Source organism: Daucus carota, chromosome 1 (genome assembly GCF_001625215.2).
Source record: "Daucus carota subsp. sativus chromosome 1, DH1 v3.0, whole genome shotgun sequence".
Classification (NCBI taxonomy): Eukaryota; Viridiplantae; Streptophyta; class Magnoliopsida; order Apiales; family Apiaceae; genus Daucus; species Daucus carota.
Window position 1 is genome coordinate 19,986,976 of NC_030381.2, and position 71,677 is coordinate 20,058,652.

A 71,677-nucleotide genomic window follows, 5' to 3' on the forward strand; every position below is an offset into this window, starting at 1 on the left:
AAAAATAGAAAGAACTCGTCTCATCATCACACTTTTTCCTTTGGAAAACTTGAGCTCTTCAGGATCGTCACCCCAACACAATAATATTAGCTCTTCCTAACATGTCATATTCGTAGCTCAGACTAATCCACACCCCTGTGTGTTTTAATCTTGTCAAAAGATCTTTATTAATGAACACAAATTATAGTAATATTTATTTATAGGAAAATATTATTATGAGTCATAAATTTTTCGGGATGATCTGAAAATCAAGTTACTCAATAGATAATCTAGTATTTTAATTGCAGTAGATTGTTTTTATGAGTTCGGGTCTTGGAGGGATATTCTTTCTACGCATCTGTGAAGCAATCGAAAAACAGAAACTGGCACAATTTATTTATATACTCCGGTTTCTTGCAATAACAGAGTCATGAAAACCAAACAAAAGAACATGAAAGCCAAGGAAAGCAACACAAAGATGAAAGCAAGCAACTAGGAAAGTGGAAAGGAAAACAGAACAAGATGCAAGATTAAGAAGGACATGGAGATCGATATTGGTGCCATACAAACTGGTTGCGTCTAGAAGCCAAAGGTGTTACAAGAACAAAGCATTTGTTACTTGTTCTTGAGCACCCCTCTAGTACTCTTTTTTCTTTTTCCTCTTCATTTTCCGTCCCTTTGATCTCGATGTTGTCCTAGAGTAAGTAGGAACTGCCAGGCTGCTAATATTACCGAGAAACACCGCCACAAGTAGCTGATGATCACACAACACAGGTTTCATGGATACACACTTTGTTTACCACAAATTTAAGCAACTCTATGAGCTTGGTCACTTAAGAAAGGATGCTTAAAATTTCGGTGCCTATTTGGGTAACAAGACTTCTGTGTTTTGTGTTTTTATGCTAAGAAGCCGACTTTTATGTTAAGGCGGCTTCTATATTTTTTGATCCGTTTGTATAAAAAATTAAAAATATTTATGAAAAATCTGATAATGCTAACTTTTATTGCAGAACGTCTACTTAATTCTCAAACAATTAAAAACTAAGTTGATATATAAAAAAAAACGTGCAAAACGCCAAAACTAGCAGGAGTACATGATTTTTTTGTCCCGCGAGACTAAAGTGGGCGACACCCCATTGGTCATTGGGCATTGAATGAATAAATTTAGTCGTTCCCAAAGCAGCAGCCGAAGAGGGCGCTACGGTGCACCGGATCTTCGCTTCATCCACCTCAAATGTCCTTTACTTGATTTCCCAGTCAGGAAAAGGTTAATTTTATGAAAGAGAAGTCTTTCTTAAATTGGTAAGTTATCTATATCATTATATTCTCATGGACACGGATGAATTCTCGTTGGCACAGTAAAATTTTCGATATAAAATATAAAAATAATAGTAAATAATTTATAGTAAAGCTCTGCTTTCTTTTAAATCACGAAGTCAAATATATAATTGTGTCAGTACTAAATTGTTTAGCTATTTCTCTTATAGTGTATATAAGTATATAATGATCAGGAGACTCATCATAATAATTTTAATAATTCTAAGTTATAGCATTTAATCAGCAAGTAACACACGTTAAATAAAATTGTATTTTGAATAGGAGTAGGTAACATTTCAACAATCTCTTAATAACTAAATATTATGATGACAAGTTATAAATTCTAAACAAGTAAAAATATCGTCTAGATAATGAAATTTGAATTGGCGACCTGATTAATATTAATATTAATTAAAAAATTGGTAATGCACGAGGATAAATGAAGAAGTGAGGTATAAGTTTCTGGCTAAAAAAGACTTGCACGATTATTTCAAAAAAAAAACAAGCACAAAGACTCTTATTTTTTTTTTTTAAAAAAAAGTCATATTGACGTTTACTTTAGCGCATATCACATTCAACAATTTTTTTTTAAAAAATTATAGGTCGTGTTTGGAAGTTAAAGGTTTGGGGTCTTTTAAAGGTTTGACCATTTCAATACGCTAATTTTAGTGTTTGATAGTTAGCGGATTGAAATGGAGGTTTGGACTTAAAAAACTAATTTCCAAAATGCTACTTTGAGGAGTTTTTGGGGTCAGAGGTTACATCTAGGTCCTGTTTGGTAATTAGCGGTTCGCTGTTAGCGGTTTGAATCAGATGTTTTGACTAGCTGATTGAAGCAGATGTTTTGACTAGCTGATTGAAGCAGATGTTTTGACTCGTAAAACTGTTTGGTAAATAACTGATTGATTAGCATTTTCGGCTATGAAAATTCTCGAGACCGATCTTCGTAGTAAGATGGATGATGCATTTTTGGAAGATATTATAGTTATATATATAGAGCGACAGTTTGTCAAGAAAATTGACATAGAATCCATGATTGATGAATTTGATAATATGGGTGATCGGTGCGTGAAACTTCGCTGAGGACTTGTCAAGTCCACTTTGTTTTAAATTCCTAGTTTCGACCTCGAGTCTTGGCATTTTGAACTGCTTTATTTGCTTTATTTACTCCAATTCCAAAAGAAGCCCAAATCATATTAAAATAATCAGGAAAGACAATAACTCTTTGCCAAAAAAGCAAAAAAAAAAAAAAGGGGTTCAGAAACAAATAACCATATGTGCGTATATGTTGGTAGCTCAAATATCGGGGTAAGGCATGGGTAAAAGTCGGGTAAAATTTTTACCCATGGATATTTATGAGTTTAAACATAGATAATCAAAATCAAATCGTTAGTAATCTCCTAGAACTCATACTTGTTTCATTGGCATCTTTCCCTTGGAACTCTTCTTAAGGTTTCATGAAGATAGCTACACGAGCAAATCCACGTGTGGTGATAGTGTTGACGATGAGCGATAAAATGGTGAATCATGATTCAACTGAATATCAAAATCTTGCCACAAAGAGGCAAGAATCAAACAGATATAAAGAACTATAATCATGAGGGCGATCAAGAATCAAATTGTACTTTCTTTTGGCATTTTGAAAGCATGTACAAACAATAGCGGGAATGATTGTTGGTGCCTAAATATCAGTCTTGTGCATTTAAAATCGTCGTGCGTTGTATTTGAAATCAATCGATAAAACTCGGATTTAAATTTTTGGTCGCTAAAGATGATTGATATGTTTCTTAAATCATATTGATATTGCCCATAAATTTGTGGTTCAAATCTTAAACAGTTTCCTTGAATAATGCGTTAATAACATCAAGTATTAAATATGAGTTGGCATGTATGTGGGTCAAAAAATGGATTATCTATTAGATAAATGGGTTAAATATATGAGAGAGTTGGGTAATTTTTACCCATGGATAAAATGTTAGTTATTTTAGCAGCATTCATTAGCACTCGCTAAGAATATATTGAATATTAAAACAGCGCGTGTAAAAAAACTCCTTCTCCCTCCCAAACCCTAGCCTCCATTAAAGATTTCGAGAGGGCTTCCATCGGTTTTCACTGGTGGAAAGCCCCAATTTCTCTTCTCCGTTTCTTGTTTGAAATCGTGTTTTCCTTTCAATAAGTTCCCAATTTATTTGGGTTTTGTTAGTCTCTCCATCTTGTGAGAGTTAGTTTTTGTTTTGGTGTGTTTTGATGTTCTTTATGACTGAGGTTATAGATTTTCATGAGTTTGATTCAGGTTTGAAGGTTATTATAGAATCGCATCTATGGTCGATTGTTCAGAACAATCAAGTGAAAGCCAATCGAGTGAAAATCAATCGGGTGAAAACCAATCTGGTGAAAACCAATCAGGTGACAACGAGTACATATATTTCAATCATCTTCAAATCGCTTAGTTGCCTCTCCAAGAAGGAAAGATTCAACAACGATATAATTCAGCGCCTGTCCAATTTCAATTATACTTGTAGATGCCATATGGCTTTTGATTAATGAATTGATTCCTTTTTATCAAAAAAAAACATATATTGAATATTGACTGGTATTGATATTAATACATAAAATAATATTTAAAATATCACAACTACTTTATAAATATATGTAATATGAATATATGTAAGATATCAAGTCCTTTTGGTTGAGTTCAAAATTGTTACTCGTGAGTCGTGACTTACCATGACTAAATATGATACGTTACGAGTTCAAGATGTTTGTTCAGGTAATTTTAACTTATTAATATTTTATGAATTATTAAAATATGATAATAAATAATGATTTATAATTAAAGTTTATTAAAAAAATTAGAAGAAAATGTAAGTTAGTGATTTTTTTTTTCTTTAAACTAACTTTTGTTTATTTCTAAGGACACTTTCTGGTTTATTAATTTTTGGGCTTAAAACGCGGAACAATATTAAGCTGTGACAAAAAAATTAGAGCCAAACAGGTTCTTAGTGCTCCGGACCGAGCTGGACCTAGTTATTATATACAGAGACACAGGTTGAGGGTTAGGGTTTATCATCTTCAATAACAATTAAGCTTGAATCGCAATGACTAAGTTCAGGAAGCTTAATCGACCAACAGGTCATCGCATGTCTATGCTCAGGTTTATATTCTTATCTATCTTTATATAAATGTGTGTGTGTACATTTGATTGACGGTTTCATTTTTACAGAACAATGGTTTCGCAGCTTGTTAAGCATGAGCGTATCGAAACTACTGTTGCTAAGGTATCTTTCTTTCACTTCATGTCTGAATATGATATATTGGGTGCAGACATTTGTAATTGTTTTTTTTTATTTATGTTTTATTTGGGTGTCTGGATTGAGGGGTTTTATGAGTAGACTGGCTTGGATGTGATTTTTTTTGTTAATTATGCTTTATGTGGATCTTAGCTTTGATGTGTGCAATGTAAATGAGTGGAAGAATATAATTTTGTCGAGAGTCTGAAAAGCTGGCAACTGCGGGCTAGGGAAGTATAGTTAATATTTCTTGTGTTTTGTCCTGAAGATGAACTGTACTGTGCATTAGTTGTGTTAAGAGTATATGATTTGTTGCAATTTGGTCTTCGACCCCTTCTTAATATGAGGATATTCTAGTTGATTTCGAGGGATTGGTAGAGGGTTCAACGGAGTATATTGGAATGGGACATGTATTTATCATATGACAGAATTGATGTGAAGTCGTGATGAATCAGTAGAAAATTGCTGAGTTTATAATTTGGTTAGACAGGGTGAGAGATTTTGGATGCTCTCGTAATTTACCCCAAAATTGTTGCATGGTATACAATTGGGAGGTAAGGATCTGAGCAGAGATTAAAGAGGTCATATTTGAGCCAAACGACCCTTATGAAAGATTGAGAAGGGGATCCACACATCCCTGAAAGCCCCTGTATATTAGTGGTGTTAGAATATATGGTTTATTGCAATTAGGTGTTCAACCCCTTCTTAAATGAGGATATTCTAGTTGATTTTGAGGGATTGGTAGAGGGTTCGAAGGAGCATATCGAAATGGGACATAGTATTTATCATATGACAGGATTGATGTGAAGTCGGGATGAACGAGATTGCTAATTTTATAATTTGGTTAGACAGGGCTGAGAGATCTTGGACGCTCTCGTAATTTACTCTAAAAATGTTTCATGGTATACAATTGGGACATAAGGATCCGAGCAGAATTTAAAAAGGTCATATTTGAGCCAAACGACTCTTATCAAAGATTGAAAAGGGGACCCACACATACCTGAAAGGCCCTGTATCTAGATGCCCTGTCTCCTGTGTAAGTTGACCATAAAATGTATGAAGAAATGCAGCCCAAAAACTACGATATATATACACTTTCACAGGAGGAATCAACTCCTACAGCTGGTTTCTAAAGAATGGTGGTGAGGTCACGATGAATTGCGAGGTGTTGGCGCTACTGTCTAATAACACATAAACGCGCGCGCACACACACAATTTAGCGAGTTTACTGTCTTATATTGGATGTATTTATTTTATCTTAGTTATATTTTTGTTTCAGTATGAAGTTAACTTCAGCCATGCCCCCGGTGATGCTTCACTCCTTCCCCAGTAAAATATAATATTTGAACTAATATTAGTGCTTTCTACTTGCAAATCTCAATCTTGTAGGCAAAAGAAGTTCGTCGACTAGCTGACAATATGGTACAGCTTGGAAAGGAGGTGAGTTGTACCTAATGCTCTGTATTCTTTACTTGTCACATACTACTATTTGTGACAATATGGTCCCTCTGTTAGCTTGTACATTACTGTCAATTAGTTTAGAACTAATTGACACGGGCTGTGATGGGTTTAAGAGCACTCTGTGGTTTAGGTGATATAGCCATATAAATATATACCATATTAGTGAAAAAGGTTAGTTTATCTTCTGCACAAGCTTTGTTAATTGCAAATCTGTGACAAATGTGCCCCATCCATCTTCTTGCCGAGACTAATCTACCACAAACGACATTACCAAGTGTGAACTTTACCTGTAAAGGCTGTTCAATCAACTGCCTTACATACCTTGTTGATCGCGCATGATACCATAAAACATGTAAAACTTTCGGAATACTACTATTTTTGTCCAACTGCTATACTTGGCATTTTTAGTATACTTTTGTATGTTTTATTTGCTGATTAAGGGGAAGACTCTGGCTGAGTCTATTGAGATCTTTGCAAGTTATTTGATGTTATTATCTATTGTTGATTGGTAAAAGACATTTGTACTATCCTTTTTTGAAGAACTATACTATTACAGGGCACTCTCTGTGCTGCAAGACGTGCTGGTGCTTTTGTTCGAGGTGATGATGTCATTCACAAGCTATTTACAGAGTTGGCTTATCGATACAAGTATATTGCTCTACCTTGTTTCTTGTGCAGACTTTGGCCTTTTTTAATGATTGTAATGCACATGTGAAATCCTGTGTTGCAGAGATAGAGCAGGGGGATACACAAGAATGCTCCGTACTAGAATACGAGTCGGTGATGCTGCACCAATGGCCTATATAGAGTAAGATTTGATATATCTTTCCCAATCACAATTTTACCTTTATTTCTATCTCGTAAATTTTATTTTGAAAGAAAATAAAAATATGTTTCTCATCTGTTTCATTGTATACTGAACAAGCAAATGTATATATTGTTTAATTGTTTTGTGGATTTTGTCACTGTATGCATCTATTGTTTAATTGTTTTTTTGTGGTATGCTTTGATATATATATATATATATATATATATATATATATATATATATAGAGGGTTACTCCAGTGAGAACTTCTTAAAATGAGAACCGTGAGAACTTCCTTAATTTATCATATTTTGGCTAATCTAAACATCAAACTAGTGGGTACCCAATATAAAAAATGTATATAAAACTAGTCTCTTCCTAGCTAGTAAAAAAAAAAAATTCAAAAAAAAAGTCCACTGCCACGTCATCAGTGAATTTTTTTTAATTTATTTTTTTATTTTTTTTTCGGCTAGCTAGGTGGAGACCTTAATGATATACATTTTTTGTGAAGGTGCCCCTGGCGGGGCCTTTCAAATGAATGAGATATTGATAAATTTAAAAAGTTCTCACGGTTCTCATTTTAAGAAAGTTCTCATTTGAGCAAGTGCCTATATATATATATGTATGTATGTATGTATGTATGTATGTGTATGTGTGTGTGTCTGTATATGTATGTGTGTGTGTGTGTGAAAGCCTTTTCTAAAATTATAGATTTTTTGTCTCATTTACTTGAACAATTTTTACATTCCGGTAATAAACTGTCTGTGGTCTCAGCTGCTAATTTGTTTTAATGTTATCTCCCGAGTTTTAAATCTAAAGATGTTACTAAATATACTCATTACTTTTAGACTAATAAGTGGACATGAGGTTCATAACTGCCTTCTAATTCAGGGCAGAGTCAAGAAAGTATAGGTCATAAGATAATGGATAAAAATCAACACATGAATCAGCTAAAGAAACACATGCGTAAATACTAAGTTTTAGTACTCGTCAAAGTAATTTAAGTCTATAAAATAACGAAAAATTATTATGACTAATGTATAATATAGATGTCCTAGAACTTGGTGAACAAGTAGACTGTTAATAAGTAAAGTGATAGTTTATATATACTTCCTCACTAACATTATATAATTATATAATAGACTAATAAAAGAAAGATATACTTCAACTCTATTTGAGTAAACCTAAATATTTCTAACAATCCACTTTTAACATAATTACTCTACTGAAACAATTACTATCCAGCTTATCTCTCAGTTATAATATATAATTTCGCGTTATATATATCTTCTCCCATTCTTCAAAAACTTGTCCACTAAGCAACTATGAAGCATGAATTACTTTGCAGCACTACTTCAATAGTTTATAGAATCCCATGACCACAATATCTGATATCGGCATAATATAAGAAGGCACTATGGAAATGTCTTGGTCTTTTGGATCCAAACATGCTTCATGAAAAAGGAAGTGATCGTTTCATGCCTGACCCCATCTCATTCCTCAACATCAAGTTTAGAAGTCACATTGTTTGATGCTTAGTCATTCTTGCTTTCCTCCTTTTCAAAGTCAAGAACCTTCATATATGTGTCAATGCTTATACATTTTTCCATTTCCTCAAAAGGATTGCTGTATTCAGAGTTTTGATTAAAATTGTAAGTGGTACAATATTCCACTGTATGTTGAAACTGCTAACCTTTTGCATGTTATGCATGAAAACATCCATAGGTTAACATGACAATAACGGTATATTGTAAAGCTCCTATAAGCAATTGGGAGCTTTACTTTATTTAGTAACTGTGATTGAAAGTATCAAATCATAGAAAATCTGAAGGTAAGGACTGGTTAAGGCTGTAATTTTGTTCCCTGGAGAAAACACAAAAAGCTTGCATTCGGGATTGATGACAATTTTATAGTCCTAGGTTTGCCTTGGTAAATGTGAAAAATTTGGAAGGAGGTCTTAGAATCATTCATGCGAGAAAGTCAAGAATAACATATGGAACTCTCAAGTCGATCAAATGTGAACTACACAAAATATAGAGAGGGTGAAGTATATGCTTATAAACTAAGAGGCTGATGCTAATTTGCAATATCAAAAAGTTTGGTGAAGATTGTAGTGTTTAGAAAGTTTATGAGCACAACTGAAAATTCCAGGGTCTAAATTTTAATTTTTGAATTTATAACTCCAGAGATTAAAGTAAAATATTTGACAAAGTCGAGTGCTGCAAACCCAAATTTTCTATCTCTGACCCTGTGATTTACCAGTGAAGTGGCTCTTTAAGCTCATACAGTTATATATTCTATTTGATGAATCAGTGAGGTTAGACATTGAATAAATAGGTTGGAAAATAAAATTAGGATTTTCGCTTTAGTAGAGAAAATAATTACTTGGCAGAATAATATATTGCTTGGCCAAATAAAGAACTCCTTTATATGGAATAAAAGGGCAGGATAAAGGGAATAAATACTTGTCAACTCATGGGTTTGGCTAAAAGTACAAGCGATGAAATACGAACCAAGTTTTATTGTCTGTTAGTAGTAGTTCAAAATTAAATAGAATGATTGTGACAATTTATATAGAGGTCGAAGGTCTTAAACTAGATGAATTTAATTTAATTTAAATATAGTCATATACTATCTGTGTTTTATTTAAAAAATGGAATAAGTATATTCAAGTTTTAATTATTTATTTGAAATATAAATTACATTTGTAAAAAAGATGAGTTCTTAAATGCCACTTTTACTTTTGCACCTAAAATGAGTGCTGTATTGTCCAAACTCCAAAGGCAATTAAAAGAGAACAAGGAGTCCTTGACTCTCTCGTAAAGGAAAGAATTGCAATGATTTTGTTAAATCAAACTAAAATTAATGCATAATTAAACTACATCAAAATTACAATGCGAGTATCAAAATTCAAACTTGCCTCTAAAAAGTAATAATGATAACTGAAAATATTTGCATCACTGTTAGTATTGGTCTATTGATTAGTGACTTCAGTCATCGTTAGTTATGCAATTATGCATAGGAAATTTTACTTATTCTTCTGCTATTAAATATGAATATTTGAACCAACAGGTTTATAGACAGAGAGAACGAGCTTAGACAATCGAAACCCCCAACTCCTCAACCACCACAAAGAGCACCTCTGGATCCATGGACAAGATCCCGACTTAGCAAGCAGTTTGCGCCACCCAAGGAGGAAAAGAGTTCTGATTCTGATATTTAGTAATGTTATAGTTCCTTGTTTTCTTGGTTTTTATAAGCCAAATTGTTGTTTATCTTTTAATATTCAGAAGAATTTTACCTCAAGTGTTAAAACCAATGGGTTGGTGAAGTTTATACATAATAAGCGACTTTGTTTTTTAGAAATATTCATCTTCCTTATGTCTGCTGAGGTTTTACAACTATGCAACCTGCTGCTATCCTTCAGTTATTACAATCCTGTCATTTAAAAGAAAACAAGTAGCGGAATAGCTTAGAGCAGGTGAAGCTGAATAGCTAAGAGCAAGTCGATGTAATGCTGAAGGAGCTAAAGAAAGAGGTGCTGTATGTATAATATACCTCTAAGGGCATCTCCAACCATCACTCTAAACTTTATATTTTTTCACTTTTAACTTTATAAATAGAGTAATCTATCTCCAATCATCCATTACTCTATCTTTATATATAAAGTCATGCACTATCCTACTCTATATATGAAGTTGAACTTGAAGATAAAGCACAAATTGCTTTATTTATAAAATGAAGTAATGGTTGGAGATGGAATAAAGATATAAAGTGAAAAAGGTGAAAATGAAGATGAAGTTGCTTTATTTATAAAATTATGATTGGAGATGGTCTAAAGAAAGAGGTGCTATTGACTGAACTTGAAACACATTTTGTTTTGATTGTACTAGGTATATTTTAAATATAGTATGCTATATTTATTCAAAAAAAACCACCACCAAATATACAATATTTTGTTATAATAGTATAACTAGAAATATATTTGAATCTATGCAACTTGTTTCTAAGAAAGCATTTAGAGTGAGTAATTTTATGCTAAATGGCATTTACTCCTCTTTTCACATGAAAATTAAGTTAAGGCTAAAAGATAAAATGAAAAAAAAATGCAGATGATTATGCGAGCATGGGGACCCTTTAAAAAACACTAATATTCACAGGGGTAGCGGAGAAAGCTTAATTTAATAGTTGAAACTGAGCTTGGAAAAAGTTGTCAAAAAAATCTGAAATTGTGAAGCATGCGCAAGGGGTTTGCTTTGCTTGGAATCCAGCTTCTCTGTTTTTTGCCAATACTTTTGATACGTTGTTTATCAACCGGGAATTGGGCGACACGTAGTGCACCGCAGTTAGATAGTTGTAATATAATTGTGTGTGTTGGTTGAAACGTAAAAACATATAATAATGCTGTTGAATACTTTAGGTAGGCCTGGTCTCACATGACAGCAGCTCACAAGTATCATAAGTTGATAACAATGTTCATTTGTTTATAGGGAGTAGTTTGCATAATCAGGAAAGGCGGTCATGTAAAAAGATCCAGACATACGTAGCGATAGGTGCAAGCCTTCTCTTGACTCATGCACTCCTTGCCATTCAACTGCATTATGTTTTTCCTCATACTTTCCGACCCATATCTCCTTCCCCAAGCTTGTTCGGGTGACGCAACCAGAATTCCGAAATCCGTTTAGGAGGGGTTTAAAATCACATTATAAATGAATTTTGGGACTCATAATGATAATATTTTACCAAATTTTTATTATTGGCCTTTATGCCCAGGTACAACCTCAACTTCAACTTCAACTATACTGAGAATCAATTGTTTTCGCTAACCAAATTTCTATCCCCGAAAGGAACAACTCATACTTAGCCTCTGCTAATGATTACTTGGTTTAATTATCTGCTTTTGGGTTAGGGCCTTGAAAAGGCAATTTATCTACCTCTTTTGTTTTTGAAACTTTATAAAGCAGCAATTACTAGAGGTACTGACCTAATTGTTTGCTTATTCTTAAATGTTCTACCATTGTAGTCTATTGAATGCCCTCGATGATCAAGAATTCGAGTCTGAATATCCGAGTTTTATGGTTCGAAGATTTACCTATACATGTAAATTATGTGCAAGTATACTCAAAATTTTCCAATTGACTACAGGTTATGAATTGTATTAGTGTCTGAAAACGTGAATGACGAAAAATACACACCATTAAGCTGGATAGCAAACTTTTAAATCCCAAACGACATCATTCCCCGCATTAGAGGTGAATGATGCTAGATATCATGCAGAATAAGTAGTCACACTCATTAAGTTTGTACTTGAGACAGATTAGGCTTTTGAAAAGACAAGTACAAATTAGATATCCTCCTGGAGAGCTTATAGATTACTAATCCGCCAACTTATGACTGTGTAGAGAATAGTTGGATAAATATTTATAAAAAGATTGTTGAGTAGACAGAAATACAAGAAAATGCAAATACAATGTATAAGAAATAAGGTTGGTGAAGAAGGTGTGTTTGTTTGTTTAATTTGGTGAGTCATTCATTTATTCTGATCTGGAAAGGACAGGAAAATTGAAATGGAAGTTATAGATCATCTCTATATTGGCTTTCCTTCCATTTTCACTCTTAAATTTTCTTTCAAGTTGCTCCATCATTTTCTCAACCATTCCAGAAATGCTCCAGAGTTTTATTTTCGACATGTAATCAATGTGAGAATTCTTTTCTTTCCTTCTCTACATAACTAAGTAATCATAATATATTTGGTATTGCTTATTTGTTTCGCCTGATGAAGGCTTGCAAATGCATTTGCATTTGCTGCTTGTTCTCAGAAAGCACTATTAGTGACATTTATTCCAATATTTCTTTCTCTACCTGACTTGTGCCCTTTTTATATATATCTGATTCAGTTCATTTCTAGTTTTCTTCATCTATCGCTATTGACTCGATTATGTTAGGGTTGGCTGAATACTTTCAATTCTGCAGCTGCATTCTTCTTGCCTGCTTGCTTTTTTCCTTCCCATAGCCGCTGCTATGCTGAATCCTTTGTATTAACAACAAGTGCTCAAATTTATTTTAATTTCAAGTATTTACATGATGATGCCTAACATTATCATGTAATTTTGTAGCCGGTGCATTCATCATCATTAAAAAAAACTAGACGAAGACTTGTGCTTTTCTGAGTCTCAATGGAAACCAGGCAGCGATCTGTGTAAGTTTCTAAATCAACTCTCTTTTGGTCCCTTCTGTTGTAGCACTGCACATAATTATCAAAATTTGACATTAGCCTTATAAGATACAAGGGATTCCATATGACGTTCGGCAAAGCAGATCATCTATCCAGAAAACTTATGCCGAGACATATGAATAATGCTATTGGACTTGGTCACTTGGTGATATCTAGGTGTCTGTTTAGTGCAGCAGTTAGGTTGTGCATCTATTATCTTATACAAACTATGAACCAATACATTACATATAATGGATGAATAGTATTTGTGAAGAACAATCAATGTTCAAATCTAAAAACTTTAATCAGTTTTGAAGAAGAATGAAAAGAAATATGACTGCAAATTTATGTCTTAAATACTTGAATGTGTAGTTTCTTGTAAAATATTTAGTGCGCTAAATGTTTTTCAGGAAACATGTCTGATCTTTTGCATGCTACCTACTTGTACTTGTATGTTGTAACTTAAGGGTATAAATATTATGCTAAGATAGAATCTCTTGATACTGCTTTCGAACCTGATGCTTTGTGTTTGTGGTGTTTAACTACTAACGAGACTGCATATGCTTCTGAAATCAGCGAGGATGTATACAAAAGGAGGTCACATAAAATTAAAGTCGAAGATGTTGAGAAGCCCTTTCAGATTCCTATTCAAGATAAGAACACAAAATGGAAGATGCAGTTATTGAAACTTATTCTAGTTATTATCCTGCTTGCTGTTTTTGTTACAGTTTTGTATTCACCAACTGTGTGCCATCCTGAACATGTATCAGATTCTCTGGCAAGGTATTTTTTTTGGTATATTAAATATTAATTGTTTTCAGTTTTTCTACACTTATGCCTCACTCTCTTCAGTTCTAAGGTTTAGGGGATAGCTATTGATTGGGTATAATGCAGGCCGCATTTTATGAACAGGTGGATGTGGGGAGGATCAGATCCTAGATATGTGTCTCATGAAGAAGTCAATTGGAATGAGATATTAGACGCCTTGGATGGAATGCCTAACAAAACTAAAATCCAGGGAGTTGGTTTGCTAAACTTCGATAACACTGAAAATGAGATGTGGAAACAAGTCCTCCCCAATTCGAAACATATTCACCTGCATTTAGACCATGCTGAAGAAAATGTAACTTGGAATACCATATACCCAGAATGGATTGACGAAGAACAAGATGATGAAGTTCCTAGTTGCCCTACTCTACCTAAGCTCGAAGTGCCTAGAAAAAGACTTGATCTTGTTATTGTTAAGCTTCCTTGTAGAAATGAGGCAAACTGGTCAAGAGACGTTGCTAGGTTGCACTTGCAGCTTGCAGCTGCTGGTCTAGCAGCAAATGCCAAAGGCTATCACCAAGTGCAATTACTTTTTGTTACCAAGTGTTTTCCTCTGCCAAATCTGTTTTCTTGCAAGGAACTTGTTGTAAGGAAAGGCAACGCGTGGCTCTATAAACCTAACTTGAATGTTTTGAGGGAGAAGCTCCTGCTTCCAGTTGGCTCTTGTGAACTTTCACTTCCACTCAAACCCAGAGGTAAGTTTGCTTCTAACATTCACGAAAAGTATTATCATTTTTCATTTAAAAAGGCGTGACTTAGATTTTGTATTTGTCTATCCTTTAGTAATTACGCCTCACCTCAAGATGTATTTCATACAGATGAAGATTACTCGCTGAATGTAAAGAGAGAGGCTTATGCAACAATCCTGCATTCTGCTGATGACTATGTTTGTGGGGCTATAGCTGCAGCCCAGAGCATCCGAATGGCAGGGTCAACTCGGGACCTAGTGATTCTTGTAGATGAAACAATAAGTGAGTACCATATCAGTGGGCTAGAGCTAGCAGGATGGAAAGTTCGAACAATAAAGAGAATAAGGAATCCAAAAGCTGAGAAAGATGCCTATAATGAGTGGAACTACAGCAAGTTTCGACTATGGCAGCTCACAGACTATGACAAGATCATTTTTATTGATGCTGATTTACTTGTACTAAAAAACATTGATTTCTTATTTGGGATGCCAGAGATATCGGCAACAGGAAATAATGGCACACTTTTCAACTCCGGTGTCATGGTGCTGGAGCCATCTAATTGCACATTTGAGCTTCTGATGGATCACATCAATGAATTTGAGTCCTACAATGGTGGTGACCAGGGGTATTTGAATGAAGTTTTTACATGGTGGCATCGGATTCCTAAACACATTAATTTCTTAAAGCATTTTTGGATTGGCGATGAGGAAGAAACCAAGCAAAAGAAAACGCGCCTTTTTGGTGCTGAACCCCCGATTCTTTATGTGATTCATTATCTGGGACGAAAGCCATGGTTGTGCTTTCGGGATTATGATTGTAACTGGAATTGGGATCTCTTACAAGAGTTTGCAAGCGACGTTGCTCATGCAAGGTGGTGGAAAGTGCATGATGCAATGCCAGAGCAATTACAGCAGTTTTGCCTGTTGCAGTCAAGGCAAAAGGCACAACTCGAGTGGCACAGAATGCAAGCTGAGAAGGGAAACTACACAGACGGGCATTGGAAAATTAAAGTCCATGATCCACGCCTGAAGAAGTGTATCGACAATTTGTGCTCTTGGAAGGGCATGTTGAAACACTGGGGTGAGACAAATTGGACGGACAACAAATTCTTTACTCCTTCCCCACCAGCCCTCAAGAAAGCCTCTCTTTCTGCCTTGTGAGTGGCCGTTTCAATTTTTGTCCTTTTTTTTCTCTTTTCACACAGATATTTACATTTTTTTAGCAATGTAAATGATGAATAATGTAGACCTCCACTTGGACCTGTAGTTGCTTCATTTCATATGCATAAACACGTTTAGAGCTTACGTGGTTAACTGCGTATATTAGATCTGAAGGATTTCTTCCGATTGTTGATTTATAAAATTTATTCAGGTTATAAGAAAGGACCATTCTTTCTTTTGTCCTATCCTGATTATACTTGTTTCTATGAGGTGAACTGGGGGTACTTCCAGCCCATCAAAGGGACTCATTTCTTGAAATCTTGCCAGATCTGAGTCGTCGTCTACGGTCTATCTGCTAAAACAAGGCACTTCCACCAGAATAGCATTGTCAGCACCAAAGCTTCAGGAAAAGATCATAGCCTTAAAAAACAAGTAAGCTGGCAATGAACTAATTATTTGTCCATGTGAGACGTATTGATACGCTGCTTGATTCTAAACATTTCTGGTGTTTACTCTCAGTGTAAATTTCACAGAATAACGTGTTGTAAGATTACCCATGTTTTGTTAAATAACAACATAATGTCTGTGAATTCTTAGTTTCAGAGAGCATCAGTATTACTAGAATTAAAAATTTAAACTGATACAGACATCTTCTTAGCATTTGTTAGCACTCAGCACTACAAATTGAAAATTTATTCGATGATTACACACAATGAAATGGCCTGTGCCTAAAGTATGGCGGCCACTGCACTTTGCAGCACTTGTAGTGCAGGTGTTGGGACCTCTATATTGTGCATATAACAACTTGGAAGCACCACTCAACTTGGTATCTAGAACTAACAAAAGGAAGACTTCAGAGGATAAGATAAAGTTTGCGCAACATTATACAACTCTGAAAGTGTAAATGCATTATATTCAGTGGAATTTCCACTATGAGTTCTAGTGATGGTTGCCTAGTTGGTCGGTTGGTCATATAATATGGCCTCCAAATAGCCGCGAAGTGCCCGTGACATTATGAGCCTTTTTCTTATAGGAGATACCTAAAAAATGATCCTAAAAACAACTTTTCACCAGCCTATATTTTACAAGATGAAAAGGCATCAGTTATTGTACAAGAGGTGGAGATAGAAGGGACGATTTGGGAATCCATTCATCGCCTTGAATGAAATTCTCCACAGAGTATGTCTTAACGTGATCAGGTGGAATCTGGTTACTCCAGGGCACTCGCCCCACGACGCTCCCCCCTGGACCGGTACTGTTGAATTCCCCATAGTAAAGGGTTGCCAATCCCTGAGTACCGCTCCAGGGCGACCAACCCTCTGGGTGAATAACAGGCCCCAGAAGACAATTTATAAAAACTGTCCTGGAATGCTCCTTCCAAGGCCTGCCCAAATAATTCTTATGCACAACCGGATTGCTTAAATAGAAGGGCATGAAGTCCTGAGTCGCATTGATGACACAGTTGTGGAACACAAAGCCCTCTGACTGAGCAGGGTCTATTCTTCCATGCGCTGTCACGCAGTTGGTCTCGCCTTTCTCAGGCGTGACTGTCCTGGGAGCGATGAGGATGACGCAGTCCTGGAAGATTGCAGCGGAGTTTCCAAATATGAAATCCACATTTCCTACAATACGGCAGGACTTGTAGAATTGGCGGTGAGTATGGGCGTAAAGAGTGTCCTGATTGCCGAGTAATTCGCAATTCTCCAGAACTGTTTGATCACTGTCTGACATAAATGCCACTGCCTGCTGGGGGAGGTTGCCTGCAGTGTTCTGTATGGTGAGATTACAAGCCATGAATCCATCCCCCTTGACACCTGCACAAATGTAACAAGGCTGTTTAGACTTGGTGGACTGAGAAAACACTAGATTTAAAACACTTCATCAGCTTATCAAACCAATTTACTTTCAGTTTGTTGACATAATGTGCATATCCAAGACACATGCTCTTGAATTTCAACACACTTTCTCAACAATTACGAAGAATAAATGGGTACTAACAATCTGGCAAAGAATTTCACAACATGAATCTTCCAATTACACTACCATAGTATATAATTGGGACATTAGCTCTATACAACATGGGTATTTGTTATATTCTGCAACACTTAAACATATTTATTTTATAAATTAATATCTGTTTTAATGTCTTAAAAATGAACAAGACTCGTATGGGGCATTGGCCCAGATGTCACTATTTAAAATGCCTCCATCGTCATTTTATGAAAATATAATCAAAAATATTACTTGAAAACACAACTTCATGTCGTGCTTACAATATCGAACGAACAAAAACACAACTTTAAGTTATGATTTTCAGCTGAAAACGCAATTCAAAGTCGTGTTTTCCTCGAAAATCAAAACACAACTTCAAATCGTGTTTTGAAGTAACAGGTAGGTCATTTGTCGAAAATGACAGTAAAACCTATTTATTTTAAAATAGTGATTTTTAAAAACTTTTCTCAATTTATGATCCTAGAGGGAAGAAGTCTTTGGTGGTGTTTGACAAACATTTAAAAGCCCGGCTTCCGGGTTTTTAAGTTATAAACCGTTTGTGTAAAAAGTCAAGAAGCACTTAAAAGAATTTAAGAATACTAATTTTTGTTTCATGACTTCTACTTTTATCCCAAAAACTTTAATCACTTATAAGTTTAACTTACTTCTGACTTCTACTTCATTTTTTTATTTTAAGCAAAATGCACTTATTTGTAAGTTCACCCAAACGGCCCCTTTATAACTAGTTTATCTTTCCTTTTTATAATTGTTCATGATTAAAATTTTATCTTCTTACAAAACAAAATATGCCCAAGTATATAGAAACTGAATTAAATAAATGTAAAAATGGATTCTTACCAACAGTAGCTGAATTATACGTAGAAACTCCGGGTGTTTGCACATTTTTTGCCCCGGTAATAATGGTTTTGCCCATACCATCTCCCATGAAAACCACATTCTTCTTCTGTAACGGAACCCGAACCGTTTCGTCATAAACCCCCGCTTTTATCGCAATCACGTGCCTATTCCCATTAGTGGGACCCGCATCCACCGCATTCTGTATCATCTCAAAGTCGCACGTGCCACCCTTACAAACCGTAACATCCGGTTTCATTTCACCAAACCCGGTAATATTCTTACCCGACCCGTCGTCTTCTGGCGCGGGATCCGACCCGAAATCCACCTTGTAATCGAACTTGAAACCCGTCATATTATCCGACTCCCCTTCCCACAACCCGTTTCTCTCGGACTGCGGTGGGCCCCACAGCGCCATGTCATCACCAAACACGTCATGAGCCTTGACCATGCTCAACGCGTTACTCGACAACTGAATCAACGACCACGTAAACGCCATCGTTTGGTTAACCAACTGGCTGTTGTTAACGTATTTAAGAGCCGACCAAACATCGTACTCGTACGTGTGAGCCGCACTGAGATATGTCCGCGCGTCTTTGATCCTGCCACGCTGTAACGCGTAAACGGTTTGTTTGATCCGGTACTCGCCGTTCTGGAAATACTCTACGCAGTTCTGAGCTGCGTTAGTGAGGTTCACGTTTTGCGGGCCCCGCAAAATGGCTTGGATCATGGACTGGGCTTTTTTCAGGTCCTGGTTCGCGATCCATATCGAGGCCTGTATGATATCTGTAGCTGTCGGCTCAGCGGGTACTTTGTTTGATTCTTTGAGGGAGGCTTCGCATAATTCGGTGAAATTCGTGGCTCTGCATGCTTGTTGGATCGGTGTCAGCGATGCGGGATCGGGGCTGGGTGCGGGGCCCATATTGGAATCAGGGCCCGGAGGGAATGCGGGGGAGGGAGCCGGAGCGGGCTTCTTGAGAATGGACGCGTAGACACCGGATTGGTCGATAAAGGGCTGAGCATTGGGCCGGTCGTCACGGGGCGGTTTGGCCTGGCTTGGAGCAGGTGGAGCTGGGATATATCCTGGAGCGTGATCCGCATCCTTGGCTGGAAGCGGAGTACCTGCTAGAGCCTCGTGCATAACAATGTCACGGCCAATTCCGAATCCGAAGTCCTCGCCGATGGCGGAAGCGGGATAAGGGAAGAGACTGAGAGGCGAGAGAAGGAAGAAGAGGGAGAGAAAAGACATGGCCATGGGGATGAATTCTTAAGTTTTTTGTGTTGTGGGAGTGCATGATTATGCATGCAGATGTTTTTACATGCAGGAACCAGCAGGGGGTTTTGTTTTGTAGGGTGACACTTGTGTGGGAAATATTGAGGCTCGGATATGTGTTCTGTAATTTTTGATAATTTTTGGGTAAGATCTGTTTCCTCAAAACATTTGCATTAATGTGGATTATGGAACTATAATAACTATTGCAAGCTAAACAGCTCCCTCCATTTTAATTTATATGTTCATATTTGTTTCCAATAAAAATTTGAATTAGTAGTTGCCTGCTTCAGTTATTACTTTTATAAAGAATTTAGCGTTTAGTGTTTTGACTAATTAGTTAATCTTATTAATTCTTTTGTTAATTAAGAATTTGATTATATGTTTTTTATTAAAATAAGTTTTAAATACAACAGAGCGAGTCTTCATCTGATCCTGCCAAAAACATCTGACCATAATGCTACCCGTGAATACTCTGGGACCGAGACGGTTTCAATGCTTTTACATAGTGGGAAAACCTCAGAAGATGCTGAGAATTTTCTGTTTGAATTTGTAATCATCATTTCTGTTTGCCTTTAGCTCTGGCAACATCTGCCATACATTATGTTTGCTTAGTGTAACAACATTAGAAAAGAGAAAGAGACCTCTAACCTCACTATTTTGCTCGTGAACAAGTCTAACAACCCATACCTTTTTGTCTAGAAGCGTGACTCCCAATTTGTCATTCCCTCTGATGATTGCTCCCTCCATTAATACGACCGTTTGCTTAAATTTATTTTGCAGAAATAAGAAATCATACGACTTAAAAATAAGTTTTGAAAAGTTAAACATAAATTTTGAAAAATTAAACGATCTATATTTCAAAACAGAAAATGTAACACATGGCAAACAGTAGCAAAATGAAATAATGTTGTTTTCCGGAACCACTTGAACATTGTATAATTCACTGTAACAAAAATACTCTCTCCAATTCACTTAATATTTGGAAAGTACGAATAGAACCTTAACTCAATAGTCGGAAAGTACGAATAGAATGAGATATACGCCGACCTTACACCAACTCCTGAATATAAAGACCGTAGATTCAATGTATGATCAGAAGCGAGTGGATGATAATAATTTAAATTTCACTCTCACCACAGAATTATACTATTTAATTTGTAATTACAGCGAAAGTACCAAATAAGACTTCACACTCAGCATATAGCAAGTAACATATTACTCGAAAAATCACATCATGTAATATTAGATCTATGTCAAGTTACTCAGGAAGATGTAGGAATCCATTCATTGCCTTGAATGAAATTTTGCACAGAATATGATCCGACATGATTAGCAGGTATCTGGTTGCTCCATGGCACACGCGCGGAGACGTTTGCTCCAGCACCCGAGCTGTTAAATTCCCCATAGTAAAGAGTTTTCAATGCGAAATCGCCAGTCCAAGGCATCCAACCCTGAGGAGTGATAAGAGCTTCCAGAACACAATCTATAAATACTGTTCTTGAAAATTCCTTCCATGGCCTTCCCAAAAAATTCTTATACACTTTTGGGTTGCTATTATAATACTGCATATACTCCTCCGTGCCATTTATCAGGCAATTATGGAATACAAAGCCTGCCGACTGAGCAGGGTCTATCCTCCCATGTGCCGTCACGGCATTTGTCGATCCCTTCTCCGGTTTGAGTTGCCGGGGTCGGATTAGGATAGTGCAATCCTGGAAGACTGAAGCAGAGTTTCCAAATATGAAATCCACATTTCCTTCAATATGGCAAGACTTGTAGAATTGACGGAGTGAGTGGGCATAAAGGGTGTCCTGATTCCCCAGAAATTCACAATTCTCGATAACTGATAGATCACTGTCAGACACAAATGCTACTGCTTGGTGAGCATCAGGACCGGCCGTGTTCTGTATCGTGAGACCACTCGCCATGAAGCCATCCCCCTTGACACCTGTAGCAATGTAAAAGAATTCTTGAGACATTGTGGACTGAGGAACTATAACAAGAGCAACACATGAACTTATTTAAAGTTCCATTTGTTCGTTGAAATCCATTCCAAAGAAAAAATGTCCTACAATTTCTGGTATGTGTTTATTTAAGAAGAAACACTTTCCAAAGGCAAAAAAACAGTTTCCTAATTTCAGCTCTGTCCTTTCATGAAAACAAATATTTCCAAGGGAGGAAAACCGTAATGTTACGGATTAGAGGGCCACAGAATAAGTTTTCTTGTTTTTCCTATATCTGTTTGTTCGGTAGAACTAAGAAGAAAACTTGTACACACAACTTATTCTCATTCTATAAAAACTGTCCAAAACGTAAAATTTGTGGCAACATAGCCTAAGAAGACATACATTTTCAATCACAACATTTCCTAAATTGCAAATATTTCCTCACTCCACTATGACATTGGTCATATATTCATTTACCTTTCAATTGTTACAACGATAGCCAAATATATACGCAGGGTAGTGCGTGTAATAGCGCCCAGTAAACAATAAAACTCATATATAAAACTAAAAGAAAATATTTTTGATACCCCTTGATATAAATTCTTTCAACGCCCCTGTACATTCATACTCCACAAATTTATTTTTCTGAAAACAAGTTACTAAAAATGTCGATTTCAAGAAAAATTCTAAGCAATAAATAATCAAACATCACGTAATAACATTTTAACACATGCAGAGGATTAAAATTTAAAAGAAATGCATGCACATGAAGAAAACCCTCTAAATATTTTTTTAACAAAAAATATATATGATCTTACCCACAGTGGCTGAATTATACGTAGAAACTCCGGGTTGACCCACATTTCTTGACCCGGTTATAACGGTTTTACCCATTCCATCTCCCAAAAAAACCACATTCTTCTTTTCTAACGGAACCCGAACCGTTTCATCATAAACCCCTTCTTTAATCAATACCACAAACCGTTTCCCATTACTGGGCCCCGCATTCACCGCCTCCTGCACCGTGCTGTAATCACACGCGCCGCCCTTACACACCGTCACATCCGGCTTCAAATCGCCCGGCAACCCGATTTTACCCGACGCGAGATCCGACCCGGATGGGTTTTCCCAGAACCCGTCTCGCTCGGTTCGGGGCGGGACCCATGACCCAGTTTGGCTGCCAAACACGTCATAAGCCATAGTCATGCTCAATGAGTTGCTAGAGAGTTTTATCAGCGTGTCCATAAACGACATCGTTTGGTTGATGAGTTGACTGTCGTTGACGTACTTGAGCGCCGACCAGCAGTCGTATTGGTAGGCTTCAGCCGCGCTGAGCCACGCGCGCGCGTCTTTCGTCTTGCCACGTGGCAGCGCCTCGACCGCCGATTTGATCCTGTAGTCGGAGGTTTTTAAATACTCGACGCAGTTCTGGGCCGCGTTGGAGCGGTTGAGGTTTGATCCGGACGAGTCCAGGATGGTTTGGACCATGGATTGGGCTTTTACGAGGTTTTGGGTTGTGACCCAAATCGAGGCCTGTATGATTTGGGCCGCAGTCGGGTCGGGCGGCACCTGTTTGGATTGGATAAGCGACGTTTCACATAACTGTGTGTTTAGTGTTCTTGCGGCTTTGCATGCTTGTTGGATTGATGTGGCTGACGTGGCAGAAGCTTTGCCGTCGTGGCGGTGGTTGTGGTGGTTTCGGATGGCGGAGGAGGGAAGAGCGGAGAAAATGAGGAGAGAGAGTAGAGAGAGAAGGAAGAGAGAAGACATGGCAATGAGGAAGAATTTTGAAGTGGGTTTTGTGGGTTTTTTGTGGTGGTAGTGCATGATTTTATATATAGTGGGGGGTGGAATTAGTGATGTTTGGGAATGGGATTGAGTCACGGGTTGGGCACTTTATGATTTTGGATTTTTGGTCTTAATGCTTGCTTGGCCATGAATGGGTTTGTTGTTTGTGAATGTATCGTTGAGCAAAACCGAATCGAAATCGATCAAAATTAATTATGAACGGTGTTTTGGAGGAGGGCCTGACGGGTATATAGAAAGTGCGAATGAAAAGAGATCCCAGAACGAAATGAGTGAGATCTGTGTGAATTTGAAATCTACTAGTATTTCTTTTACATTATTGTTGGTGAGTGAGTGATTAAACAAGAAGGAAAGCTCCAAATCATCATAAAGTACTTACTGCTGTTTGATTAGTATTAAAATAATTTACGGGATAAGGTAATTAGTTCAGAAGATTTTGAGTTACAGTTGTAGTTATGTGAGGGATTTATTTGCTTAAGCTCCAAAAGTATGACTGATCTCCCTTTAATCAGCCAAGTTGGAACATTTAGACAGTTTTTCCACACATGCATTAGTTTCAGTTTGGTGGAAGTTGTGACTTGCTGCTAGAGCCGGCCAAACGGGCCGAACCGTTCGAACCGGCACGTCCCGAATCGTGTTTTTAACCGCCCGAAACCGTATAAACACGGGCCGGTTCGAAAACCGCATGAACTGAAATTGAGTACGGGCCGAACACGGATTTAGAATCGAGGAACCGAACCGTAACCGGCCCGAAACCGCTTTAACCCGCTTGAACCGCCCAGGCAGGAACCGTTTAACCGCGGTTTGAATCGCGAACCGCAAAACCGCGGTTTAACCGTGGAAGTCTACACTGTAATCTGTATCAAATTTATATTTAAATAAATTAGCTTGATTTAAATTTTATATATTAAGTTTATATTTACATAAATTAAATTTTATTTAAAAATGTCATTTTATAATTTGAATTATTAAACACTCTACTAACTTATATTTTAAAAACTTATAAATCATCACCACTTACTAACTTATAAGTTATATTAAACTGATTTAGATATAATAATTTTATGTTATATTATATACTATTACATAAGAAATTTTTAACTTTTGTTATATTATAACCGATTTAGATATAATAATTATATATTATATTATATACTATTAAATAAGATATTTTTAATTTTGTGATAAAAAAATGATTTAGCAGGGCGGAACGGCGGAACCGGACCGTGGAACCGCGGAACCGGCCCGCGTTTCGCTGCTTCCAACGGTCCACTTGCCCATCTGTAGCCTACAGCCGTAGCCTGTACCGTCTGTCCGTCCGGCGTCTGCTTTTTCTGAGAGTCTCAACGGCAACTTGCACTCCTGCAGCTCAACGGCAACTTGCACTCCTGCAGCTCAACGACAACTCCTAACGGCTCTCCCATCTCCCACCCGCTATATAAACCCCCGACCTCCTCCATTGTTGACCACCCATCTCACTCTCAATTCTCACTCTCTCAGTCTCTCTCTCTCTCTACTCTGCACTCTCTCTCAACTCTGCTCTCTCAACTGCTCCGACACTCAGTTTTTTTCCGACACTTAGTTTTTTTCCGGCACTCAGTCGACCTTCGATTCCGGCCACCATTAGTCATGGAGGAAGGAAGGGGTACATTATCTTCGAAAGAATCTAATCCCAGTCCCACAATGCTGCCGCCACGAGTGTGACGCCCCAGGAATCCGGGGGCCTGGATCCTGACGTCACCACACAAAATCTTTTAAAACACTTTTGAAAAATTGTATTTCTGAAAACCAAATAATTTAAAACCTGAAAGCATTAATAAAAGATTTAAAAGAGAACATTTTAACCCCCTAAAACAACAGGATCGCATCCAGGTTATAGTATTGAAATTAGAATCTACTACTACCATCATCGGATCAACTTCAATAAGAAGTATCACTGTTAATCTACTACAACTATAGTTTACAACTAAATCTCAATTACCCAATTCCATCTAAGACCAACCTTGAACATTTCCCTGAATATCTCTCTTGACTATTGGATACTTAATAGCTCACACTCTTCACCTAGCATTAGCTTTAATATCCTTCTCCAGAATTCTTCCCTGTAAAGTTAGTACATAAAAAGGGATGAGCTTATAAAGCTCAGTAAGCATATACGTACAATTCAACTGAGTTTTATTCACAAAACTTGGTGAACCAAATCAATATTTCATCAGAGTCATCAAAACAGTTTCACACATCTGGATAAGTATGAGTATTCAAGCATGATTAATTCATCAATTCATCACGTTGGGATCCCAGCCAGCTAAACAATCGGTTTAGCTTTACTTCCGATAAGGAAGCATCATCATCATCAGTTCATCAGGTATCAATGCAAGAATACTCATTTCTCATTAGAAAATCATCAATAAAATTTTCACCAAAACGTCACAAAATATCAACAGTGAAGGGTACAGTATATACTTACAGTGTACAACGTTCTCGAGTCTACAACTTCATACCCTAAAATGTTCACACATTTATTAATCATAAGTAATGCCTATATCAATTCTATAATCACAGCTAACCTAATAACCGAGCTAACAAAATTATAAAAATAAATCATTAATCATTAATTAGGAATAAATAAGTAGACGTACCAAATTTAGCAGCTACGCTTCCTAGTTTTAGTAAGCCAGCATGTGTTGTGTATATATAAGGAAAGGAGTAACTTTCCTTTTAATTCTTCTCGATGTGATATAGTGAGTATGGTTTTAAGAAAATACCATTTGGGTGGGCGACAGGGGTGACGCCAAGGGGTTGGCGACAAGGCGGCGCCTAGGGTTGGCAACAGGGCAACGGCTGCCTCGGCTAACATATTTTTAAATTAATAGCTAAGCTGGTGGTTGTGGGGAAATAAGATTTGAATTGGCGACGGGGTGGCGCTTGCACCACGGCGACAGGGGTGGGCGCTTGGCTTACATATTTTCTTGAATAATTATATCACTTGTTTTATTCATGAGAATATACCATTATGTTCTTGATGTGGTACAAAGATGGTTCAAAGAAAAATAGAATTGCACTGGCGACAGGGTGGCGCCTAAGCGACGGGGGTGGAGTCAAGACACGGGGAGCGACGGGGGTGGAGCCAAGACACGGGGGAGCGACGGGGTGGCGCCAACTTGACTTATATTTACAAACTTATAAACCAAGTCATTGCTTATATTCATAATAGTATAACATTATGTAATCGATGTGGTAAAAAAACAGGGCAAGGCGCTCCAAGGGCGCTAGCAAGGCGCTCCAGGGTGCTGCTGGCTTACGGGCGCTTTCAAGGCGCTCCTAGGGTGCTGGCAAGGCGCTCCAGGGCACTGCTGTCTTACGGGCGCTGTCAAGGCGCTCCTAGGGCGCTAGCAAGGCGCTCCAGGGCGCATGGCCAAAATCAACAAATTTTTGTTAAACCTTGCCTCGACTCTTGCTATATATTCTTATTCTTGCTCTTTTCTTTTATCGATGTCGGTTGAGAGTTTTCTATTCAATATAGAAGTTGTACTACACTACATTAAAATACACATTTTGTATTATTCAAATAAAATGGATTCGGGGTATTACAACGAGTACCAGTTCCGGCAGACATCTCCGGTGAAGGTTTGTTTTAAAATGATTTTGTTTTAATTTGATTTTTGTTTTGATTTAAAATGATTTTGTGTTAATTCGATTTTAGTTTAATTTCTTTTTCGTTTTTTATTTTAGATATAAAATGATTTTGTGTTAATTCGATTTTAGGTTTAATTTTTTTCGTTTTTGATTTTAGACATAAAACGATTTTGTTTTAATTTAGATTTTAGATTTAAAAGGATTTTGTTTTAATTTGTTTTTGAATTAAAATTTAATTACTGTGCCAGTGGGTGGTTTTCGAATTTAAGTTGTTTTTTAATCTAATTTGTTTTCCAAATTCAGGTGGCAGCAGTGGTGCCAGTGGTAGTGGTGCTCGCAAAAAGAATTTGAAGTCTCACATGTGGAATTATTTTTCGAGAGAACCGACAGATGATCCTACACGAATTAAGATTCATTGTTTAATTTGTATAGAAAAAAGAATCGTTCAAGAACCCTTTACAATGCGTAAAGGAGGCGGTACGGGTACACTTAATCGGCATCTTGTGGAAAAACACGGTATTAGTAAAGAAAGTCACGAAAGTGGAGAATCACGTGGGGAATCGTCTTTACAACAAACGCAAATCGGTAGTTTCATGTCTTCAAACCCCGGTGGAGGTATGCCATTTTCTTATTATAAAGAAAGAATGATTAATGATTTTGCTACTTATGTTACACTAGATGAGTTGCCTTTTTCACATGGTGAAAGCCCTAACTTAGAACACATGATGAGAAATTCAATAAATCCGGCCTTTAGAAAAATTCCTAGGAATACCCTTAAACGATACACCCAAAAACAATATTATCTTGCTAGAGGAGAATTAATTGAGTTCTTTCGTAATTTTGATGGTATGGTCTCGCTAACTAGTAATTGTTGGACTTCTAGTCAAGGTGAACCTTATATATGTATTACCGTTCATTGGATAGATTCTGAGTATCACATACAAAAAAGAATTATTACTTTCGATGTAATGGACGAGTCACACCCTGGATATAATATTAAACAAAGGATATTAGACACAATTAATGAATTCAATTTGTTTAACAAGGTATTCACAATTTCTTTAGATAATGCCTCTAGTAATAACAAATGCATAGATTATATTAGGTCGGATATTCCTTTAGTTTTAGATGGTCAATTCTTACACGTTAGATGTTGTGCTCACATGATAAATTTGTCTGCTCAAAAAGGTATCTCACAATTAACTAAATTGTTAGAACCAATTAGAAAAATAGTTAAGTACTTACGTATTGGGGGTAAATTCCGATCTAGATATAAGAAATTGTGTAAGGATAATGGTTTAAGGCCTGAAAAATGGGGTATCGACACACCTACACAGTGGAATTCAACGCATAAGTTAATAAGTAAAGCGATTAAATATAAGACCGTCATCACCGAATTATATAATTCGGACCCTAACAACCAATACGAGGGTGGTGTAATTACCGAAATGGATTGGCGATTTGCTACAACTGTACGTGATATTCTTGACTGCTATACACATGCTACTAATGTTTTATCTTATGTCTATGAACCGAATGTGCATCAAGTTATAATTGAGTGTGTTAGTATTGTTACAACTTTACGTGAATATGAAGAAGATGAGCATTTTAGTGACATTATTTATAATATGAAATTGAAATGGATTGAATATTTTACAGAATTTCCATATATTTATGGTATTGCATGCCTACTTGATCCCGGTGTTAGACAAGAAGGTTTAGAAAACATGTTAGAACATTATTATAATGTGTTAGGAATTTCATATGATCATGTTTTATATGTTACTAATTGTCTCAATTTATTGCATCGTCTTATAGATTTGTATATTCCAAGAACTGAAACTGCTATACCACAAAAGACAAGTACTTCTGGTAGATTTAATAGTAAAATGTTAGGAATAATAAATAAAAAACAAAAGGTTAGAATTTCCACAACTTCTGCTCCTGTAGCTCCTGCTTCTACTACTATGCTTAGAGAATTTTTTTCCTATAACTATGAATTAGACAAGGATTTTGAAATATTAACATGGTGGAGAAATCATGAGATACAATTTCCAGTTTTAGCTAAAATTGCAAAGGACGTATTAGTAGTCCCTGCCTCTACAATTGCATCGGAGTCGGCTTTTAGTGCAGGTAGAAGAGTTTTAGACGAGAAGAGAACAAGTCTTGCGCCAGATGCGGTAAAGATTTGCGTTTGTAAAAAGGATTAGGACCAAGCTGCTAAAAGACAACAAGGACCAAAAGAAGATGACTCGGACGGTGAAGAAGATCCTTGGATGTTGATGGATACTACGACCGAAGAGGGCAATTCTTCAAATGAACAAGAAGAATAAATGAAAATTTTCTTTCGTTATGTATTTATTTATTTAGTTGTACAAGCGGTTTGTTCCGTTGAATTTTTTAGAGAGGAGTTCTCTCACATTATTTGTAAAACTTTTTTTCAATTTATAAAATTTATAGGAGGTACCGCCCTCTTTTTACCATTTTACTACAAAATTATTTATAAGTTTATAATTTATTAATTAGTTAGATAATAATACCCATTAATTTATAATTTATTAATTAGTTACATAATAATACTTAACCCATTAATTTATTAATTAGTTACATAATAATACTTAGTCCATTAATTTATGATTTCTTAATTAGTTACATAATAATACTTAAACTAAATTAAAAAAAAATAAAAACAAAAATAAACCGGCAAAAAAAACAAAAAGAAACAAAAAATAAAACAAGTACTCTGTTGATGACTTGACAGTTGACTCACTGTCACAACTGTTGTACTTGTTTGTTACTAACACAAAGTCATCGTTTTCTATATTATAAGTGTACAGACTGCGCAAACCCGTGATCTGAACCGTATAACCGAACCGCCGAACCGCAGCTTGTTATTATTCGGCCCGAACCGCCGAACCGCAAAACCCGTGTAAACCGTATACCACGGTTACGACTTTCCTTTTCCCAGCCCGGCCCGGGCACGGCACGGACCGCAAGTTTGACGGGCCGGTTACGGTTTCACAGGTGACGGTTCGGAACCCGCCTGAACCGGCACGGCCCGCCCGTTTGGCCGGCTCTACTTGCTGCGATAGTGCATGATGTTTTCTCCCTCCCATCTTACAATTCCGTCTCTTTCTTTCTCATTTTAAATTTTCTTTTCCACACCATGTTAGTAGAATTGATGGACTAAATCGAACATTTAGAATAGGGAAATTGTCAAATATACAGGTTTTTAACATAACTAGCAATCTGGCCGTGCTTCGCACATGAGTGACCTTTGTAATTTTTATATTTTAATAACTAACGCGCTCAATATTAAATTCATAGACTATTATAATGCAGTATGATTTTTAGAGTAGTATGAATCATAGTTGTTATACTTTGACCTAAAATCTAATATTTCATTTAAATTGTTTCAAATACTTGTAACAAAGAAAATTATGATGTGATTCAAAGAATTACGCCCTCCGTCCTTTTTTAGCTCTCACATTTGACTGTTAACCAGTCAAATTGACAAATATTTGACCGAAATTTATTCATATTTTATTAATTGATAAAATAAAGATAATGTGTCTCCAAAAATAATTTTTAATCTAGTTTAATATTTAAATTTCAATTTTTTGAAATAATGTAAGAATGACTTATAATTTTTGATAAAAAATTAGTCAATTTAACTTAAAAAAACTGAAATGTGAAGATTAAAAATGAACAAACGGAGTTTATCATTACTAAATATAGATACCAAGTACAGGTCATTGTAGATTGTTATGTGATTTGGTTTATAACACGGTTAATTTATTAGATCAAAGTAAATATGAGATGCTTCACGCACTTGGAGAATATAAAATTTGAGCGAAAAAAAAAAAGTAAAGACAATGCAAACACAGGATAACTGCTTCCCCATGAGGAACATCTGCCCTTATCAAGGCACCGAAAATAACTTGGTGCATCCTTGACACCAGTAAGAAGTGTCTAGGTTATAAAGTTCCTCTCCTGCATTGTGATGCTGCAGCAAGGTGAATGAGGTTTGATCATTTAAACTTGTTTAAATGTCTTTAGTAATGCACGTCAAATATAATGACAAACAAATATGAAAGCGAATCGGGTATTTTAAGAAATTTAGTCATAACAGATTTTCATAAAAATATAATTATTTTTAAAAATATTAAATTAATGTTAGGGGATATAGTAATATCCACAAATTTCTTTAAAATATTAGAGTTGAATAAATTTTAATCCAAATAAGTTATTAGGCCAATATCTATCAAAATAAAAAATATATATATAATTTAAAGTTTATGTTCATGTTAATAATAATCAAGTTTGTTTATAATATATAATAATCTATAATTTTTATATGAGTTTGTCATATATAATTTTTATTTCTTTTTAATATTTTGGTGTTTCCGAGGAAGTTCAAAAAATTTGTCAATATTTAATACTATTAGTTATGTGTAGATAAAAAAACTAAATCTTTTTAAGCCATTTAATTCGACTAACTTGAATTACTCCCCTGCACATGCAACAGATGCAATCAGTGAATTAGACCATAATTTTTTCTGGCATATTTACATTGCACAATTCAGAATCTGTAAAACAGTACATAGTAGGGCCAATCTAACCATTGTGACTAATATATATCTTCCTCTAACTCTGAGAATGCAATCATTAAATTTTTTAAAACCATTGCGACTAAGATATATCTTCCTCTAACTCTGAGAATGGCATAACCCTCCCAATGTATGTTCTTAAAGAAGGCTATATATATATATATATATATATATATATATATATATATATATATATATATATATATATAGGGGGATGTTCTACAACCAAAGGTGGATAAATTATTAATTTTATCCACCTCATTTTTAACCGTCCATTAAGCAGCTAACGGTCAAGATTAAAAAAAGGATTAAAATATTAAACAACGTATACGCTGTATTATGTAGCGTAAACCCAGAGCAACAAAATGTACGCTACATAATACAGCGGACCGGTTTTTTCCAGCGGAACCGGGCTCGTTATACTGTAAAGCGTATTGTGGATGAAAACTTAACTTAACCTAATTCAAAAACACAACCACCAGATCGATTGAAGGCGATTTTGAGAGCGATTCAACCTAATTCAACCCAAATCGACGCTATCCTAGCAGCAAAAGGTGAGTATTTCTTGTATATGTGTGTGTATATGTGTGTGTATATGTTTGATTTCGAATTTGTTAGTTAGATTGTTAGTTAGATAGTTTGATTTCGAATTTGTTAGTTATATAGTTAGATTTTGAGTTTGATAGTTAGATTGTTGGTAAAATTGGATTTGTAGTTTGATTTTGAGTTTAATATTTTAGAATTTGGTAAAGTCGAATTTTATAATTGAATTTTTTGTTGGATTTTGAGTATGATAGTGTAGATTTTGGAAAAGTTGGATTTTGATTTTGATTTGGAGTTTAATATTGTAGAATTTGGTGAAGTTGAATTTTTTTGTTGGATTTTTGAGTATGATAGTGGTGATATTGGAAAAGGTGGAATTTGATTTTGATTTGGAGTTTAATATTGTAGAATTTGGTGATGTTGAATTTTTTTGTTAGATTTTGAGTATGATAGTGGTGATATTGGAAAAGTTGGAATTTAATTTTGATTTGGAGTTTAATATTGTAGAGTTTGGTGAAGATGAATTTTTTTGTTGGATTTTGAGTATGGTAGTGGTGATTTTGGAAAAGTTGGAATTTGATTTTGATTTGGAGTTTAATATTGTAAAATTTAGTGAAGTTGAATTTTTTTGTTGGATTTTTTGTTGGATTTTGAGTATAGTAGTGGTGATTTTGGAAAAGTTGGAATTTGATTTTGATTTGGAGTTTTATATTGTAGAATTTGGTGATGTTGAATTTTTTTGTTAGATTTTATTTGGATTTTGAGTTTGATAGTGTAGATTTTGATGAAGTTGGATATTTTAGTTTGATTTGGAATTTAATTTGGAGTTTGGTTTGTTGACGTTGAGAATAATAACATGATCTAATTTTATTTGTAGATATGGCGAATGATTATTGTGGCCCAGTCGATAATTCTGTGCTCTATGACCAAGCTAATCACATAAGCACAACAATCTGGAACGGGGGGTTAAGAGAAAAGCTAACAATCCGTCAGAGTACATCTAATCTCGGCGAATGACATTTACATGATTATCAAGTCCACTTATTGCGGCAATGGGGATTTGGGATGTTTGTAAACCCAAAGTCGGTTATGCAGAATGATGTTAGCTTGATCACAGCTTTAGTGGAGCGTTGGAGACCCGAGACCAACACTTTTCACTTCACTTTCGGGGAGATGACTGTGACCCTTGAAGATGTATATATGTTGATGGGTCTACCAGTGGTTGGAGAGCCAATTAGATCCGATGATGATATTCCACATAGGAGTACATGGCTTCGAAGATGGCACGATCCAGAACTTACAGAGGAGCAAAGGAAATCTGCCTTGGACCGTGGTGGTGTGAAGTTGAAATTTTTGAGAGCGCAGTATGGTACTTGCCCTTCGAGTACAGATCGGGATATGATGGTGATATACACTCGGGCATATGTTCTCTACTTGTGTGGGGCAATACTGTTTCCTACCAAGTCCAACAATGTCGTCCACACTCGACTGATCCTATTTCTAGAGGATCCGAGCAAAATTTATGGATATGCTTGGGGGGCTGCAGTTCTTGCATATCTATATAGGAATTTGCAAGAGGCTAGTAGAAAGGATGTCAGGTCCATATCCGGTTGTACAACAGTTTTGATGCTATGGTCTCGTGAGAGGTTGCGCCCGGGACAACCTTTGATAGCAGAAAATACGAGGATGATATGGGCTAGGGCATTAGCATGGGCTGTTGCTCCAGTCTCTGCAGGGAGGTCAAAGTTCTACAACGTTCATCACAACATCGATGCATACAGAGGTATGTTCGATAATTTCTATTTGGATTGGGTGCGTTGGAGGCCATATGCACGTTTCTATCGGAGGCCTGATGCGCATTTCGAGAGAGCTCTAATTGCCGGCATTGCCCGTGTACCACTCCATTACTTTGAGGATGTAGAGTACCAGCTCCCAGAAAGGGTCCCAAGGCAATTCGATATGCCGTTGTGTATACCTCCAGATCCCCCTGCAGACATGAGAGGTTTGAGGTATACCAATGACAATCCTTTCATGCAAGTGCATCCATTCTACCGGCAGCAGTATGTAGACATGTGGAATAACTTCGTCCAAAATGGAGTTGGTATTGTGGAGCCAGCGGAGAATGAGATTTCGGAGGAAGCCTATATGGATTGGTACTACAATATCACGAAGCTAAAGATTATACCGCCATCGAGGGCCACGAAAAATCCGGCCGTGTACCAACAAGCCCGTGACAAATGCGACGTGTCCAAGGCGATGGATTTGGTATGTTTAAATATCGCATTTCCATTTTACTGCCATCTTGAGTTTATTGCATTGTGTATATGTTGATAAATGGTGGCCTTCTATTATTTTCTGTATAGATCATCACGACTGCTCGAGGTATGAGCGAGCTCTGTCTGCATGAGATGCCCCCGGTTTTCCATGATTCCGTATTACCGACATTTGTCAGGGGTTATGACGAGCTCATGTTAGAGACTTTCGGTCCGACTTATGAGAGGCCCGACTTCAAGAATGTGCTGCCCAAAAGGAAGGCAAGAAGGACCACGGAGTCATCGAGTCAACCGTCTGGGAGTGATTTCTTCAAAGAGTACGAAGCCTATGAACATCCTACAAGTTCTCCTTTCGAGACTACACAGTATGATGTCGGGCCCAGTGCACCTCAGTATGATGTTGGGCCCAGTGCACAGCATGATGTCGAGCCTAGTGCACCTCATTTTGTGTATCGGCCGGTAATAGATTTTGCTGATTATTATAATGTACCGATTTCTCGTCAGGATCCTATTCCTCCAATCGAGGACTTCCCTACCGAGGTAACGATCCGCTTTTAGTTTGATTTTTTTGTCACTTGTCGCTCATTTTCTCATCTTGTCTAATTGTAGCTCTTTTTCTCATCTTGTCTTTTTTAAGGATTTTATCACGATGCCGGTACCTCGATATGAAAAGGGACATCTTCTCAAACCCCTCAACCAAAGCAAGGTGGACTGGTTGCAAGCACATTGGTGGAGTGGACAACCAATTGATTTGGCTGATATACCGACACACTGCAAAGAACGTTCTCTGAGATCAATAGCACCGGGCAACCTAGTCGAGGACTCAATCGTTGATGAGCATTGACAAATTCATCGAAGAAAGAATTCATTGACTCACTTCTGGAGGTAGTGGTCATCCCGGTTGTGAAGTGCAGTTTAGTGTAAACACGGACCCACTTGTGTCGAACGGAGTACATATCTTGTAACCAAGAATGGTTCATCAAATCGTATTTTTCAACTAATGCCTCCCACCTATCTTCGAATTGTGCAACCGTTAGTGACTTGTAGATGCAAGAGTTGAAATCTTCTTTGAAGTGATCATGATTTGCATATAAATGCGACAATTTTTCACCAAATTTTGTACTTATATGCCACGTACAATATAGATGACTTGTGTTAGGCAAAACTTCGGCAATAGCATTTCCAATAGCAATGTCTTGATCGGTGATGATCGTTTGTGGAGCCACGTTCCCCATAGCCTCCAACCAACTCTTAAACACCCATAAGTAAGATTCTTCGGTCTCATCCCTTATCAGGGCAAATCCGAACAAAATCGACTGATAATGGTGATTTACCCCCGTAAATGGCACGAACGGCATGCAATACCTATTAGTACGATATGTGGAGTCAAAAACAACATCTCCGAAATTTTTGTAGGCATTGACTGATCTCGGGTCAACCCACATCATGGCCCGCACACGATTTTCCTCGTCCACGTCAACTTTATAGAAAAATTCACCTTGACTATTACGTTTCAATTCTCGAAGTAATGCCAAACCCTCTAAAGCATCACTCGAATCAAACACATAATGTCGAATATCACGCAATACATTCCGAACATCTTGATTACCAAATCCAATATTCTCCAAGCCACCCGTTAACTCCCCTAACACGTTTAAAGTTTTTGAAGGCCCAATACCCGATTTATTCAATGTTATAATCAATTGCTGAATAACGGGAGTTATATTCCTTGGCCGTTGCATGAAAAGCACTTCATCCTTTGAAATCATCGTGTGATTGTGTTTTAAATAAACCGATGTCACTTCCCATTTATTCAATTTTTCCCTATGCACAACGTACATCCGCGCCAAGCAATGCGTTCTACCAATAGAATCCCTATTTGTTAGGTCCAATCAGACGTAGAAGGGGGGGGTTGAATACGTCGTACCAATTTCTTCGATTTAATTTAATTGCGGATAATCTTTATTTCAGTTCATGTTAAATCAATCGTAAATAAATAACTCCAGCAAGTCGGGGAATATTCTTATATTAGAAATAATCCTCGGGTGCTACAAATTCCAACACAAGTGTCGGCTGCAGAGACTACAATCACTCTATTACAAACTCTCGATAAATACGATTTTCTAATTGAGCTCTCGAGAACGTGTATAGTGTGTGCACTTACAAAGTGTGTAGTTGTTTTCAAATGAAAACACAAAGCTCTATTTATAGGCTTTACAAAATCTAACCATGGTTAACGAGTTCGTCCTGGACGACTTGAGTTCGTCCTGGACGGATTCGATTTATGAAAATAAATCTAACTCCAAATATATGCAGGAAGTGGCGCCAACTTGATATACATATATATTTGTATATATATATATAACAAAGTTGCGCTTCAATCACCACTTACTGTATTGCCTTTACTTAGAATAAATCTAAGTAAGTTGAGAGAAGGGGAGTGCATGAAGAAGAGGCGCAACATTTGACTTTTGGTCAAATGTTGCGCTTCAACATTCATTATACAGTGTCCTCCTGAGTTTGTACTTGGAGAAACCACCAGCCATCCAAAGTTGCGCCTGGATAGTGAATTGGAGGCGCAAACTTTGACCGAGTCAAAGTTTGCGCTCCAGGGGATATCCTCCATTGCCTTGTGGAGTGCTTCGACTTAGAGTTAAAACAATTCAAGGGAATTGTTAGCGCCAACTTTGACAAGTCAAAGGTTGCGCCTTTGACTTTGGTCAAAGGTTGCGCCTTTGACACAGTGGAGCACAGTAGACATATATATGACTTAGAGAATTCTACAAGTATTAAACTTGCGCCTCATATATGCATATATATATATATGACTAATTGTGTTAATTTAATTACTTGAATATATATGTATTCAAGTAATTCACAATTAAAGAAATATATATATATATATATATATATATATATATCACTGAATCCCTTGATGACTTCTTTTGATCTTTTAACTGACTTGATCAATGATTCGTTGATTGAATCCACTGAATACTTTCGTACGTCCTGACGTCCTGTGCACTGGTCTGGTTCACGAACGACTCGAACTGAAATAATTCTTTGAATCCTTTGCTTGATAATATACTTGATCAGTCATTCCGGGTTAGATGTTGCTTCGATAAATTTGATTATAAATAATCAAATTAAATATACTGGAATCTTCTGGTCTTTGATACTTGATCTTCAGGCAATCTTGATAGCAGAAACATATTGAACTTTATTCTTCACTGAGGCTTGAACATGTTAATGAACTTCTTCCAGTGGACGGATGCTCGTCTCAGATATCTTGATTGTCTTTGTCTGTTTGTATCGAATCTCCAACCTGTAGATTCCTGTATTATACTTACGTATTGTTTCCTGTCTTTGTTGTGTTGAGTTATCGTAATTACAGTTACGTTACATTATGCTTTACAATCTCCCCCTATTTGATTGTTAGAGTTCGACAAGCAAATCCTTTAAGAGGATAACTCAACTGACACAATGAAAAAGCATACTACTTTAAGCAGGAAATAATACTAAGTACAGTCTGGATTATATCTTACATTTTCCAGAAATCAAAAGTAAATACAAGCAGCCATTGTTCCTCTAGCCTGAACTAATCTTTCCTTGGTTTCTTGGCTCTTGCATTAATCAGCTTCTGCTCAGCTTTCCTCTTTGCAGCTTCTTCTACTCTCTTCTGAGTAAGCTTGTTTTCAATCTCTTCAATCCTTGCTGTAATGGTACTCAGTGCCACTTGCTCCAGTGTATTCTCAGGTGGAGGTTGCTCTAGATTTTTCTTCATCTTCTCTAAAGTTTGCAGGTGAACCATCTTCTTCAACTTCTTAAATGTGACATTCATCTCCATTCCTTCAATTTTCATAATGATCCTTGATGGATGAGCACGAACTCTAGAAGTGTTGTGGACAGTCTCTACAGCTTTTCTTATTTCCAGAAGATCAACCAAATCTTTGAGCACACTCTTGTCTTCTTTTACCACTGACCACTTAACAGCTGCAACTGCACGAGTGATTCTTTTGGAATTGAGTTTTCCAATCTCTGTGAGTGGTATAGCAGTGACTTCAGAGTCTTTCTTCTTCTTGAATATTACAGATGTAGGATTGTAAGTAACAACAGGTGCATTTGGATTTTCAGGAATTTCAGGGTTGAGTGGAGGCAGTGGATATGGTGGTTGACGATTGATGGCTGATAAGTCTAAGTCTCTCAGAGCAGCAAAGTTCAGACGATAGGCATATAGCAGTTCAGCAGTTAGTCTTCCCTTGCTAGTCCTTGAGCACTTCTCCCTGACTTGAGCTTCCAGATATTTCAGTATACGAGGATTGTATGTTGATAGTGCTTCATCAGTGAGTCCAATACTCTGAATCATACCATCCTTGAAGTACTTAATAACTGAGGGCTTGTCATGAATTTCAACTCCAATATCAGTGATCCATTCTTCCACCATATCTCTGAATATTTCATTATGTTTTCTGCCGGTTGAGATGATCTTGTTTCTTACCACAAACAGCTCAGTTAAAGAAAGATCTCTGAGAAACTGACTTGACACATGCTTGAGTCCATGGCCTTCTCTTTGTAGCTCAAATGATATGTTAACCATCCATCCTCTTCTGGGAAGAACAGCAACAGACACAGTAGAAATGATATCATTCAACACCTCGTGATAATCATGTAAATCTTTGTAGTTGTTCCTGAAGGAGTCAAAGATATCTTTTACTTCGTCATCATTATTATCTTGAGTGACCTCTGGAAAGTCAAACACAGATCTAGCAGCATCCCATTCAGCTCCATCTTTATGTAAGTTGGCAAGTCTCCTTTCCCTTCGAATCCGTCTTTGGTTTTCTAACTTTTCCCTTGCTTTCCTTTGCTCAGCATAATCCCTAGCAACATCAGCAATGTCTTGTGGATTTGCAATTTCAAACTCTTCAGCAGGAAAGATGTCATTGTGATATGCAAGTTCATCAGCAAAGACTTCAGCATCTGGGATTTCTCCTTCTTCAAGATCTTCATTCTCAGCACCAACCATCCTAATCACCCTGTCATCCACAAACTCAGGGATGTATTCATCATGAGTGTAACTGAATTGATGCCTAAGAGCAGAATCAATCAGTTCTTCAGACACCCCTGTTATCACCCTTTTTCCTTTAGCTTTTTCTGCTGCTCTCTCCCCCTCAGTTGAGTAATCCTCTCTGGAAGGTTGAGATGCCAGCAACTTAGCCTCCAGGGCAGCCAGCCTTTGCTCCATTGTTGATTTGATTTCTACCAACTCCTCCCGTAGAACAAGATTCTCAGCTTCTAAGTGTTGAACTTTGAATTTCAGAGCTTCAAATTCTGTCACAGATACAGTTGGAAGTGGTGTAGGTTGGGCTGTAGGGTTCTCACTTGTGCGTTCTGTAGGTGTTTCTCTCGTTTCACTCAAAGCTAGAACACTCAGTGAGTCAAAGGGTTTCTGTATAGCAAGTTCTGTTGGTGTTTCCCTCTCACTCAAAGTCATTCCAGCATCCTTAGATGTACCTGCAGAAGAAATCTTCTTAGCCTCTTCTAGAGAGGTCACAGAAGGTGCAATGAAGGTTCGTAAGCCTTCGTCCTCAGTTTCCTCGTCAGATGAATCTGAGTCATCAGAAACAAGTTGCCAACTACTTGAATGTAGTGAGTCCTTTGATGGATCCTGAGTTGGAATCTCAGGGTGGGTAGACACAGGGCTCGAAGGATGTGATCCTTGAATTGGCGAAGCACCCTGGTTTCCCACAACTGCCTTTGACGGCGAAAGACTTTGTGACAAGTCCTCTGTAACTGGCACACTTCCTGATACGAAGGGCTCAGAAACAGATTGCCGTTCACCTTCGAGAGGTGAAGAGTCCTTTGAAGGATCTGGGAATGTTCCTCCCAGGGGGGTAGACAAGGATGTAGAATGTGGCATATCATCCAAGTTTCCCCCAGAAGCCTGTGAAGGCACTTGACCCTGAAAAGGATCAGAAACAACAGTGTCTATCCCTGACATGGACGACAAAGTGTTAGCAACCGTCAATTCTTCCATCGTGTGTGCAACCTCACTGTGCATTGAAGTAATATTTGGCTGAGGTGGTGAAGAAATAGACAGTTCTGCAGTTGTCTCAGGTTCTATTCTCCTTTCTTGACTAGGAGACAGAGCTGCAGTTTCAGAAACAAACTCCTTGTGTGGTGCACTTAAGGCACTTTCTCCCTCTCTCTCAGAAATAATAAGTGGTTGGCTGAGGGGTAGAGTAGTTTCTGCTTCAAGTGTTTGGGAAGTGGTGCCTTGGTTATGAATTTGGGGGATTTCAAATTCACTGGCACGTGGAGGTAGTGGAGTGAGTGGATTAAGATCCAGTAAATTCTGGACCCAATCATCAGGTGCACTAAATGACAAGTTGTCAGAGTCAGAAGGTATACCTGATGAATGCAGAGGATTGTATGTATTGGTGAAGAGTTCATCCACATCCACCATCACATCATCAGTTGGTGCAGCTACAGTGGATTGGACAGGACTGTCTGCTTCATCCTCAGAGTCAGTAGAATTGTCCTGTAGTGAATCCTCTCCATCAGATTGATCATTTGCTTCAGAGGAGTCATCTGCAGCATCTTCCACAATCACTTCTTCCTCTCTAGGAACATTGTGAGCCTCAGGAATGTTTTCTTGAATGAGTGGCTCAGGGATTGGTTCATCTTGTTCTTCAGGGACTTCTTCAGCAACAACAGGGGCAGCAACATGTTGAATTGGTGGTGGAGGCACATTTTGATTCAGAAAAGCTTGCATGGCCTCAGTGATCACCACTGGTTCATTGTTGGTGTACCCTTGATGATTCTCCAGCATTGAGATCACTCTTGTAGTCATGAAGGAACAGATGACATTGTCTATTCTTGGATAGACAGCAAGTTCAGCAGGTGTCAACAGCTGATTCAGCACAATCTGGAAGAAACGAGGATATAGCAGTACATGTCTGTTCTTCCTCAGAGAGTCCTGAAAAGCTCCCATAATCATATGTCCTAGATTGATTCTTGAGTTTTGAGCAATTGCAATCCCAATCTCTTGATTGAAGTTGGTAATCCCATGGAACCCTCCAGTCTTTGGTGCAAAGACATGAGATATGGAATTAAAGAAGAAATTCCATTCCCGAGGTAAGTGCTTGACATACAATTTGGCTGGAAGATTACCATTTTGCTCCCTCTGACAGTGGATAGCAAAGAAAAAGTTAACTCTCTCAGCACTGTCAGGAACAGCTTCAAAGTCTTCAGTAGGTAGTTGGAGTGCAGTATTCAGGGTATTTTCTGTGATAGTTAATGTTCGTCCCTGAATTTGACAAGTGAGTCCAAGTACCTGTCCTGTATTCACAACAGAAATAGAAGACAAAAACTCTCGCAGAAGAGATTTGTTAAGGTTAACTGATTCTGTCATAGCAAATCTAGCATAAGAGAATTCTGACATAAATCGAACCCAGCGTCGATAATTCGCTTGCGTAATTAAATTATTATTTTCAACAATAGTGAAATTTGTTTTCGGAATATCAAAATTTGCAGCCATTTTTAATTAAAATTAAAAATGATTATAAATTTCGTTTCACGAATAAACACGAACAAATATCAACTTATGTCACGAAAATAATTAATTAATAACGCTCCGTAAAACCCTAATTCCAAGAATTTCAGATTTCGATGAAATTACAGTATGTTGTACTTCTTGAAATTCTAAGAATAATGGTATCGGTTTCGCAAATTATTGATGCTTAAAACACGTAAAAATCGAGCCTAGAAGTCCAAAGGTTCTTGAAAAACCCTCACGAAAAATAACGACGGATCGTTAAAGTTTTGGTATGAAAAGAAAGCTCTCGTCGAGGGGATCTCAAAACTGGTCTCAGAATCTAAAATGGGCAAAGTTTTGTCGGTGTTTTACTCGATCAAAAACCTCGACTTCGAGTTTGAAGAATGGCAGGGGAGAGTTCTGTTTGCGTGTAAGTATATGTGTATATCGTAGATGAAAAAGAAAATGGTCTAAGTGTGGTATATATGCGTACTGAGAGTTGAGGGGCGCAACCTGTGAATTTACGAGAATGACCCCTATTCTATACACAGAGTACATACAAAGGCGCAGGTAATGAAAAGACGATTTTGCCCCTCATACACGTACTGTGTACGAGAGGCGCAACTCTACACTTAGACGAATTTCCAAGGAAAACTACTGTATGCACATATACACCGAGGCGCAACGTTTGACTATAGAGTCAAAGGTTGCGCACTCACAAGATTATACTCAGTTTTCTTAAATAAAAACTGACTCTCGAACAGTGTCTCTCCAAAAACACTTGGCGCAACATTTGACTAGTCAAATGTTGCGCTAGTGTTGTCCCTTATCAGGGAGAATATCTGTACTTAGAGAATTTGAGGTAAATTCTCACAAGTAAACGATTCACTTATCATTTGATTAAATATTTTGACTAAATCAAAAATATCTAATAATTTGATAAGAACAAAATCACAATTAAATTAGATAAAGTTCAGCTAAATTAATTTTAGTCAAACAATATTTAATTAATTGTGCTACAGGTATTTTAATTAAAATCTAATTAATGGATAACTTAATAAAATATGAATTGCTCCAAATCCATTAATCAAATATAATTAAAATATGAATTAAATAAACACTAATATTCATTAATTGAATATAAGCACTTAAATAATTCAAGAAAATTGATTCTAAATATCTACCACTTAGCAATTAATCACATAATCACATAAAGTCATGCATATCATATAAGTCATGGCAAATAATTAAAACTAATTATCAGATAATTATGTAAAATACTGGATGCTCTTTGTAAATTCACAAGTCCTGAAAATATGTACATTTTAAAACTTGTGAACTTACGAACAAATTGCAGTTATTTCTTGTCTAATTAATTAGACATATTTAACATCCCAAGTTCACCAACCAGTCTAGAGAAAGTGGATTCGTCTAGTGGTTTAGTGAAGATGTCTGCAATTTGTTGATCAGTAGGTACGAAGTGTAACTCTACTGTTCCATTCATGACATGCTCGCGAAGGAAATGATACCTGATATCAATATGCTTTGTCCTGGAGTGTTGAACAGGATTGTTGGCAATGGCAATGGCACTCGTGTTATCACACAGAATCGGAATTTTATCCAACATGAGTCCATAATCTTGTAGTTGATTCCTCATCCACAAGATTTGAGCACAACAACTTCCAGCAGCTATGTATTCAGCTTCCGCTGTAGACGTAGACACGGAGTGTTGCTTCTTGCTATACCATGACACCAACCTTCGTCCAAGAAACTGACAGCTTCCTGAAGTACTTTTCCTATCAATCTTACATCCTGCAAAGTCAGAATCTGTATAGCCAACCAGATTAAAACCTGTATCTTTAGGGTACCAAATCCCTAGATTGGGGGTTCCCTTAAGATACCTAAAAATACGCTTAACAGCTATAAGATGTGACTCTTTAGGATCAGCCTGGAATCTAGCACATAAACAAGTTGCGAACATGATATCTGGTCTACTAGCAGTTAAGTATAAGAGAGAGCCAATCATACCTCGATACTTCGTGATGTCAACTGACTTACCAGATTTGTCCTGATCAAGTTTGACAGCAGTTGGCATAGGGGTTTTGGCAGGAGATGCTTCTTCCATTCCATATTTCTTCAGAAGATCCTTAATGTATTTAGATTGGCAGATAAAAATACCGTCAGGCTTCTGAATGACTTGAAGTCCTAGGAAGAAGGACAATTCTCCCATCATGCTCATCTCATACTTGCTCTGCATTAACTTAGCAAATCTTTCACACAAAAGATCATTAGTAGAACCAAATATAATGTCATCGACATATACTTGTACAAGAATTATATCATCCTTATGCTTTTTATGGAAAAGAGTTTTATCGATGATACCTCTGGTGAAACCATTTTCAAGTAAGAACTTGGAAAGAGTGTCATACCAGGTTCGAGGGGCTTGCTTCAGGCCATAGAGTGCTTTGAAGAGAAAGTATACGAAGTCTTCAAATTCTTTGTCTTCAAACCCAGGGGGTTGTTCAACATAGACTTCCTCTTCCAGATCACCATTCAGGAATGCACTTTTCACATCCATCTGATATACTTTGAAGTTGGAGTGTGCTGCAAATGCTAAGAACATCCTAATTGCTTCAAGCCTAGCAACTGGAGCGTAGGTTTCATCATAATCAATTCCTTCTTCTTGTGAATAACCCTTTGCAACCAGTCTTGCCTTATTCCTCGTAACAATACCATCTTCATCCAGTTTATTTCTAAAAACCCATCTGGTGCCAACTATAGATTTTCCTTTAGGTCTTGGCACCAGCTTCCAAACTTTCTGCCTTTCGAATTGATTGAGTTCTTCCTGCATTGCAGATACCCAATCTGGATCACTTAGAGCCTCTTCAACTTTCTTTGGTTCTGTCTGAGACAAGAATCCAGCAAAGTTGCATTCATTCTGAGTTGCTCTTCTAGTCTGCACTCCTGTGTCTGGATCACCAATGATTTGTTCAACAGGATGGTCTCTACTCCATACCCTTTGTCTTGGTAGATTCAATCTTGATGATTCACCAAAATCATAGTTGTGTTGAGTGTGATGACTAGTAGATCCACTTTGACTTACTCCCCCTGAGCTGATGTAGATTCTATTTGATGATCCTCCACTTTGACCACTGTGACCATGATGATCATTTGTATTGTTGCCAATACTTCCTCCAGATGGTTCAGGATCAGCATTCTCTTCATTTGCATTAGGATCTCTTATATCAGCTTCAGGTTCATCTTCTCCTAAGTAGATGTCTTCTAAATTCTCAAACTCCAGAGAATCAGATTCATTTTCCTTTTGAAGACTTGGGAGTCTGGTATCATCAAATCTTACATTGATGCTTTCAATCAGCTTGTCGTCATTGATCAGATAAACCCTGTAGGCCTTAGACTCCAAAGAATAACCCAGAAAAATGCCTTCTTCAGCTTTGGCATCAAACTTTCCCAAATGCTCTTCTTTTAACACAAAGCATTTTGCACCAAACACATGAAAGTAACTCAGTGATGGTTTTCTGTTGGCCATTACTTCATAAGGAGTCTTATCCAAATCCTTGTTAATCAGGGTACGATTTTGAGTGTAGCAAGCAGTACTCACAGCTTCAGCCCAGAAATAGATTGGAAGTCTTGATTGACTAATCATTGTCCTTGCTGCTTCAATCAAGGTTCTGTTCTTCCTTTCTACGACACCATTTTGTTGTGGAGTCCTTGGAGCTGAATACTGACGAGAGATGCCCTTATCAGTACAGAAGTCATTAAGAACAGCATTACGAAATTCTGTTCCATTATCTGATCTGATTGCCCTTACTGGCAGATCTGCTTCCTTTTCAATCTTCTTAATATGATCAATGATGACGAGTGCTGCTTCATCCTTTGAATGTAAGAATAATACCCATGTGTATTTTGAGTAGTCATCGACGATCACAAGAGCATATCTTTTCCTTGATATAGAAGGAATGTTGACTGGTCCAAACAGATCCATATGAATCAGTTGAAGGGGTGAACTAATGTCAGTCATGCCTTTGCTCCTGTGTGATGCTTTCTTTGACTTCCCTTTTTCACATGCATCACAGAGTCCTTCTTGACAGAATTCTTTCTGTGGCAATCCTCTCACAAGTTCCCTTTTAACTAAAGAGTTCATAGTCTTAAAGTTCAAGTGTGAGAGCTTCCGATGCCATAACCAACTATCATCAGCAGAGGCCTTGGTGTAGAAACACTTGACCTCCCCCTTACTTGCTGAGTCTATGTCGGCTATAAACAAACTTGATTTTCTTACACCACGGAGTGTAAGATCCTTGTTCTTCCGGTTCTGGATTAAGCAAACTTCTTTCTGAAAGATTACGTCGTATCCTTTGTCACAGAACTGACTGATACTTAGTAAATTATGCTTGAGTCCTTCCACCAGAGAGATATCTTCAATTATGACATTTCCAACTTTCAGCTTACCATATCCCGTTGTAAAACCTTTGCTGTCATCTCCAAAGATTACAATTGGGCCGGTTCTCATCACCACATCTGTGAGCAGGGACTTTTCACCAGTCATGTGTCTTGAACAACCACTATCAAGAACCCACACAACTTTTCTTTTCCTTCCTGTGCCCTGCATTCACAAATGGATTAAACTTTCTTTGGTACCCAGACGTTCTTGGGTCCAGGTGATTTAGTAGAAACAGGATTATCAACAGAAACTGGTTTAACATGTGCTTGTTCAGGGGTGACTGGACTCTTCTCCTTTTTAGTCTTAGCAGAAGTGCTTTTAGACTTGGAGTTGGGAGTTTCCTTCTTCTTAGAAGGACTAGCAGTCTTTGCCATAGGGGCAACAGAAGGTGCAGGCATATTCATATTCATGGTAGATGGTGCAGAAAAAGATGCATTCAACATGGTAAAGCATGCAGACATCATATTCATAGCACATAGCATGCAACCTACTCTACCACATGGCAAATGAACAGCATTCATGTTAACAGTATTAGGCATGCTAGAAACAGAGTTATCTACTTTAATCACTTTACATGCATGAGTAAGATGATTAGTAGAATTGCAATTATTACAAACCTTTCTAGCATTAGAGTTCCTAGAGTTGGAGTTCTTAGGATCTAACTTGCCATTCCTGTTGTTCTTCTTTTTGTTGGAACTAGTACTTCCTAATCCAGTTTTATCTGAGTCATCTCTGACTTGGGAACTAGAAGGTACATCTTGTGATTCCTGTTTTACTTGAGGCTTAACAACTTCCTCATTTTTCAACTCTTCTTTGATTACAAGATCTTCTTCTATCAGAGGTTCTGTTTGTGCCATTCTAAAGATAGGGGTCTTGATGTTCTTCAGAATTTTAGGTATATTTGTTCCTTCAGGAGCATTCTCAGTTCCTGCTGAAACAAATATGCCTTCATTCTCTTTTCTTTTCTTTCTTTTAGCTCTTTCCAAAGAACTATAGTCAAGGCCAATAGCAACCTTCTTATCAACCCTTTGACTATCCAAGATCTCTTTCTGTAGAAAGGCAGAATTCTGATAGGCCCTAAGCTTAGTTTCTAGGTCAGCAATCTGAGACCTAAGGGACTCCTCAATTTCTGCACTACACTTCTCCTTATTCTCTAGATATTCAATTCTATCTTTAAGGTTAGTGTTTATGAGTTTCTCTAAAGCTAATTCATCTACTCTTTCTTCAAGTTTAGCTATCTTTAGAGAAAGACTACTGTTATCTGATTCTGAAGCTAATAAACTAGTGTGCAAGTTATACATCTCTTGACCTAGTTCATTTATAGTCTTTTTATAATCAGCAGTAGTCATGTCATCAACAGAAATTTCAGGAGATACCTGAGATGGAGATTCCTCGACAGTGTCAGCCATTAATGCAAATGCATAATTGCTCTGGACAGGTTCATCATCAGAATCTGTGTCATCCCAGCTTTTTCCCTCAGCAATGTAAGCCCTTCCTTTGTGCTTGGCCACCATTGCTTCCAACTTAGCTTTCAGCTTCTCATTCTCTTTCTTCAGATCCTCATAAGAATTCTTCTTATCATATGAGTTGCTTCTGACAGGAGCAGCTTTGGGTTTCCTGCACTCTGTTGCAAAGTGCCCTAAGTCATTGCAGTTGTAGCATCTGACCTTGCTCTTGTCATACATGTTTGGTTTGAAACTGCCAGTAGTCTTTGACCCTGAGCCTGAGTATCCTCCTTTACCCTGAAACTTGTTCCCTGAAGTTTTCTTGTACCGGGGGTTCTTCCTGAACTTGATATGCTTGAACCTTGCAGCCATATAAGCCATTGACTTATCTTCCAGCTGCTCCAGTTCTTCTTGAGTGTAGAACTCATCCTCCGGTTCTTCAGAAACTTCATCAACTTCAGCTTCTACAATCTCAGTAATGGTAGAAGGATAGTCAGCTTTGATGGATGAACAATCACTCTGAGCAACAGTGTGATCATTGATACCATATTCAACTAATTGTTGATAACCAAAGTATGGTTGATCAGCAATCAGTGCAGTGGTCTTCTGTAAGGCCATACTCTTGGATTCTGTTGATCCACCACCATATATGATCTTTCTCTGTTCAAGTTCCATCTCAAACGTCTTCAGTTTTCCAAACAGCTTTTCCAAAGTCATAGTCCTGAAGTCGCTTCTTTCCCGGATGGTCTCTGTCTTTACAACTAGATGGGGTGGCATCACAAATGAGAACTTTCTGTTAATCTCTTTCTGTGGATAGGTCTTTCCATGCAGGGTGAGTTCATTCAGTAACAACATGAACCTCTCGTAGATTTGAGAAATGTTCTCTCCAGGTATTGCCTGAAATGCTTCATATCTGGCAATTAGCATATCGTATCTGTTTTCCCTGACTTCTTCAGATCCCTCCATCAATGCCTCAATAGTGTCCCACATCTGCTTTGAAGTTTTCAGACTTAGTATCAGATGTGTCATTGTCTTGGTCATTGATTCAACAATTATGAGTTGCAGATTATGATCCTGTGCAACATATTCCTTATCAGTATCAGTGTATTCACTTTTCTCTTTGGGAACAGACTTTTGTGGAATACGAACACCATTTTCAACAGATTCAGGAATAATTTTCATAGGCACAAATGGACCATTTTCCAGAATCCCAATGAACATGGGATTAGCAACTCTGATGTACAGCAACATCTTCATCTTCCAGTTGTTGTAGTCATCCTTGTCAAATGGAGGTACTTTGATTCCTAACTTGTGTGTCGACATTGTTATCAGATAAAATTACGATTGTACGGACAGCTAGCTTTTCAGATTGGTTACGGATCTCAGATCTGTATATCGATCAGCTAAGCTCTGATACCAATTGTTAGGTCCAATCAGACGTAGAAGGGGGGGGTTGAATACGTCGTACCAATTTCTTCGATTTAATTTAATTGCGGATAATCTTTATTTCAGTTCATGTTAAATCAATCGTAAATAAATAACTCCAGCAAGTCGGGGAATATTCTTATATTAGAAATAATCCTCGGGTGCTACAAATTCCAACACAAGTGTCGGCTGCAGAGACTACAATCACTCTATTACAAACTCTCGATAAATACGATTTTCTAATTGAGCTCTCGAGAACGTGTATAGTGTGTGCACTTACAAAGTGTGTAGTTGTTTTCAAATGAAAACACAAAGCTCTATTTATAGGCTTTACAAAATCTAACCATGGTTAACGAGTTCGTCCTGGACGACTTGAGTTCGTCCTGGACGGATTCGATTTATGAAAATAAATCTAACTCCAAATATATGCAGGAAGTGGCGCCAACTTGATATACATATATATTTGTATATATATATATAACAAAGTTGCGCTTCAATCACCACTTACTGTATTGCCTTTACTTAGAATAAATCTAAGTAAGTTGAGAGAAGGGGAGTGCATGAAGAAGAGGCGCAACATTTGACTTTTGGTCAAATGTTGCGCTTCAACATTCATTATACAGTGTCCTCCTGAGTTTGTACTTGGAGAAACCACCAGCCATCCAAAGTTGCGCCTGGATAGTGAATTGGAGGCGCAAACTTTGACCGAGTCAAAGTTTGCGCTCCAGGGGATATCCTCCATTGCCTTGTGGAGTGCTTCGACTTAGAGTTAAAACAATTCAAGGGAATTGTTAGCGCCAACTTTGACAAGTCAAAGGTTGCGCCTTTGACTTTGGTCAAAGGTTGCGCCTTTGACACAGTGGAGCACAGTAGACATATATATGACTTAGAGAATTCTACAAGTATTAAACTTGCGCCTCATATATGCATATATATATATATATGACTAATTGTGTTAATTTAATTACTTGAATATATATGTATTCAAGTAATTCACAATTAAAGAAATATATATATATATATATATATATATCACTGAATCCCTTGATGACTTCTTTTGATCTTTTAACTGACTTGATCAATGATTCGTTGATTGAATCCACTGAATACTTTCGTACGTCCTGACGTCCTGTGCACTGGTCTGGTTCACGAACGACTCGAACTGAAATAATTCTTTGAATCCTTTGCTTGATAATATACTTGATCAGTCATTCCGGGTTAGATGTTGCTTCGATAAATTTGATTATAAATAATCAAATTAAATATACTGGAATCTTCTGGTCTTTGATACTTGATCTTCAGGCAATCTTGATAGCAGAAACATATTGAACTTTATTCTTCACTGAGGCTTGAACATGTTAATGAACTTCTTCCAGTGGACGGATGCTCGTCTCAGATATCTTGATTGTCTTTGTCTGTTTGTATCGAATCTCCAACCTGTAGATTCCTGTATTATACTTACGTATTGTTTCCTGTCTTTGTTGTGTTGAGTTATCGTAATTACAGTTACGTTACATTATGCTTTACACTATTTCTCTTTTTTTTGTGAACATCCTTTTCTTCATCCAACGACTTTGTTACTATTCGACCACCCTTCCGACATATATACAAACGCGAACAAATTCTCTTACTTTTCACACGCCTATGTGTGGTTCTAATTATCATCTCAAAACCAACACGTCTACCATAATCCCTATAAAACATCTCCGCTTCATCTAAGCTATCGAATAATTGACCAACACAAGGACAACTCTCATTCAAATCATCATCTTTTGAATTTTGTTTGTCACAAAAATCATCAAAACATTCACCCCCAACCTCCTCAACATCATCATCCCCAACCTCCTCCACAACCTCCTCAACATCATCATCACTATCATCAACATTCACTATTGGGGTCTTTTTAGCATCACTATCATTTTCTTCTTCAATCTCAATTCTAGGTTTACTAGGTGTAATGGGCTTACTAGGGGATGTTAATTTAAAAAAGATGAAAGATGCCATGAAAATATGAAATCTAACCTTAATAAAGAAGTCCAATAAAGCTCCAAGCTCCGAGCTTCAAGCTATAAGCTTCAAATTTCAAGCTTTAAACTCCAATAAAGATCCAAGCTAGCTTTTAAACTCGAATATAAGCTCCAATATAGGTGTATTTTGTGTATTTTGTGTGTATTGGGTTTGTATGCTCTAAAAATGGTGTATAGGAAGAAGAGGTCGTGTTTTTAGTTTTTGAAGCTGTGTGGATCTAGACGCCATATAATGTAGCGTATGTGGATCTACTGAAAAGCGTAACCTGCCCTTACGCTAGATTATATAGCGTATACGCTCTTTTACATAGCGTATACGCTTTTTAAAGTGGCGTATACGCTGTTTTAGTGTGCGTATTATCCAGGATCTACTTTGAATTCTGTGCGTTGATTGTCCTATTTTGGACGGCTAGAGATCAGTTGGATGGATAAGCTAGTTATCCACCTTTGGTTGTGGAACATTTTCCATATATATATATATATATATATATATATATATATATATATATATATATATGTTTGCTTATACTATTCACTCCCGCTTAGGCTACAAAAACAACTTGCCAGGTTCTACAATATCTAATTATATTACGTCCAATTAGCGCAAAAACATTTCCGACTACAATTCAAAATTTTGAAATTGTAGTTTTAGTGATGCATAAGTTTCGTGTATGAATTAGCAAATATAGAATATTTGTGTATCAGAAACTCGAACGATTTGTTTCTTAATTTATCACGAAAAACAGTAAAATATCAATACTCTTAGAGTCGTGTGGTACTACAATTCACATGAGATTGCACATAGTGAACAAATCTAGTTCCATTAAGTTCTTAACTGGGACAAAGTAAGGAGACTGTTAATGTGTGGCAATAAGCAAAATATAAAGAGCTATAAATTTAAAACATACCATGTGTACACAGCCCTGCACAAAGCAACGAATACATAAGCAGTTCCTATAAACTGAACTGTTTATATTGCCCAAAACTACCATTGACTCATTATTTTTTATCAAACTATTAAAAACACACGCCTTTGTCAGCCAAAACTACGTAAGAATCCAAGACAAAATCACACAACACTAAGTGCAAATCATGATCAACTTAGCATAATACAAACAGCATATCCACAAATTAATCAAATTTTACCGTAACCTCTTAATAGTGATACTTGTCCTATGTCCATCAAATTCAGCACCAAATCTGATTTCACCGGTGAAGCCATGCCTCTACGAAGCATTATAAGCATCTGAAATCACAAAAAAACGCTTTAACCAATCAAAATGACACCTAATCCAAAAAGACATAGTGGCGAATGTAATGGTTTGAGATTGCATACTCTGATTTTGTTCGCCACAAAAAACTTCGATGATCAGCATTTGATCAGTTATAATTCGAAACTTGCTGTCAAGCCGAACAGAATGTAACATAAATAAGCTCTAAGATCTATAGAGATGGAAACCCAAATGCACACGCCTACGACCTGTTTGTTATCAAACTAGAAATTACAACAGGGATAACTTATGCAAAAATTATCACAAACCAGAAATACGCACCTCTATGCTCCATTGAAGACGAAGGATCACCGTTCTGTTGAGTTAGTGAAGACAAATTTGAATTTTGAATTCAAGAAGCTTTTTGTGGAATAAGGAAATCCAAGAATATTGCCTGAAAATCAGGGGAAAAAATCGAGATGAAATTAAAGAAATGTAGAAACACAAAAACAAACAACTGTTTTCGATAAACAACGTTCCAAAAGCAAAAAAGGATGTGCAAAAGACCAAACATTACCCCCGGATCAGTGTCCCACGGGTGCTTACGACCTGCTCGAGAAAACAAATTTGGTTATTGCTAAATCACTACACCGAGTTGAGAAGTAAGCAATTAAAACAAGAGTTAAGTTCCACGTAGTCCACATATTTACTGTAGTACCGTAGACCACGTATGTTCTGCAACTATAGAATGACATAAAAACATTGCAAAATGTATGAAACTTGTTATTTTGTGAAATACATTCTATAAATATCACTATTTCATGAAAAATATTGAAAATCATTTATGTTCGACAAGTAGAACACATATGTTCTGTAATATGTAAATATGTTTTGCAAACTTAACATGTTTTGCAGAATAATGTGTTTTTCACTATTTAACTTGTAGAATGTTTAGGATTGTCAAAATTTTTAACAAAATAATGATTTTTATAGAACATGATTTACAAAATAACACATTTTGCAATGTTTTTATGACATTCTATAGTTGAGAATATACGTGGTCTACGGTACTACAGTAAATATGTGGACTACATGGAACTTTATTCAGTGAAACAATATACACTTAAAAATGTTGTCTGGCCTGCAATGATGGTTCAATAAATTGAGCCAATTATCAGGAAGATAAAAATTAGTTCCCAAAAATAGACTGTTTATTCTTCATATGTGTTGAGAATATTCTATAAATTTTGATTAAGATGTTTGCTTTCATACACTGCAAGATTCAATTTGAGTTAGTAACCTACGTAATTTGATTGCAGTTCTTTTAATCCATTAGCATGTATCATAAAAAAAACTAACCCCTTTCGCCCGCTTGGTAGAAGATTTTGAGGTTCGCTGTGTCATTTCCTCCCGAAAGCTGGACAGGAGAATTTAAAGTGGACTTGTTGTCCATTCTGAATATTTAAGCGGTGATATCCAACTCGTACAGCAGACTGGAACCGCTCATCAAAATAGTAAGTAACTTGAGATTGAAAAATTTTGCTTAGAAACACGACCCGCATAAAAGATCCCCTGCCTTGAAAAGAATTTTTTATGATGATAAAATCTCTATTATTACATTTAAAGCCAGTAGTTGAGAGTAGTTCTCCAAAAATGAAGTAATAGTGCATGAGTTCAATAGTGCATAAATAAACAAATCAAGACTGATCTAAGTGATTTTTCTATATAAATCTCGGCTTAATTCTTTGTTCAATTTCCAAAGTCAGCAGAAAGTAGATAACTGCATAACACAGGGAAGGAGGGCTGGCTTACTTTGGAGGGTATGCTAATAATTTTCGGCCAATAGTTGCTCCAGGCTTTAGGCTCGCTGGAATATAATGAGATATTATTAATCAAGATACTCCATCTTCATTTTCCTGCACATAATGCATTCCACCATATTCATCAGCAAAATAAGATAAGATATTAATTACTATAAAGTCTAATCCGATATACTACTGCAGAGTCATTGGTAGGGCAGGGAGGACATGAGGGCCATGATTATCACAACACCAGATCTTATAAGTGACAAAGACATTCATCACGAGACTTGATCAGACCAAGACTAAGAGCTTGCAATATGGCTTCACCAAAAGCCTCCACTGTTTGGTAAAAAGAAGCAATATCGGACATCCTGCAACCGAGCTCAATGCTTCAAGATCTGGTTTTACAGCTTATTAGGTTCCACAATGAGATTAAACTGCACTCTAGGCTAACAAAAGAAGCGAAAGAAAATTAAGGAAAAAATGGTAGAAATTCATAGCAGCATACACATATTACATTGGAGCGATGCAATTATACTAATAGCCACTATTGATATTAATAATAGATATGTATGCATCGCTTATTAGCTTAAGAGCTTGAATTGTTTAGTTTGTGAATTTGGTTTTTACTTGATTACTGCCAGAGGAATCTCAACAAAAGCTAGAATATCAGCAAGCTTCTTGCGGGCGAGATTACTGAGACCAATTCATATTGTTATATCTTAATCTCTTTATTCCATTGCAGTATCTTCCGTAGGCTGCAGGCTTATGACCTACCCCAGCACAGGCAACAGTTGTTAGTTGGGTAAGATAACAATTGGTAGAATGAGTACAGGATAAACTTTTCAAGCACTATTGCATGGAAACTTCTCTGACTTGCAAATTAACAGATCTTGAAACAATATATTGCTATGGCTTAAAATATATTCTCTTGTTGCAAAATTTCGATTGCTATGCTGAATTGGTAGAAATTGAATCATAGCAAGTATTATGTATAATGTATATAAAATAAGATGTGGAAATGGCATTACCTGATGCATGGCCAAAACTTCCAGGCTTATTGTTAGAAGATGAGATGGTGTTCTAATAGCGTGCTTTGTCCAGGAAATTGTACTAGGATTTATGTTTTCACGTGAAGCAAGCGCTTATGAACTGTTTGTGAATAAAACACCTACCAGTTAAAATACTGCACACATAAATTCATGGAACAATGCTAAGATTACGAAAACTCACCATTCTCCATTGCAAATAACTGCAACCTTTGGATGAAACCAATGCAGGTGTAGACGGAAACATATGGCAGTGTTTGAAATGGAGAAAACAATTTGACTAAACTGCTCTCCAAAGGATATGGCAAGCAAATATGACTAGCTTAAATCGTGGAAAGTGAAAACTGAAACTACCATATTCAAATTTTGGATCGGGTTTAAGGCATCTGAGAGACTGAGATCGGGTCCAGAAAAAATAAGCTTCAAAGTAGTAACAGAACAACGTTGAAGAAACAACAAAAAAAGCAGTAACATGAAATTCGTCAAACCTGCAACAAACAGAATTCCCCAATGCCGCACTACTGACCATCATCTTTTTGCCTTTTGTTCCCTCCTCCACAATTCCATTCACACCAAAAAGAAGCCTCCCCCAAATCCTCACGAAAACACCTAGGACTGCAAAATATTGAGAATACAAAAACCCATTCACAAATTTGTTAGAAAAACCAGTTAGAAACGTCAATAGTGAAGATGAAATCTGACCACTATCCATGGTCAACAAGAAGAAAGCGAGGTCTCAGAAGGGAGCGGGATCACCGGTCTGCGTAATTTTGAAATCGACGTTGTAACTGGATGCTGAAATCATGGGTGTCACAACTGACAAACAAATTCGAAAAAAACTGCAGTGAGATTTTGAAATTCGAAGTCGTCGGAGAAATGCAGACACATACTATGGGTCGTTGCAACTGCAGTAAAGATTAAAAAGGAGTGCCCGTAAAGTATGGGTCGTCGCAACTGTAGTTTGTATTCAAAAGGATTGATGGGTCGCCTGTGTTGCGTTGAGATTCTTGAAGCTGCGTCGAAGAAAGATGCTGTAAATGTTTCCGGGTCGGAACCCGATTATAACTGGGTAGTCCAAGAGCAAGTGGAATTTACAAATAACACCTCGCGTAGTAATAACAGAAAAAATTAAGAAGGACAGAAAAGGTAAATTTCCAATTTGTTTGTATTCACAAATTAGGATTAGGATTATATAGATAATTGAAAAATTACCATCCTCTTGTTTTTATTGCCAATTTACGTTTTTTGAAAAAGAAAAATTATAATGTTTGCAAATATACGTTCACAAGTACTTTGAAAAAGAAAAATTATAATGTTTGCAAATATAAATTCACAAGTGCAGCATCGCATTCTCAGTCTCAACAAAAGCATATCTCACTCTCTTTCTATGCTTCTCTCCGGTGTTAGCGGCGCTGATTTATCTCCATCTCTCGCACCCCCCACCTCCGCTCCCTCACAGTCTCTCACCTCATTCTCTCCCCCTTTCTCTCAATCAAATTTCAATCGAAGAGATGAATTATTAATTAGGGTTTAAAAATTTAGAAAGATCAAAAATTGAATTAGGCTCCATTAAAGGTATCATATAGGTGTATGTATATACTTGTGTGTATGTGTGATTGTCTTATCAGTTGATTTCGAATATTGATTGTTATGGTTGCTGATTTTGATTTTTGTAGTTGTTTTTATGTTTACATTTGTGATATTAGTATTGGCCCCACAGGGATACTCATTTTCTGTCTTTGCAACCAGCTGCAACTTATTATGCAAATAAACGCAATTTTCAAAAGATTTTTTCAAAATAGCATTTAAGATTGCATATATGATTGCTAGCAATTGCAGATGTGGTTGCATATGCAACCTCCGTATTTTTGCAAATATTTTTTGAAGTATAGTATTTTTGCAATTTGTTTTAAAAAGTGACAGTATTTTTGCGAAAACTCTTTTAGCCTTGGGTATCTATGAAAAAAGCCCTTTAGAATAATACATTATACTTTAATGGTATTAACTATCGGTTATTCTACGGTGTGTCCATGGGAACATTATAAGTACCAAATTTCATGTATTTAATTAATTTTGATTGGCTACTACTCCTTCTGTTTTTTATTATTTGATACTTTGACTTTTAACATATACTTTTAAGTGTTTTGACCGGGTAGTCAAAAATATTAATTTTGATTGATTTTTTTTTTGAATTAAAATTTTGATTATGTGGGTGTTTGGGAGCGGAACTTCTGGGCCCAGAAGTCCACTTCCTCCTTTTTTCCATCCGTTTGGCAAGTGATGTGAAGTGCTTAAAAAAAGTAAAAAAAGTCCATAAAAGAAGCTACGAAACGGTGTTTTTGTTGGACAGTGCTTAAACTTCTTTCAGCTATCAGCCTATCATTTCCTCCTCATCAGTTCCTGCTGCTTTTGTTTAATTTTTATTCCAGCTCTCTGCATCATGTTATCTCCATCGAAATTATCATATTCAAATTTCGGATCGGGTTTAAGGCATTTGAGAGACTGAGATCAGGTCCAGAGAAAATAAGCTTCAAAGCGATAACAGAACAACGTTGAAGAAACAACAAAAAAAGCAGTAACATCAAATTCGTCAAACCTGCAACAAACAGAATTCCCCAATGCCGCACTACTGACCATCATCTTTTTGCCTTCTGTTCCCTCCTCCACAATTCCATTCACACCAAAAACGAAGTCAGAAAGTCCCCCAAATCCTCACGAAAACACCTAGGACTGCAAAATATTGAGAATACAAAAACCCATTCACAAATTTGTTAGAAAAACCAGTTAGAAACGTCAATAGTGAAGATGAAATCTGACCACTATCCATGGTCAACAAGAAGAAAGCGAGGTATCAGAAGGAAGCGGGATCACAGGTCTGCGTAATTTTGAAATCGACGTTGTAACTGGATGCTGAAATCATGGGTGTCACAACTGACAAACAAATTCGAAAAAAACTATAGCGAGATTTTGAAATTCGAAGTCGTCGGAGAAATGCAGACACATACTATGGGTCGTTGCAACTGCATCAAAGATTAAAAAGGAGTGCCCGTAAACTATGGGTCGTTGTAACTACATTTTGTATTCAAAAGGATTGATGGGTCGCCCGTGTCGCGTTCGGATTCTTGAAACTGCGTCGAAGAAAGATGTTGTAAATGTTTCCGGGTCGGAACCCGATTATAACTGGGTAGTCCAAGAGCAAGTGAAATTTAAAGATAACACCCCGCGTAGTAATAACAGAAAAAATTAAGAAGGACAGAAAAGGTAAATTTCCAATTTGTTTGTATTCACAAATTAGGATTATATAGATAATTGCAAAATTACCATCCTCTTATTTTTATTGCCAGTTTAAGTTTTTTGAAAAAGAAAAATTATAATGTTTACAAATATACGTTCACAAGTTCTTTGAAAAAGAAAAATTATAATGTTTGCAAATATACATTCAAAAGTGCAGCATCGCATTCTCAGTCTCAACAAAAGCATATCTCACTCTCTTTCTATGCTTCTCTGCGGTGTTAGCGGCGCTAATCTATCTCCATCTCTCGCTCCCCCCACCTCCGCTCCCTCACCGTCTCTCACCTCATTCTCTCCCCCCTTTCTCTCAACCAAATTTCAATCGAAGAGATGAATTATTAATTAGGGTTCAAAAATTTTGAAAAATCAAAAATTGAATTAGGCTCCATTAAAGGTATCATATAGGTGTATGTATATACTCGTGTGTATGTGTGATTGTCTTATCAGTTGATTTCGAATATTGATTGTTGTGGTTGCTTATTTTGATTTTTGTAGTTGTTTTTATGTTTACATTTGTTATATTAGTATTGGCCCCACATGGATACTCATTTTCTATCTTTGCAACCAGCTGCAACTTATTATGCAAATAAACGCAATTTTCAAAAGATTTTTTCAAAATAGCATTTAAGATTGCATATATGATTGCTAGCAATTGCAGATGTGGTTGCATATGCAACCTCCGTATTTTTGCAAATATTTTTTGAAGTATAGTATTTTTGCAATCTGTTTTAAAAAGTGACAGTATTTTTGCGAAAACTCTTTTAGCCTTGGGTATCTATGAAAAAAGCCCTTTAGAATAATACATTATACTTTAATGGTATTAACTATCGGTTATTCTACGGTGTGTCCATGGGAACATTATAAGTACCAAATTTCATGTATTTAATTAATTTTGATTGGCTACTACTCTTCTGTTTTTTATTATTTGATACTTTGAATTTTAACATATACTTTTAAGTGTTTTGACCGGGTAGTTAAAAATATTGTTTTTTATTGATTTTTTCTTTTTGAATTAAAATTTTGATTATGTGGGTGTTTAGGAGCGGAACTTTTGGGCCCAGAAGTCCACTTCCTCCTTTTTTCCATCCGTTTGGCAAGTGATGTGAAGTGCTTAAAAAAAGGTAAAAGAAGTCCATAAAATAAGCTACGAAACAGTGTTTTTTTTTGGACACTGCTTAAACTTCTTTCAGCTATCAACCTATCACTTCCTCCCCATCAGTTCCTGCTGCTTTTGTTTATTTTTTATTCCAGCTCTCTACATCATGTTATTTCCATTGAAATATGAGGTGATTTAATATAAGAATTTTTTTTATTTAAATTTTTGTCTTCAATTTTGTGAAATACTCAAATATATTAATATCATATATTATTATTTATATAAATTTTTAAACACACTTATAGATCACTTAAATGTGTGAAAAAGCAAACCGAAATTCATTTTTTTTATACAATATAAATATTACTCTAATCTAATATTTTCATCAACTTTTCTCAATTTATTTCATAAATATCAAATAATTATATTACAAAATTACGAAACTATACCAACTTATAAGTTAAGTTATTCAAACACTTAAAAACTTATAAGTCGCGGTATCCAAACACTTCTAATAGCTTATAAGTCGAAATCAACTTCTCACTTTTAATCCACTTCTTTACTTTAAGCAATAAGTCACTTCTTTTAAGTCTAGCCAAACGGCCCCTATATATTTTTCTTCAGAAAAAGAAAATTTAAAAAATAATATTTTTAACTACCCGGTCAAAAAACTTAAAAGTGTGTGCCAAAAGTCAAAGCGTCAAATAATAAAAAACACAGCGAGTACTTACTAATAATGGTGGACCTCTTTGTATACAACAATTTCACCAATATCAAGCAAAATACATCAAATTTAGCACTTAACATGTATCCATGGGCACACATTAGCCAAACCCATTAACTATATTGGTTGACTATATTTTAAAAATAATATGTTATTAATATTTTAGGTTGTTATAGATAAAAATATCATTTCAATATGGTAATAAATGATGTAGATCATCTTACAAATTTTTTACAGACTTGTAAAGGTTCGACAAATACAGAGGTTGACTATATTTGTAGACAAAGGGAATGTACCATTGGAGGCGAGTTTTTTTTTTATATAGAGATTTTTTATTTATATTATTTATGTTACATGATAATCGAGTAAAACATCACATCTCTATTGAGTTTTATGTTAAAAAGATTAAACAAGTTCCGCTATAAGTTGATCTGGTCCACACAAAATAAAATTAAATTTTATGTTAGAGTTCAATAAAGAGTCTCTCAGTTTAGGATGTTCTCAAATTTGGTATGAGTTTTGTGTATTCCAAACATATATTGGGCATTTTGTTGAAAACAAATAAAATTCAGAATTCAATCTCAAATCCCCAAAATATGAATTTTTAACGCCCAAAGAGAAAAGGTGTGTCTGAGAGAAAGGTATACAAACTAATTTTATTTTTGATATTTACATCTCTATTTAAGTAATTAAAAATAAACCTTTAACATAAATTAAATCAATGATACAAAATTATATAATAATAATAATTTTATTAATATTTTTGTTATTTTGCAACAACTAACTAAGGTGGATTTTAAGGTAGGGTTGGGGGTTGGGGGTTGGGGGGGTGTTTGAACACAATCCTCATTTTTTTTTTTCCTAGTGATCAATGTTAGCAATTTTAAACATTCAAGAATAAACTCAAGATATTTAAAATTTTGGGTGGATTATATTTTCCACCCGAGATAATTTATATAAGAAGAATAATCTGTGATCTTTTCACAAATACACAATTGGAGATTTTTCAGCACTTGTGTGTTTAAGGCTTCTCAAATTGCTAGTGTTTTCTCACGCACACTAAGTATTGTTGTGTCCCAAATTTATAAAGCCACCTAAATTACAAAATAACACATTTTTTAAAGTTCGGAATGCTTTGCTTCCACATTCTTTGTCTTACACAAATATTCTGTATTGTCTTCATCTTTATCCGCAATGCTCGACTTAATCCATGTCATCTGTCAAATCGTCTGTTAGGTCATTTTCAACGGATATTAAGTTATCGTTGAAACATTCTTCATCCATTGAAATTTTGTTCATCCCTTGATTGAATTACACTTTTATCAATTGAAACTTTATTTATTATCCGTTGATATTTGCTATTTTGTTCATTCGTTGATTTCACTTATATAAAATTACATGACATAGACTATTTACAATTAACCATCTTATTTTACATGTTGAGCTGATGGATCATTGAATTTATCTGCTAACAAGATCAACATTTTATTCGTTCATAACTAATCTAACTTGAACATGCTACAAAATACTTATCAATTGACAAGTCTTCAATCAACAAATACTGAAAGTGTCATGCTATCTGTTGATAGTCACAATACTAAAACAAGTTCATAAATTACTATGTGTTCTGTTATCATTAAAATCAAGTGTGACCTAACAATTATATATTAGTTTTTTGATCAAACAATTATATATTAGTTATAATTAATGACTCATTTTTTTAAAAATCAAACATATTTATCCAAAATCAACCAAACATATAATTTTTGAAATGACATCTCAAATCTATACCATCTTAACCTGATTCGCGATTCCAACATCATATCCTCCACGAACTAAACAAACCCCGTAAATATTGGCCAGTCAAAATCATTATAAATCAAATATGATTTAATCTTATATTCGATTAAATTTTAAATTATACAATATACTTGGAAAATACTATAATAATGTATATTTCTCATGCCATAATATTCTTTAATTAAATCTTAAAATCTACTTTAATTGATAGTTTGGAATGTTGCACTTTTAAATCAAAAATTAAAATTAAAATAAATGATATAGACACACACACACACACACACACACACACACATATGAGTGAGGTTCCAGAGAAAACCCTCTTATCAAGAAAAATGAGGAACCCTATTAGATACCGTTGATCCACAATAGATACACACACACATACACACACACACACTCTCTCTCTCTCTCTCTCTCTCTCTCTCTCTCTTTATATATATATATATATATATATATATAGAGTTAAGTTCTATGGAGTACATAAAAACATTGGAGTATTGGAGTACAAATCATAATTTTTTAGTTTGATCCTATATAATATCTTTGATTATCCAAATTTTGATATAATCTATCATTTATAAGTTGTCTTGCACATAATTGTCAATTAATCATTAATATCTTTCAACTTTAACAAGTATTAAGATTATTGTTCTGCTTATTAGTTATATTGCAGAACATAGAGTCCTATGATTTATAAAAGTAATAATTCTACCATTTGATCACGATGTTTATGCTGCAGAACATAATGTGCAGGTTGTCAAATATTTACAAATATTATTGGACAAAAAAAATTGAAATTTAGATGACTAGATTACATTTTATCAAACTTTGTACTCCAATACTCCATTTTTTTTTTGCTAATTGATTACACACGCACACGTGGGGAGTCGAACTCCCGACCTCCCGCAAGGGGGTACAAGAGCTCTACCGCCACACCAACACTTTGTTGGCACCAATACTCCATTTTTCTTTGTACTCCATAGAACTTAACTCATATATATATATATATATCAAATTTTGTTTCAAGGCCATAATCTCAACAATTCTTCTCATTTTTTTTGTCACAAAACTATTGTATTATACCAAGATTGGAAGTTACATGCAAATCCGTATGTTCAGAGTTTCCTTCATTTAAAAAAGTATATCATCTAACCAAAAGTAAGCAAATACTCCGGATGTTTAACTAATATTGCCTTTCAAGTCAGAAGAGATAACCCACCAAAATGCCTCGTTAAAACCCCTCAAGAATAAAATCGTAAAATCCTGTGGGAAAAAACTCAAGGAGAAAAAGAGTGCCTTACAAAATAACATCGTTTGCAAAACAGACTAAAAAACTGACGTCTTCTTTATTCCCTTCTATCAATGTTTTGTATCTCAATTGTCTTATACACCAAGGTTCGCGTCTTCTCGAAAGCAATTTTAATAAATAAATTCATAAAATCTCTTTTAAACAACCTGAAAATAAAACAAAACCGAATAAAAGGATTATGAACGAATTTGACAAAAACCAAAATAAAGACATAAATGAGCCAACATTATGACACTTAAATGCCTCTATAAGCCAAAAAAAGCCCCAATCATGATCACTATAAATGGTACAAAAACCCTTAATTAATAATAATTAATATTCTTAATTAAGGCACAGTTATAGTCCAGTGAGCACACTTCTCCACCCCTTCTGGATCTCTCTACCACAATCCTGAATGTCACGACCAATATTCACATTAAAATCTATATTTTTAGCATTAATTATTCAAACTAACATAAACATAAATCAAAGTATTTATAGGCAAACTCAATCCTTAATTTCAATTTTAATGAATTGTAGCTGTTTTTAGTTTTATGCCGTGTTTAGAGAATTTGACATGAAATGTCATAGAATCGATGTGACATCATTAAAATTCATTCACAATTATTGGGAAAATCGGAGGTTATAAAAGATAAATATACTGAACAGTCTTGCAAAATATATAATATTATAGAGTCAAAATATATCTATCAACTTTTCATAATTTTATAAAGTCTAAAAGACTCTATCAATTTTTGAATACTATCGAAAATTTTAGAAAAAATATTATTAGATTTTAATAAATGTTTAAATACTCCTAATAAAATACCATTATATTTTAAATATATTTAAGATTTTAATTTAATATTAATAAATTTTATAATAATTGAATATCTGAAAATTACAATATAATTTTTAATATCTAAATTAAATATCGCCTTTTCGATATTGAAAGAACAAATTTTAATCAAATATAATACTCCCTATGTCCCATTAAATTGTATACAGTTTCCTTTTTATAACGTCCCATCAATTGTATACATACAAAAAATAATAAGTTTTTATAATATAAAAACTTAACTACATCCACTACCTTCTTCCACTACACCCACTTTATACCTTAAATATTAGTAGGTCCCACCACTTTACTCCCACTACACTCATTTTACATACTCCCCCGTTTCAAATTAGATGTCCACTTTAAAAAAATCACACAGTTTAAGAAAAGTGGATGTTTACTAAATAATTGCATTAAATGATCAAAATATGTGGAGTGAGATTGATCTAGGAAATATAAATAAGAGATATGCGGAGTAGACTTAACTTTGAAAATATGATTTTGCATTGAAAGTTGGGGTGAACAAGTAATTTGAAATAAAAAAATTTCTTAAAAGTGGACATGTAAATAGAAACATAAGGAGTATTAAATATTAATCGGTCCCTCTACTCCACCCACTTTTTTTACTTTCTTCACTAAATTATTTTTTTTCATAACCTCCGTGTCACTCTATACCACTCGAAGGGACGGAGGGAGTACCAAAAATCTATCAAAAAACGAAAAAGACCAGCAAATATATTTAAAATTGAGAAAACATGGCTGTGGTAACAGCGAAAAAAGGGCTAGTTACCATCTCCCACAGTTAGTTTAGAGCCCATTAATGGCGGACTCTCTCAGTGCTTCAACCATCAAACCCGCCTCTCTTTTCTTTTAATCTATACACAGCTGAACTCTCTTTTCACTTCTTGTAAGTTCATGACTTTTTTGGTCAACCCTTTTGTTTTGTTTTGTTTTGTTTTTAGTTGTAATCTATGTGTTTCTGCACTTGTATTTTTCTTGATGTCTGTTTACATGGGTTGTGATTAAAGTTGATGCCTTTTGATTAATTGAACTTGTAATTGTTGAACATGGTGTTTGAATTGTGGGGTTTAGGTTTATGTGAGTTTCTTGGTTCAAGAATTGGGGGCAATTTCAAGTATATATATATATATATATATATATATATATATATATATATATATATATATATATATATATATATATATATATATATATATATATATATATATATATATATATATATATATATACATGTATAATATTAGAGATTTTCTGATTTGATTCATTCTTGTTCGTTCTTTGTTGTTGATGGTTGAATTTTACGAACAACATTTTTTAATTAATGACGGTCTCAGCAAAAATATTGATTTCTTTCTCCAGAAATATCCCTGCTTTATTTCAGTTTCTTGATTGCTATGCTGTTTATGTTGTAGTAATGTATTTGAATCATAAATAATGCGGAAAGTGCAATGAAGTGTAATGGGGTTTAAGCGAACCGAAATCCCAGGTTCATTAAAGTGAAGCGCTCTAGAGACTAGTAAATCAGGGTATATGTTAGATAATGCCATTCAATAGAAGTCAATTGAATTATACAGACCTCTGACCTTTCATGATAATAAAAGGATCTCTAATCCTAATGGCATCAAATAATTTTCTGCTAGTAATAGCATCTTCGTCTTCCAAAAGATTCCTGAAAAAGTTCTTCCTAGTTGGTACATTCGGATTTTTTTTAATAGAATTTGATTGCCAATATATGAAAACTAAGTGTGCTATTATCAAAGACGAATCTTGAGTTCTTGTAGAATCAGGCGAAAAGCGTAGGAAAAAGTACCGAGCATTTCCAAGATATGGCAAAGCAAAGTGCAAACCCAATGCTTTGCAGGGCTTTGAGCTTAAAAGAGAGCTTTTATTAAGATTAGTTTAAGGTTTTTGATTCTCAGTATCACTGGTTCTATGCCTTGATTTGTCAAGCGATGTCTGCAACAGGAGAATATCAGTTATAGATTTTGAACCTTAAGGAATAATGGAATATTTAGGTTGTTTGAAAAAGCTAATTTTTTACAATTTTATAAAAAACTGTTATACTAAAGGTAATTGGACAACTAGCAGACTTACGTAGTTAGGTGATAGTTGGTTGGTTCTTGAATAAGCTTGCTCACTGCTATTGTAGTGGAAAGAAGCCGGAATGATCAGTTTACGTGGCACAACACAGCCTTTTTCTGTGAAGTAAAAGATAACCAAAAAAGTAATAAAAGAGTAGCTTATATACTAGCATACAGTTTTCTTAATACTGGATTGCACATTAAGGCTTTTGAAATCATCTACTTTTTCTTTTGCCTAAATATTTTGAATCATCTTTAATAACACATCTAAATTTTATGATCCCATCACCCATAGGGTAGTTCTTTACCAACTACCACCACTCTCATCCAAGCACATCATTTGATATTAGATATTGCAATTGCTATGCTTGTGTTCTCGTCACACAAAGATCGTTCTTGTTGTATCTTGACGCAGGTATATTCTGATAAATTTTCCCGCAATATTCAAAATATTAGATTCTTTGATTTTTTATTATCTCTTAGCTTAACGGAGAACTCTCAAATCTGTTAATTATCGGTGTGCACCTTATTTTTTGATATCTGGTTTCTTTGTATATTTTTACTTAAAATAGCTAATCGATGTTTCCTTGCACTTGTTTGCTGCTTTCTTGGGATCTATTTGTACAGACTTTTAACTGCCATATTGATTGCTGTATATATCTCTAATTCTAGAGATTAGGGGATAGGCAGAGCTTATGAATACATGTTGGATGAATGTTTGAGTTTTTTTTGCTGTTTCAATCTCCTTTTTTTAATAGCTAGAAAGTTGTCAATGTTGTTTAGCTTTAGATATTGTGCGACCGGAAGTTTGATATTCTCCTTGATTGACTGGTCTATTTTTGGGTTTCTTGATTTTATATTGTTGTTTGTTCATTAGATGTTTAATATATCTGAATTCTCTATGTTGAATTCCATTAGAGTTGTGATAAGTACCATTCATATTAGTTAAAAGCTTTTACTATACCATTACAACCTCCATCCGTTTAGCTGTTCTTTTTTACTTTCAATGGCTAAATTACAATGTTTATCTATAAACACAAAAACGTATCTGGAAACTTAAAATTCCTCTCAACCATCTTCTTTCCCCGAGGCACACCAGACTCATTTTCTTGATCCACAGCATTAAGATCCTCAGGCAACAAATTCAGCCCCCTGATCAACTTCTCCGCCTCCGTAGGATGAATATAATTTAGAATCCGCTAAACAAACAGGGAATAGAAATAAAATGACAAGTACCACAACTGCAAGAAAACTTGTACACTTTTTATCCATGATTGCCAGTTACAGAACAGCAGCAGTTTAAGAGAAGATATGAAAAGTGAAGTTGTGTATTATATTATAGAATCACGTAATTATGAACATTACATCTTATAGGAGATGGTTTATTGAAATATAACTGGAGTGTTATTTTCTTAACAATTAATTTAGCACTCTGATGTTTGTAGCAAAATGAAAATGAAACTCTCTATTGTACATCTCACCAATTTGTTAGTCTGTTTAAGGAGCTAACAATACTTACTTAAAAGCTTATGAAACCAATGTTACCATTGTTATTGAATGCAGCGCAACATTGTAGGTACTATGATTTCTGTCCATGCACTGGTGTGATATTGTAATCATCCTTTCTAATTTCTGGCTTTTCAGGCATTTAGATGTAATTTACGTTAAGATGACTTTGCTTTTTGCCATTTCTTTTGTTGTAATAGTGGCCGTGCTTCTTTACAATGATGATACACAGTTCTCTATCAAGAATTAGATGGAAAGTACTTCTTTTCTATTGAAGTGGTTATGTTATCAATCATGTATGTGATATTTTTTATCAAGATATCATACGTTATATACCTGTAGAAATAATTATTCATTTAAACTTATCAGTTTAAAGTGAGGAAATGTAACTGAAGTCACTGGAAAAAAGGTTAAAGTTATTTGATTTAATTATGTATAGACTTATTTTCTGTCCAGGCTACTACAACATCAATTGGAGGGATTAAGGAAAAAGACCACTTAATTGGAGGGATATTCCAGCTTTAGTGGGGGACGAGATGAGTGGTAGTGGCCATAGACGTCCTTCCAAGTGGGACTTAGAGGAAGTATCTCGTGACTATCATCATTCTAGAGATCCTATTGGCCCTGGGTCCGAGAGACCAAGTAATAGAGAGTCACAACCTAGGTGGCACTCTAGAGAAGGAAATTATAAAGTGGCTAGGGACTCTTTAGATGATACAGTGTTGTGGGATGGGGAGAGCACCATGTCTCCTGGTCTTGATGATTGGAGGCAACAGAAGCGAAAGTACTCCTATGAAAGCAGTCGAGGAATATCACGCAGGTTTAAATCACACTTGATATGCAACTCATGTTTTGTTATACCTACTGCATAATACGTTGATTATTAGAGTCGATTCTAATACAAAAGACTTTGGAGGATAACTGTTCTTTACTTTCAGTTCATACAAATATATATTTCTTAGTTTTGTCATCATTGAAATTTTTATGCTAATTTTTTTTAACATTGTAGTGATTTTTTACTGTCTGCATATTGGATAATTGCTCAGTACCTATGGAACATATGACCAAAGAGTAGTATATGCCAGATATTATTCCCTTTGAATCTCTTATGAAGTCAATGTCTTGTTTTCCATCACCAATTATCTCTTTGAAACTAATTCACTTATCAGGTGGTTAAGGCACTGAATTTTTGTTCATCTGTTCAGAAGTCGAAGCAGAAGCAAGAGTCCAGGGCATCGTTCAGAGCGCCCTGGTGTAAATGACAGATTTGGTCGAATTGCGTCGTTTGATCATAGAAATCATGAGCCTTGTAGAATCAGTACTGTACCCTGCAAGTTCTTCGCTTCTGGAAACTGTCGGAATGGAAAATCTTGTCGGTTTTCTCACGATGACCAAACACGTGACAGTTTCAGTAACTATAAATCGAATGACTACAGACAAGGTGTGGATAGTCGGGCAAATATGTCTCCTCTAAGAGAAGGTTCAAAATGGAGTGGATCTGCTTCACACTTTAATCTACCTAAGCATTGTGGGAATAAAAATGAAAGCCTTGGTGAACAGAGGGTTATGAGAAGTTCTGTGGGTGGCAGTGCTCCAGGAGATAACAGATTGATGGCCCATGAGATGGATATTGATGAAGCAACTACAAACAATCAAAGTAATGATTTGGGGTTGACAAAACCCAGTAGTTCTGTGATGGGTGCCTCCAAGTCCAGAGGCACTGCTTTGCATGGTGTTGATATTGAAGGTTCTACTACTCATACTGAAGGCCATTTACCGGACCTGATTGGGACATCCAGAAAACCTGATGTTCTGGATACAGTAAAATCAGAAGCAACATCATCGAATCAGTGCGTTATGAGCACTGAGAAGTTCTCAGACCTTACCCGTTCATTAGCTCAACTTCTTGGAGATGGAAAACAGCTTCCGGAACTTTATGCAGCTTTGAATGCTTCAAATGCGCTGGGATTCATGCAGTCTTCTGTTGCTGATCCTGATGTTTTTCCAGCTTCATCGTCCAGTCAATATGATCCTGTAAATGATAGCATGGAGCTGATAAAATCTGTAATTAGCGAGCAACCAGATGGGATTGCACTCCAATCAAATTTACCTTTTACTGGAAAGCCAAGTGTTGATGGTCTGAATGGGACTCACTGCAAGGATGTTGAACTGAATGATAATAGTCATCAGTCAAGTGAAAAACATGAATTTGGTGACTGTGAGAATGAAGAACAAGGTGTGGTGAAGGCTGAGGACAAGAAAGAAGGGCAAGAAGGAAGTAAATTATCAGATAATGAGAGAGATGACAAGGCTGATGGAGGCGACAAGGCCGATGAGAAAAAGAAAAACAGTGATGGAAAGAATCTTCGTGCTTTCAAGTTTTCCCTTGCTGAGTTTGTGAAGGAGCTTCTGAAGCCAACTTGGAAGGCAGGGAAACTCAACAAAGAATCCCACAAAACTATCGTAAAGAAAGTGGTAGATAAAGTGACATCTAGTGTCCAAGGAAGTCAAATACCTCAAACACAAGAAAAGATAGACAGCTATCTGTCAGCTTCTAAGCCAAAACTCTCAAAACTTATACAGGTCTGTGCTGCACTGCTCTAGTTATTTAAATTACATTCTTCTTTTCCAAATGCAACTTTAGAAGAGGATGCATGTTTTAGAAAATGGTTTGATTAGTTTGCATCAAGTCCATTTCCCCCCATCTTGTTCTTTCTTGTTTCAGTAATCATTACTCTGTCTGAATATATGTAATGTTATGCGGCTTATGCCACATATATGCCAGTAATAAGTAATATCTTGACAGCTATGTGATGTAGTCATGTACATAGAGTTTTGTAAACTCTTATGTTGTGTTTGGTTGGAATGATAGAATTTGGAAGGAATGGGATGAGATTTGAACTATAGTATGGTTAAATGTTCAAAGATTTTGTTCCTTCGCCTGTTCTATTCCTGACAACCTAAACTAGAGATCAACCCCCTCCCCCTCCTCCCAAAAAAACAAAAAAAAACATTTGAGCTGGAATTATCCATTTTCCTTAATCCCATTTCCCTTCTCAAATCTCATCAGAGAAATTTTCTCTTACTCATTTTCTTTTCATATATTCCCTCCTACCTCCATTGTTTTCCTTCATGTTCACCCTTGTTCACCCATTGACCATCTCATTCCAATCTCCCCAACTTATTTTTTCTTTTAATAAAACATGACTAGAATCTTCAGTAGTGTCATCTTCAGATTTGAATTTGAGAAATCCTTTTGAGTTGTATGACTTGTGTCCATACAGAGTTATGGCTTAAGTATTTTGTAGTGGTAACATCCTTTTTGTAATTTGTTGTAGCTATCTTATATTTGAATCAGTGAGTAGTTTCTGTTATATAATATTTACTTTTACCTCATTA

General features: G+C 36.0%; 7 protein-coding genes across 9 annotated transcripts in view; 4 read left to right on the top strand and 3 right to left on the bottom strand.

Moving 5' to 3' along the window:
* Positions 1 to 4,219: 4,219 nt before the first annotated feature.
* Positions 4,220 to 10,219, top strand: LOC108206570 (uncharacterized). The gene is made up of 6 exons (XM_017376914.2): positions 4,220 to 4,450; positions 4,520 to 4,574; positions 5,976 to 6,026; positions 6,604 to 6,695; positions 6,778 to 6,855; positions 9,926 to 10,219. The coding sequence occupies exons 1-6, from the start codon at positions 4,395 to 4,397 to the stop codon at positions 10,074 to 10,076; spliced, it is 483 nt and encodes a 160-aa protein (XP_017232403.1). The 5' UTR covers positions 4,220 to 4,394; the 3' UTR covers positions 10,077 to 10,219.
* Positions 10,220 to 12,319: 2,100 nt separating this feature from the next.
* On the top strand, positions 12,320 to 16,447 carry LOC108214849 (UDP-glucuronate:xylan alpha-glucuronosyltransferase 1). 3 transcript variants are annotated; one of them, XM_064092680.1, is made up of 6 exons: positions 12,320 to 12,552; positions 12,970 to 13,052; positions 13,644 to 13,850; positions 13,980 to 14,590; positions 14,714 to 15,740; positions 15,956 to 16,447. In XM_064092680.1, exons 2-6 carry the CDS (start codon positions 13,030 to 13,032, stop codon positions 15,960 to 15,962), a joined length of 1,875 nt encoding a protein of 624 aa, XP_063948750.1. In that variant the 5' UTR covers positions 12,320 to 12,552; positions 12,970 to 13,029; the 3' UTR covers positions 15,963 to 16,447. The 3 variants fall into 3 exon arrangements, with proteins under 3 accessions (XP_063948750.1, XP_017242584.1, XP_063948746.1); XM_017387095.2 differs by having other exon boundaries at positions 12,351 to 12,552; positions 13,962 to 14,590; XM_064092676.1 differs by lacking the exon at positions 12,320 to 12,552 and adding an exon at positions 12,573 to 12,888 and having other exon boundaries at positions 13,962 to 14,590.
* A 128-nt stretch (positions 16,448 to 16,575) lies between these two features.
* On the bottom strand, positions 16,576 to 20,040 carry LOC108214632 (probable pectinesterase/pectinesterase inhibitor 51). The gene is made up of 2 exons (XM_064092673.1): positions 18,595 to 20,040; positions 16,576 to 17,558 (listed from the first exon to the last, which is right to left on the bottom strand). Exons 1-2 carry the CDS (start codon positions 19,844 to 19,846, stop codon positions 16,849 to 16,851), a joined length of 1,962 nt encoding a protein of 653 aa, XP_063948743.1. The 5' UTR covers positions 19,847 to 20,040; the 3' UTR covers positions 16,576 to 16,848.
* A 927-nt stretch (positions 20,041 to 20,967) lies between these two features.
* Positions 20,968 to 23,978, bottom strand: LOC108205056 (probable pectinesterase/pectinesterase inhibitor 51). Its single transcript, XM_017374829.2, has 2 exons — positions 22,629 to 23,978; positions 20,968 to 21,812 (listed from the first exon to the last, which is right to left on the bottom strand). The coding sequence occupies exons 1-2, from the start codon at positions 23,635 to 23,637 to the stop codon at positions 21,127 to 21,129; spliced, it is 1,695 nt and encodes a 564-aa protein (XP_017230318.1). The 5' UTR covers positions 23,638 to 23,978; the 3' UTR covers positions 20,968 to 21,126.
* A 9,516-nt stretch (positions 23,979 to 33,494) lies between these two features.
* On the top strand, positions 33,495 to 35,154 carry LOC135147743 (protein MAINTENANCE OF MERISTEMS-like). The gene is made up of 3 exons (XM_064081075.1): positions 33,495 to 34,670; positions 34,769 to 35,043; positions 35,145 to 35,154. The coding sequence occupies exons 1-3, from the start codon at positions 33,495 to 33,497 to the stop codon at positions 35,152 to 35,154; spliced, it is 1,461 nt and encodes a 486-aa protein (XP_063937145.1).
* A 521-nt stretch (positions 35,155 to 35,675) lies between these two features.
* On the bottom strand, positions 35,676 to 36,447 carry LOC135147757 (protein FAR1-RELATED SEQUENCE 5-like). The gene is made up of 2 exons (XM_064081114.1): positions 35,817 to 36,447; positions 35,676 to 35,689 (listed from the first exon to the last, which is right to left on the bottom strand). Exons 1-2 carry the CDS (start codon positions 36,445 to 36,447, stop codon positions 35,676 to 35,678), a joined length of 645 nt encoding a protein of 214 aa, XP_063937184.1.
* A 28,946-nt stretch (positions 36,448 to 65,393) lies between these two features.
* The window catches only part of LOC108192587 (zinc finger CCCH domain-containing protein 38), a 6,745-nt gene continuing 461 nt past the window's right edge, over positions 65,394 to 71,677 (top strand). Inside the window, exons 1-3 of the mRNA XM_064092686.1 lie at positions 65,394 to 65,577; positions 68,735 to 69,098; positions 69,484 to 70,861. Coding sequence (XP_063948756.1) covers positions 68,815 to 69,098; positions 69,484 to 70,861 — 1,662 coding nt within the window. The 5' untranslated portion in view covers positions 65,394 to 65,577; positions 68,735 to 68,814. The remainder of the gene's footprint in view (positions 65,578 to 68,734; positions 69,099 to 69,483; positions 70,862 to 71,677) is intronic.

What these genes read in the sequence shown, in the direction of transcription:
- LOC108206570 (XM_017376914.2), top strand. Translation starts at nt 4,395, where the DNA reads ATGACTAAGTTCAGGAAGCTTAATCGACCAACAGGTCATCGCATGTCT. An exon ending in GAGTTGGCTTATCGATACAA is followed by an intron (nt 6,696 to 6,777) that starts GTATATTGCTCT and finishes CCTGTGTTGCAG; the next exon opens with AGATAGAGCAGGGGGATACA. An exon ending in GCACCAATGGCCTATATAGA is followed by an intron (nt 6,856 to 9,925) that starts GTAAGATTTGAT and finishes TTGAACCAACAG; the next exon opens with GTTTATAGACAGAGAGAACG.
- LOC108214849 (XM_017387095.2), top strand. Translation starts at nt 13,030, where the DNA reads ATGGAAACCAGGCAGCGATCTGT. An exon ending in GAAACCAGGCAGCGATCTGT is followed by an intron (nt 13,053 to 13,643) that starts GTAAGTTTCTAA and finishes TTCTGAAATCAG; the next exon opens with CGAGGATGTATACAAAAGGA. An exon ending in GTATCAGATTCTCTGGCAAG is followed by an intron (nt 13,851 to 13,961) that starts GTATTTTTTTTG and finishes GGTATAATGCAG; the next exon opens with GCCGCATTTTATGAACAGGT.
- LOC108214632 (XM_064092673.1), bottom strand. Translation starts at nt 19,846, where the DNA reads ATGGCCATGTCTTTTCTCTCCCTCTTCTTCCTTCTCTCGCCTCTCAGT. An exon ending in GTATAATTCAGCTACTGTTG is followed by an intron (nt 17,559 to 18,594) that starts GTAAGAATCCAT and finishes ACATTTGTGCAG; the next exon opens with GTGTCAAGGGGGATGGATTC.
- LOC108205056 (XM_017374829.2), bottom strand. Translation starts at nt 23,637, where the DNA reads ATGCACTACCACCACAAAAAACCCACAAAACCCACTTCAAAATTCTTC. An exon ending in GTATAATTCAGCCACTGTGG is followed by an intron (nt 21,813 to 22,628) that starts GTAAGATCATAT and finishes ACATTGCTACAG; the next exon opens with GTGTCAAGGGGGATGGCTTC.
- LOC135147743 (XM_064081075.1), top strand. Translation starts at nt 33,495, where the DNA reads ATGCAGAATGATGTTAGCTTGATCACAGCTTTAGTGGAGCGTTGGAGA. An exon ending in TGTCCAAGGCGATGGATTTG is followed by an intron (nt 34,671 to 34,768) that starts GTATGTTTAAAT and finishes TTTTCTGTATAG; the next exon opens with ATCATCACGACTGCTCGAGG.
- LOC135147757 (XM_064081114.1), bottom strand. Translation starts at nt 36,447, where the DNA reads ATGATTTCAAAGGATGAAGTGCTTTTCATGCAACGGCCAAGGAATATA.